This window comes from Leopardus geoffroyi, chromosome A1, assembly GCF_018350155.1.
Source record: "Leopardus geoffroyi isolate Oge1 chromosome A1, O.geoffroyi_Oge1_pat1.0, whole genome shotgun sequence".
NCBI lineage: Eukaryota > Metazoa > Chordata > Mammalia > Carnivora > Felidae > Leopardus > Leopardus geoffroyi.
In genome coordinates this window covers 22,431,888-22,503,976 of record NC_059326.1, presented here as the reverse complement: position 1 = coordinate 22,503,976, position 72,089 = coordinate 22,431,888, and the positions used below count along the sequence as shown (strand labels likewise).

Sequence of the window (72,089 nt, the reverse complement as noted above, 5' to 3'; positions counted from 1 at the left end):
TGAATTTAGCCACCTAAGGTCTTTGAGAACTTTGATGGGAAATTTTCAACAGAGTGACAGGCATACACCTCTGTTCCACCACCACTCACACGAACTAATCTAGGAGAGAATGAGAGATAAGAAATTAGAGACAATACAGAAACCTCTTTCAAAGTGTTTTGTTGATAATGGAAGGGGAAAACGAGGCAATGGCTTGAAAGGGGAAAATGAGTTTAAAATATTTTATTTGGTTGGTATTTTGTTTGTTTTAAAGATGAGAGAAATCTGGGTGCCTGGGTGGCTCAGTCGGTTGAGCGTCCGACTTCGGCTCAGGTCATGATCTCACAGTTTGTGGGTTCAAGCCCCACATCAGGCTCTGTGCTGACAGCTTGCTCAGAGCCTGCAGCCTGCTTCGGATTCTGTGTCTCCTCCTCTCTGTCTCTGCCCCTCCCCCTCTCATGCTCTGTCTCTCTCTGTCTCTCAAAAATAAATAAATGTTAAAAAATTTTTTAAAGATGAGGGAAATCTTAGTGGGTTTGTGTGCTGACAGAAAAGACCCAATAGAAAGGAAAATTTCATCAGGTAAGAGAGAAAGAGAAAATCCTGGAGCAATGTCCTTGAGGTGACAGAGTAAGAGGATTGAATGGAAGTAAAGGAATTAACTTTAGCCTGGCGTATGGACAACAGCTCATGTTTTCCACTGACTCTTTCCTCTCAGACTCCTTAGCATCTATTGGCTTCCCGATTGTAAAACTAAACAGACTCGAGTTGCATCTAGCTGTGCCCTCTATCTCTCCTTCCCTCCCCTAATAGTCTAGTGTCTTTAAAACATTGTCTACACTTGCTCAGCTCTCTTAACTCTCTCTCACTTAGCTTAAAACATTAGCTTAAAACATTAACTGGCTTTGCCACCAATGGCTCCTGAATTGACTATTTCAATGGACTATTTAACATTTTACTGAACCCTTCTGACCATTAACTGCTTCCCTTTTAGAAACCCTTACCCTCTACTACATGGTACACCTCTATCCCTAGCCTCCCATCTGGGCCCTCCCCCCAGGCTCCTGTTCCTTTGCTGGGCACTTCACATGTTAGTGTTCTATTGGGTTTTCTCAGCCATCTTCTCATTTGACAAAGGAATATTGCTTATCCAAACTCAGAATTTCTACACAGGGAGAGCTAGGAGATTTGTCTTGAAATGGAGTTTACAGAATAAGCTAGTTACTTTTATTTGCAGTTTCTCTTTATTTAGGGTGGCTTGTTGGGGACAGACGTAGGTTATTGGAGGGTTTAATCTCCCCACCTCCAGGCATCCCTTGGTCCTCTGGGGTCAGAGCTTCAATTGCCACTTACGTGTAGGCTATTCTACCCAACAAGCACCAAAGGGATATTAAAAATTCCCTGTCTTTTCAAAGGTCAAAGAAATATTTGGGAATGAAAGGAAAGGAGGAAGAAAAAGAATAAGAAAGAAAGGAAAACTGAAAAAGAAAATGTTTTATCTACTGCCTGCTAATCATGCCAATAGCTATTTGCAATTTAACTCATAGGATTATCTATTTAATATATTGCATACAAAATATTTTGAAATGACATGGAGGGAAGTGTCCAAAAGTGAGAGTGGTTAGAGCCTAGCAAACAGAATTAGTTACTAAAAATCCAAACTAAAACTTCTTCCTAAGCTCCGTACTCTACTTTCCAATAGCCTACTACACACAGTCACTTCAACGACCACAGGAATCTCAAACACAACACATCCCCAAATAAAATCTTCTTTCTTCCCAAATGTGCTTCTACAACTTATACAGGAGAAATAGCCTGGGTTTGAGTATCAGCCAACTTTCTAGGTTCAAATTTCAACTCTTTGAGTTAGTCATGTTGTGGAAAACAAGAATTTAAAATAGGACTTTGTCATTTACTAAGAATTGCATTGCAGGAGGGCAAAGGAAAGAGTGCTCACCAGTCAGAGGTGTAAGTATATGAGTGCAATGAACTCTGGAAGGGACTGTGAGAGAATGTTGTCAGGATACAGTAAAGAACAAGGAAAGGAGAAGTCAAGGTTGTGTTTGGTGAGGGAACAAGAGAAACTTCTCAGGGAGAGTAATGTTGGAGCTGCATCTAGAATAAGAGATGCTGTGCATCCCAGGGCATGGCTAGGAGAGGGTGAGGAGGAGAGGATTAGCATGAACTAACGTGGTCACCTGGGGCCACCAGCAGATTTCTGGGCACAACAGAGGAGGTTGGGAGAGGAGCTTGTGTTGTTTTCCAGGAGCTACAGTTGCACTTTTGTGCTGAGGAAGATGGGAAGTCACAGAGGGAATTTAAGCAGGGGACAAGTATGACCCAATTTGCATTTGAGAAAAATAACTTTGGTAGCCATGAGGGGCTAAATTAGAACCAGACTGGAGTGGAGAGAATCCTAATTGACAATTGCAAACATGCAGGCCAGAGATGATGGTATTGAATTAAGGCAGACCAATGCAAAGGAAAGGGAGGGGGAGTTAGGAAGATGCGAAGGGTAAACTCAGTCATAACTGGACGCTGGGGAACAGGACTTCTAGCGGGCTTAGGGCAGGGGTCTCTGCCTTAGAAGCTCATTTGATTACTGAGATGACTAAATGAAATCATGAGTGCCTGACACATAGAAGTGCAAGAAATATTATTTCCCCTCATTTTCCTACCTTATTACTGGCAGCATCACCTACTCAGTGGCTGAAGCCAGAAACGTGGGAGTAATTCCAGTCTCGTCTGTCCTTTACCTTTCACAACCAGTCACCCAAAGCAGATAACCCTGAGTGAAGAAAGGGAAAGGTAGAGATCAAAAATCAGGGAACCATCCTCACAAAGTTTTATAGTTTGCCTCTGACCTGGATTTACTTTTTGGAGGAGCAGGCAATCAAGAAGAGCCCTGGTGAAAGGTATTCTAGGACTTGCCCACCTTCTGGCTTGCAGCCAGGTAAGTGCTTCTTAAAGCAGTGGCCCCGCCCACCTAAATGGCCATCTTGTCTGGTTCTCTTTCCTCTTTTCCCAGCTCACATTCAATGGCTTCCCAATTATCCAGTGTTTGGCTTGCTGCCAAGACTGGAAATGAGTCTGAAAGGTTATACACACCCTCCTCAAGGGAAATGATTAATAAACTAAATTGTGAACAGAACTGAATACAGCTTGGGTTCATTTTTTGAGGAGAGGGTGTTTTATTTTTATAAATAATAGGGGCTGGAAAAGGCAAAACTATAGGGACAGAAAATAAGTCCATCGTTGCCAGGGCCTGAGGTTGGAGGGTAAGAGACCATATGAACTTTCAGGGGTGATAAAAATGTTCTATAGCTTGATGGTGAGTTTACATGACTGCCATGTTTTTACCAAAAGCAGGACCTATACACTGAAAAGCATAAATTTGACTATATGTAAAGTATACTTCAAGAAACCCAACTTTAAACAGACAAATGAAAAAATGAATAAGCAAATAAATAAGTAGGTTGTAAGGACCCAGTAAATGTTTGCTAAAGTGATAGTAAGTGATGGTGGTAAGGTATTAGCTAGAAAACGCTGCAGATTTTACTCTTTCCTTAAATGTTTGCATTTTAATAGAGGACGCTAAAGCTAAAAAAGGCCTTTATGGCCCAAAGAATTTAGTCTCCAATAGGATAAATTTTTTTCTCAAATGCACAGTATTTTATTACAACCTGAAGAGAGAGTTCTAGATGAAAGGAAAGGCCAGTAGGAGAGCCAGGAGGCAAGATCTGGGAGACCATGACTGTTCCAAAATTTACAGACCACAAAAGGGAGAGATTTTCTCTAAGTAAAGGCAACTTCCTCTACCATCTATCCACCACTTCCCTCAGAGGCCTGACTTTTCCTGGGTGATTATCCTGGCCCATAATGTTGGATTCTTACTGAGACAAACAATCCATATTTACCAGAAGTAGAAAGATACTACATCTAAATGCAGATTGGAGAAGGAGAATCGGTGCCTGGCAGATGGAGGAGACGCTATTTAAAGTCAACCCAGACTGCCCCACCCCACATGGGCCAAGTCAAATGGTGCCTTTAAGCAGACCAACTTTCTCCTCTGAGGTTGAGCTGCCAGTCAGGTGGCAGAGGATGGGAACTGATTTTAGCCTCATTTTGCCATCAAGTGTGCTGAGAACCAGGGGAACCATCCCTGGAACCATCCCTTTGAAAGGGAAATTCTTTCTGTGCTTCTCTAAGAATCACTCACCAATCTTATGACACCCAAGCACCTTGCTTTTCTTTTTAATTCAAATTTCCCCATCAGACAGGACAAGGATTCTCTCCTACAAACCATTCACGGCACTAATTTCTTTCTAAGCAATTCGAAGAGCAAAATGTCAAATTCTTGATTTTTCTGCCGCCCTGGGCACTTCTCCCTGCCTCCTTTCCCCTGAGTACATGTGAGCACCAGTTTGAACCTATGCAATAGTTTCTGTCATTCTTGGCAGCCAACAATGGAGGAGTCAGAAAAAGGGAGAAGTCTCGCTTTCCACCGGTTGCCCCTGACGCTGCCCCCACCCCCCACCACATGACTGGTGGGGGAGGTGGGTCCTGATTGTTCGTCAGATTAAGCGGTTCAGCAGTGTTGCCAGAACTATCTATTCTTCATCTTCCCTGGGTTTCAGGTTCAGGGGAATGAGGCATTTGACCACTCTGCTGGAGAGGAGGTGACAGTGACAGGAGCCATGGTGGCCTCCTTTCCTTGTCCTTTGGGCTGAGGTGTCCGGGAGGTCCAGGAGCAGCAGCTCTCACACTCCCCAGTCAGCCAGCTGAAGACTGTTGTTACCCAGGTCACTCCACTTCTGTCCCCAAACTACCCCTCCAAAATTAAGCCCTCTCTTTCAAACTTGATCTGCTGCCTCCAACTCTGTGTTTCCCTGACACAGCCCTTTTGGGGGCTTTTTGAATCCTCCGCTCCTCCCCACCCCCAACAACAACAAAACACAAGCCTGGGCCTGTTAATTGCTTCCTTCCTACCAAGAGGGCAGCCAGGTGACTACACCTGCTGAGATTGTTCTAACTCATGCCCGGAGAGTTGATGAAAGTGTTCTATTTCTTTTGAAGTTCAGTAAGAGCCAACTTTTACTGAGTGCTAACTATGGGGCCAGGTGTCATGCTAACCTAGGTAATGTCAGTTAATCCACATGAGAGAGGTAGCAATAGACCTGGCTGGGATCAAAACCCATGACCCACCCATAACCATAACCACACTAAACTTTGCACTAAACGAGGTCACCAATCCTTTCTGTCCTCACCACCCACAACCCCAGCCTGTTCTATTTGTGATCAGACAAGATCCAGTGAAGGAGAATACCAAAATCCTTTACTTGTGTGAAGGATTTCAGAAACCCTTCCAGAAAGTTCTGTTGTCTGCCCGGTCAAATGGACCTACAAAATCAAGACGGTAAACATGTGTAGGAAGGGGTCCAGGGCAGGTTAAATACTATTGACCTCTGCTGCCCAACTCCTTTATTTTTGTTCTTTGAAGTCATTAGAAATATAATGTTTTATCATAATGTAAAAATTTGGCAGAGTAATAACTGTAAATGTTGTGTTAGGCATATTTAAAATAATACTTTTTCTGGGGAACCTGGGTGGATCAGTTAAGTATCCAACTTGGATTCAGGTCATGATTTCCAGTTCATGGGTTTGAGCCCCACGCTGGGCTCTGTGCTGACAGCTCAGAGCCTGAAGCCTGCTTCAGATTCTGTGTCTCCCTCTCTCTGTCCCTCTCCCACTCGTGCTCTGTCTCTCTCTCTCCCAAAAAATGAATAAACATTAAAAAAATTAAAATAAAATAAAATAAAAAATAAAGTAATCCTTTTTCTGATTATGCAATTTAAATGTTTCTGTTGAAGAACCTTTGGAAAATTCAAACAAATTAAAATAAAAATGAATCTTACAGATATTTCCATCACCCATAGGTAACCTCAGTTAATATATTCATAGGTTTCTCTTTTGTATAAATATGTATATATTCTCTAAGTGGGATGCCTGTGATATTAAAATATGTGTACCTGGGTTTTCACTGAATATTATGTTAGCCAGCATTTTTCCATGTAGTTAATTTTTTTTGAAATTACCATCTTTAATGCCTGCATATTATTCAAGAAGTAATAATTTACTTAACCATCATTCTAAAGTTGGACCTTTGAGTTTCTCTCAATTTTTCACTATTACAAGAAATGCCATCTCTCTCTTTATTTTCTCAAGATTGTTTACTGGAAATGGAATTACTGGGTCTAGAGAACTTTTTAAAGTTTTTAATACATTTTTTTCCTATATACAATTTACTGATTCTAATTATTAGTATAGTGCTTTATATGGTTGGCTCAAAGAAAATGTTGAGTTTATATGAAATATGTCCTTGTTAGCTTTGTATGGCTAAAACCCTTTTGGTAAAATTGTCACCTTGAACTTGAATGAATAAATCTTTTCAAAAAAAGAAGAAGAAGAAAAGAAAACAGCTGGAAATCATATCTGCCTTTGTGGGTAGTAGGTATTTAAAGGCTTCAGAAAATCTTAAGAGAATTTGTTATGATTGAAGGTAAAGTATATAAGGAATAAAAAAGGAGAGATTTTTCTCTCAAATGTGGAAATTTTATAATAATAAAAAATAAAAGCAAGAGAATGTTGAATTTGAAGTGAATGTTAAATTTGAAGAGATTCTTAAATCTGATTCATTACTTTCTAAAAGCTTTTTAAGATGTCAGCTTCCTGAGGTTTTTATGTTCTCTGCTGCATTGAGCAAACCAGGTTAAATGTGAATAAAAACTCTTAGGAAGAACATTGTGCTTTGATGAGTCACCATACTTAACCTTCAATAGCTAGGGAGCCAATTACCCACAACCTCAGCTGTGTAGACCCTTCCTTTCCTTCCTCTTCCTAATAGTTACCCAGATTTATGCTCATTTAACATTTCCTTAGGACCTGGAGCAAACGTGGGCAGAAGACATGAAAGAATATAAACCTCAAATCCATCAGTTTTGTTACAGTCAACTCTAAATGAATCAGATTATCTTTTCGACATGGGCAATACTGATCAGTGGCACCGTCTACCTTGAAGAAACTCTGCTGGATGCTGGGGAGACAAATAAGCTTAGGCAACGGTCAACCAGCCCAGGTGCTGCAAGGCCGAGTCAGGCCCAGAAGGCACAGTGTCAGCAGCTAACAGCAGAAACAGTAGAGATACTCACAATATACCTCACATTTAGGTAGTGAGTTTTACAAATTTCAAACGGGCTTCACATGCGTGTGGTCATTTAGATCTTCTAACTCTATAAAGACATAATTACCTATAGTCCAGAAACGGGGCATAGACCCTCAGAGAGGTTACATGCTTTGCCCAGTATCACAAAGCCTGTAGGCAGCAAGATTTAATATCAAAGCCAGATGTTCTGATTTCAACACTTGTGAGCTCCCACATTGCCTTCTTATAACAAAATTTTACTGACTACTACTGGATGCCAGATCTTCTGCTAGATAATAGAGATGAAAAAAAGTAGGTCTTTCTTTCAAGGAGCTTAAGACATATCAAAAGGGACAGACACAAACTGAAACTATAGTACTAAAGTGATGGAAGCTGAGATTTGCAGTAGGAAAGCTCTCTAAATTTCCAGTGTAGCCAAACTGCCTTATGGGGAAGCAGCCACTAATGTAGTGGTGAGAAAGGACTTCAGACTTAGCACATGTCTTCTGCCTTCCAGCTCTTGCCTTGAACTCCAAAACTCTAGACTAATTCTTTTGACAATACATGGCAGATGAAGAACTTGAGCTTTGGGTCAGACAGGTCTGGGTTTAGGTCAGACAGGTCTGGGTTTAAAACCTGGCTCTGCCACTTACTAGCTCTTGAGCAAATTGATCTTGAACAAACTGCTGACCATTCTAAGCCTCAATGCTCTCCTCAGTCCAGTGCAAATGATAACAGTAGTATCTTCCATTCAAGGTGTTTGTGAGAGCTAAATGAGATCATGCATTAGAGGTTCTTACCAGGTGTATAGCAAAGGCATAATAAATGTTAGGGTGTTGATGATTGTGGTCGTGGTGGCGATGATGATAATGATTAGATGTTTGGATTGGAGAGGAGGAAGGAGATTGGAAAGGAAGAAGGGTGATGGGAGATTAAGGGAATTTTTACCTAATTCATACCTTGCAGATTCCAGCTAGAAGTCAAAGAATCTGCCACATGCTGGAGAGCCACAGGTTGGGGAGAAGGGTGGAGGCTCAGTGTCCCTTAGAAGGCAGCAAAGCTGGATCCCTGAAGTGTAGTGGTTTCCGAGACAACTTGATGTCTCCTCATTGGGCAGTAATGACATTACCAATCTGCCCCGTCACCCTAACTGTCCCCTGGAACAGACCAAAACATTCTGGGGCTCCTCTCAGACACATTAGCCCTTCTCTGACTCACCTATAGCCACTTACGGATTCCTGCCATAGACTGAAGTGCTTACTTGATTCTCAGGCCATGTCTCCTTCCCCAGAACACCCAGTCTAAGATCTAAATTTCCAACTCTCAAACTCTAATTTTCCTCCTATTATTCTGCTGTGGTATAATGTATGGTATTAAAGAGGATTGCCCAAGAATCCTTGAGTTCAACTTCTGGCTCTGTCACTGACTACGTATTAACTATGGGCAAGTTACTTATCCTCTGTACCTCAGTTTCCCCATCTGTAAAATGGGGACAAAACAATATTATCTATAACATAGGGTTTTGTGAAGATTAACCGGGAGCTTACAACTGTGACTGGCACAGAATTTAAGTGCTCAATAAATATTAACTACTATTAAGATTTTTCCCCTTTGGAAAATGACAATTCTGGTAAATGCTAAGTGGGGGAAACATGTTACAACTATTACATAAATTATGAGATTATTTGTATATTTCAATTATCAGTTTTCATTCCATATTCTCTCAAGCATGGGATAATTGAGAGTTCTGTTTGGGAATTTTTGTTTGTTTGGATTGGTTCCCAAAGATAATACAAATAATGCCAGAATACCCATTAATAAAGAAAAGTCATAATATCTATTAATGACATTTTAAATACTATTGTCAGCTTTCCTAAACATCTCCAAAAGCCTAAAAGCTAAAATTTTCAGGAAGAGGTGTATGTATGTGCAAGCATGCACCCTTCATATCTGTCAGAGTTTCAAATACAAGCATCTAGATGAGATAAACAGAGAGAGGGTTTTCACTGGAAGGAGCAGAACTGCAATTGCTGAGATTTAGACCAAGGAGTTCCTGCTGTATGTGCTCTTGCCCAAACAGCCCCAAGGGTAATTAATTGTTTATGTACAGTAGAAACTTGAAGCTACTGTCTGCTATGTTTCCTAAAGTAACTTCCATCTTTTTTATAATTATAAAAATTACCCTTGCTCACCGTAAGAAATGGAAATATATAAATATGGTAAAAGAAGAAAATAATCATCTGCAGTTAGAGAACTCTCAAAGTAATCCAGTTTTAACATATTTTTATATCATCCAGTCTTTTTTTCCCTGTACAGTAGGCATGTGAGAACTTTTCAGACAACTTAGACATGATGGCAAGAAGCAATTCTATGGTTATAGAGGGATATTTTATAATGAAGTGTCAGTCCACCAGAAGGACATCATAATTCTAAGTCTGTATGCACTCAACAACATAGCTTCAAAATACATAAAGTAGAAATCAACAGAACTGAGAGACTTTAAAATACCTGTCTAAATGGCTATATAGTTTTTTAAGACAAAAGTCAATAAGGATATAAAAGATCTAAACAACACCTTTAAAAATGTTGACATAATTGCCATATGTAGAACACCACATCCAGTGATGACAGAATACACATTCTTTCCAAGTGCACATAGAGCAAAAATTGATCACAAAGAAACTTCAACAAATTTCAAAGGCTTGGAATCATGAAGAGTTTATTCTCTGACTAACATGAAATTATGATAAAAATTAACAACAAAATGAACTAGATGATCTCAGCTGCTCGGGAAGCAAACCATACACTTCTAAATAAGGGCAAACAAGAAATCCCACAAATTAGAATCCCCAAAATTAGAAAATTTTTTAACTAAATAATAACTTTTATGACATTCTGAACATAGCAAAACTTGTGCGATATAACGAAAGCAGTGGCAGAGGGAGATATATTGCCATATTTAACACATATTTCATACGTGTGTTAGAAAAGAAGTCTAAAAGTCTAAAAGTCAGTGTTCTATGCTTCTCTCCCAAAAAGCTGATCAAATGTAAACAAATGAGAAAGTAGGAAATAAAATAATAATGATAACAGAAATCAATGAAATAGAAACAAATGTGCAATAGAGAAAATCAGCAAGCAAAATTAGTTCTTTGAAAAGACTAATAAAGTAAATGAACCTCTAGCAAACTGAGGGGGGAAAAAGAGTGAAAATACAAATTACTAAAATCAAGAATGAAAAAGAGGATGTCATTACAGACTCAATGGATGACAAAAGGCATTAAAAACACATTATATATATTACAAAACACTTGATGCCAATTAATTTGACAATTTTGACATGCAGACAAATCCTTTAAGAACATGTTGCCAAAACTGACAGAACTAGAAAATCTTAACTAAATTTTTAAATACCTAGGGTATTTAGGTAGGTATAGATGGCTTTACCTGTGAATTCTTCCAAGCAATTTAACAACAATTCTGCACCAGCTTGTAGAAAATAGGAAGGGCATTTTTATGAGACCAGCAAAACTTGATTCTATAATCTGACAGGATTTACAAACCACTTATTCTCGTGAACATAGACCCAAAAAGCCTAAACAAAATATTAGCTAAGAGAACTCTACTTGTTTGTGATATGGTACCTCTTTATGTATCATTGGTGATACATAAAGAGGTACCATATCACAAACAAGTAGAGTTTATTCCCAGAATGCCAGTGTTGTTCAACACTTTAAAATCAATCAATGCAGTTCATAATATTTACAGATTAAAACAAACAAACTAGAGAGGGAGGAAGATGGCGGCGTAGGAGGACGCTGGGCTCACCTCGCGTCCTGCTGATCACTTAGATTCCACCTACACCTGCCTAAATAACCCAGAAAACCGCCAGAGGATTAGCAGAACGGAGTCTCCGGAGCCAAGCGCAGACGAGAGGCCCACGGAAGAGGGTAGGAAGGGCGGCGAGGCGGTGCGTGCTCCACGGACTAGCGGGAGGGAGCCGGGGCGGAGGGGCGGCTCGCCGGCCAAGCAGAGCCCCCGAGTCTGGCTGGCAAAAGTGGAGGGGCCTGACGGACTGTGTTCCGACAGCAAGCGCGACTTAGCGTTTCGGAGGTCATAAGTTAACAGCTCTGCTCAGAAAGCGGGAAGGCTGGAGGACAAAGGGAGGGAGAGCTGCTGAGCCCCCGGACGACAGAGCTCAGTTTGGTGGGGAACAAAGGCGCTCGCCAGCGCCATCTCCCCCGCCCATCCCCCAGCCAAAATCCCAGAGGGAACCAGTTCCTGCCAGGGAACTTGCTCGCTCCCTGCAAACACCCAACTCTGTGCTTCTGCGGAGCCAAACCTCCGGCAGCGGATCTGACTCCCTCCCGCTGCCACAGGGCCCCTCCTGAAGTGGATCACCTAAGGAGAAGCGAGCTAAGCCTGCCCCTCCTGCCCCCGTGCGCCTTGCCTACCCACCCCAGCTAATATGCCAGATCCTCAGCATCACAAGCCTGGCAGTGTGCAAGTAGCCCAGACGGGCCACGCCACCCCACAGTGAATCCCGCCTCTAGGAGAGGGGAAGAGAAGGCACACACCAGTCTGACTGTGGCCCCAGGTGGGCTGGGGGCAGACATCAGGTAGGACTGCGGCCCCGCCCACCAACTCCAGTTATACACCACAGCACAGGGGAAGTGCCCTGCAGGTCCTCACCACGCCAGGGACTATCCAAAATGACCAAGCGGGGGGCGCCTGGGTGGCGCAGTCGGTTAAGCGTCCGACTTCAGCCAGGTCACGATCTCGCGGTCCGTGAGTTCGAGCCCCGCGTCGGGCTCTGGGCTGATGGCTCAGAGCCTGGAGCCTGTTTCCGATTCTGTGTCTCCCTCTCTCTCTGCCCCTCCCCCGTTCATGCTCTGTCTCTCTCTATCCCAAAAATAAATAAACGTTGAAAAAAAAAAAAAAAAAAAAAAGAATTCTTCAAAATGACCAAGCGGAAGAATTCCCCTCAGAAGAATCTCCAGGAAATAACAGCTAATGAGCTGATCAAAAAGGATTTAAATAATATAACAGAAAGTGAATTTAGAATAATAGTCATAAAATTAATCGCTGGGCTTGAAAACAGTATAGAGGACAGCAGAGAATCTCTTGCTACAGAGATCAAGGGACTAAGGAACAGTCACGAGGAGCTGAAAAACGCTTTAAACGAAATGCAAAACAAAATGGAAACCACCACAGCTCGGATTGAAGAGGCAGAGGAGAGAATAGGTGAACTAGAAGATAAAGTTATGGAAAAAGAGGAAGCTGAGAAAAAGAGAGATAAAAAAATCCAGGAGTATGAGGGGAAAATTAGAGAACTAAGTGATACACTAAAAAGAAATAATATATGCATAATTGGTATCCCAGAGGAGGAAGAGAGAGGGAAAGGTGCTGAAGGGGTACTTGAAGAAATTATAGCTGAGAACTTCCCTGAACTGGGGAAGGAAAAAGGCATTGAAATCCAAGAGGCACAGAGAACTCCCTTCAGACGGAACTTGAATCGATCTTCTGCACGACATATCATAGTGAAACTGGCAAAATACAAGAATAAAGAGAAAATTCTGAAAGCAGCAAGGGGTAAACGTGCCCTCACATATAAAGGGAGACCTATAAGACTCGTGACTGATCTCTCTTTTGAAACTTGTCAGGCCAGAAAGGATTGGCACGAGATTTTCAGTGTGCTAGACAGAAAAAATAGGCAGCCGAGAATCCTTTATCCAGCAAGTCTGTCATTTAGAATAGAAGGAGAGATAAAGGTCTTCCCAAACAAACAAAAACTGAAGGAATTTGTCACCACTAAACCAGCCCTACAAGAGATCCTAAGGGGGACCCTGTGAGACAAAGTACCAGAGACATCACTACAAGCATAAAACATACAGACATCACAATGACTCTAAACCCGTATCTTTCTATAATAACACTGAATGTAAATGGATTAAATGCACCAACCAAAAGACATAGGGTAACAGAATGGATAAAAAAACAAGACCCATCTATTTGCTGTCTACAAGAGACTCATTTTAGACCTGAGGACACCTTTAGATTGAGAGTGAGGGGATGGAGAACTATTTATCATGCTACTGGAAGCCAAAAGAAAGCTGGAGTAGCCATACTTATATCAGACAAACTAGACTTTAAATTAAAGGCTGTAACAAGAGATGAAGAAGGGCATTATATAATAGTTACAGGGTCTATCCATCAGGAAGAGCTAACAATTATAAATGTCTATGCGCCGAATACCGGAGCCCCCAAATATATAAAACAATTACTCATAAACATAAGCAACCTTATTGAGAAGAATGTGGTAATTGCAGGGGACTTTAATACCCCACTTACAGAAATGGATAGATCATCTAGACACACGGTCAATAAAGAAACAAGGGCCCTGAATGAGACATTGGATCAGATGGACTTGACAGATATATTTAGAACTCTGCATCCCAAAGCAACAGAATATACTTTCTTCTCGAGTGCACATGGAACATTCTCCAAGATAGATCATATACTGGGTCACAAAACAGCCCTTCATAAGTTTACAAGAATTGAAATTATACCATGCATACTTTCAGACCACAATGCTATGAAGCTTGAAATCAACCACAGAAAAAACTCTGGAAAACCTCCAAAAGCATGGAGGTTAAAGAACACCCTACTAACGAATGAGTGGGTCAACCAGGCAATTAGAGAAGAAATTAAAAAATCTATGGAAACAAACGAAAATGGAAATACAACAATCCAAACGCTTTGGGACGCAGCAAAGGCAGTCCTGAGAGGAAAATACATTGCAATCCAGGCCTATCTCAAGAAACAAGAAAAATCCCAAATACAAAATCTAACAGCACACCTAAAGGAAATAGAAGCAGAACAGCAAAGGCAGCCTAAACCCAGCAGAAGAAGAGAAATAATAAAGATCAGAGCAGAAATAAACAATATAGAATCTAAAAAAACTGTAGAGCAGATCAGCGAAACCAAGAGTTGGTTTTTTGAAAAAATAAACAAAATTGACAAACCTCTAGCCAGGCTTCTCAAAAAGAAAAGGGAGATGACCCAAATAGATAAAATCATGAATGAAAATGGAATGATTACAATCAATCCCTCAGAGATACAAACAATTATCAGGGAATACTATGAAAAATTATATGCCAACAAATTGGACAACCTGGAAGAAATGGACAAATTCCTAAACACCCACACTCTTCCAAAACTCAATCAGGAGGAAATAGAAAGGTTGAACAGACCCATAACCAGTGAAGAAATTGAATCAGTTATCAAAAATCTCCCAACAAATAAGAGTCCAGGACCAGATGGCTTCCCAGGGGAGTTCTACCAGACGTTTAAAGCAGAGAAAATACCTATCCTTCTCAAGCTATTCCAAGAAATAGAAAGGGAAGGAAAACTTCCAGACTCATTCTATGAAGCCAGTATTACTTTGATTCCTAAACCAGACAGAGACCCAGTAAAAAAAGAGAACTACAGGCCAATATCCCTGATGAATATGGATGCAAAAATTCTCAATAAGATACTAGCAAATCGAATTCAACGGCATATAAAAAGAATTATTCACCATGATCAAGTGGGATTCATCCCTGGGATGCAGGGCTGGTTCAACATTCGCAAATCAATCAACGTGATACATCACATTAACAAAAAAAAGAGAAGAACCATATGATCCTGTCAATCGAGGCAGAAAAGGCCTTTGACAAAATCCAGCACCCTTTCTTAATAAAAACCCTTGAGAAAGTCGGGATAGAAGGAACATACTTAAAGATCATAAAAGCCATTTATGAAAAGCCCACAGCTAACATCATCCTCAATGGGGAAAAACTGAGAGCTTTTTCCCTGAGATCAGGAACACGACAGGGATGCCCACTCTCACCGCTGTTGTTTAACATAGTGCTGGAAGTTCTAGCATCAGCAATCAGACAACAAAAAGAAATCAAAGGCATCAAAATTGGCAAAGATGAAGTCAAGCTTTCGCTTTTTGCAGATGACATGATATTATACATGGAAAATCCGATAGACTCCACCAAAAGTCTGCTAGAAATGATACATGAATTCAGCAAAGTTGCAGGATACAAAATCAATGCACAGAAATCAGTTGCATTCTTATACACTAACAATGAAGCAACAGAAAGACAAATAAAGAAACTGATCCCATTCACAATTGCACCAAGAAGCATAAAATACCTAGGAATAAATTTAACCAAAGATGTACAAGATCTGTATGCTGAAAACTATAGAAAGCTTATGAAGGTAATTGAAGAAGATTTAAAGAAATGGAAAGACATTCCCTGCTCATGGATTGGAAGAATAAATATTGTCAAAATGTCAATACTACCCAAAGCTATCTACACATTCAATGCAATCCCAATCAAAATTGCACCAGCATTCTTCTCAAAACTAGAACAAGCCATCCTAAAATTCATATGGAACCACAAAAGGCCCCGAATAGCCAAAATAATTTTGAAGAAGAAGACCAAAGCAGGAGGCATCACAATCCCAGACTTTAGCCTCTACTACAAAGCTGTCATCATCAAGACAGCATGGTATTGGCACAAAACAGACACATAGACCAATGGAATAGAATAGAAACCCCAGAACTAGACCCACAAACGTATGGCCAACTCATCTTTGACAAAGCAGGAAAGAACATCCAATGGAAAAAAGACAGCCTCTTTAACAAATGGTGCTGGGAGAACTGGACAGCAACATGCAGAAGGTTGAAACTAGACCACTTTCTCACACCATTCACAAAAATAAACTCAAAATGGATAAAGGACCTGAATGTGAGACAGGAAACCATCAAAACCTTAGAGGAGAAAGCAGGAAAAGACCTCTCTGACCTCAGCCGTAGCAATCTCTTACTCGACACATCCCCAAAGGCAAGGGAATTAAAAGCAAAAGTGAATTACTGGGACCTTATGAAGATAAAAAGCTTCTGCACAGCAAAGGAAATAACCAACAAAACTAAAAGGCAACCAACGGAATGGGAAAAGATATTTGCAAATGACCTATCAGACAAAGGGCTAGTATCCAAAATCTATAAAGAGCTCACCAAACTCCACACCCGAAAAACAAATAACCCAGTGAGGAAATGGGCAGAAAACATGAATAGACACTTCTCTAAAGAAGACATCCGGATGGCCAACAGGCACATGAAAAGATGCTCAACGTCGCTCCTTATCAGGGAAATACAAATCAAAACCACACTCAGATATCACCTCACGCCAGTCAGAGTGGCCAAAATGAACAAATCAGGAGACTATAGATGCTGGAGAGGATGTGGAGAAACGGGAACCCTCTTGCACTGTTGGTGGGAATGCAAATTGGTGCAGCCGCTCTGGAAAGCAGTGTGGAGGTTCCTCAAAACATTAAAAATACACCTACCCTATGACCCAGCAATAGCACTGCTAGGAATTTACCCAAGGGATACAGGAGTACTGATGCATAGGGGCACTTGTACCCCAATGTTTATAGCAGCACTCTCAACAATAGCCAATTATGGAAAGAGCCTAAATGTCCATCAACTGATGAATGGATAAAGAAATTGTGGTTTATATACACAATGGAATACTATGTGGCAATGAGAAAAAATGAAATATGGCCTTTTGTAGCAACATGGATGGAACTGGAGAGTGTGATGCTAAGTGAAATAAGCCATACAGAGAAAGACAGATACCATATGGTTTCACTCTTATGTGGATCCTGAGAAACCTAACAGAAACCCATGGGGGAGAGAAAGGAAAAAAAAAAAAAAAAAAAGAGGTTAGAGTGGGAGAGAGCCAAAGCATAGGAGACTGTTAAAAACTGAGAACAAACTGAGGGTTGATGGGGGGTGGGAGGGAGGAGAGGGTGGGGGATGGGTATTGAGGAGGGCACCTTTTGGGATGAGCACTGGGTGTTGTATGGAAACAATTTGACAATAAATTTCATATATTAAAAAAAAAAACAAAAAACAAAAAAAAAAACAAACTATAATCATCTTGATAGATGTGGAAAAGGAATTTGATAAATTCCTCCCCTATCAATGCCTGTTTGGGATGAAAATGTTAACAAACTAGGAATAAAATAAACTTTCTCTAATTTGATTTAAAAAAATCTACAAAAATCCTACATCAAACACAAATTTAAACAATATTGTTGCAAGCTTTCCTCCTCTAGGTGGGAATGAAAAAAAGGTGATTCAACATTTTTCTTGAGGTCCTAGCCAGTAAAATACAAAAATAAATAAATAAAAGGCAAAAGTTTTGTAAAAATAGAAAACATTATTGTTAGATGACATGAGTGTGCACATATAAAATCCAAAAGCATCTACAAACTATTAGAAACAATACATTAATTTAACAAAGTTACACCTTTAAAAGTTAATATATAATAATTGTATTTCTACATATCATCAAAAAGAGGAAAAATATTATTAAAACATAAAACTTTTACAGTAGCATCAAATATATATCAAATATTTGGAACACACCTAAAGATGTATAAGATATATACGACTGAAAATTAAAAAAACATTGTTGAGAGAAATTTTAAAAGATCTAAGTCAATGGTAAGATACCTCATTGAAATATGAGATATTAAATTGAATTCAATTCAATTATGAATTAAAATTGTGACTATGCTATCGCTCCCCAAAATTGATCTGTATGTTTAAGACAATCCCAATCTTAATTCCTGTAGGGACTGTGTGTGTGTGTGTGTGTGTGTGTATGTGTGTAAATTGACAAGCTGATTCTAAAATTGATAAGGAAATGTAAAAAACTGAGAGCACCACGATAATCTTGAAAAAGAAGAACAAAAGCTAGAGGATTTATACTAACAAATATCAAGACTATGCCTTTTTTTTTTTTTAGAATTTTAATTTTTGAGAGAAAGAGAGTGTGCATGTGCACGCATATGAGCGGGAAAGGGGAAGAAGGGAAGAGAGAGAGAAAGAGAATCCTCAGTCATCTTCACACCCAACATGGAGCCCGACCTAGGGCTTGATCCCACAACCTGAAATCTTGACCTGAGCTGAAATCAAGAGTTGGATGCTTAGCCAACTGAGGTACACAGTCTCCCCTATCAAGACTTATTTTTAAAGTTCTAGTAATTAAAATCATGTATTATTGGTGTAAGTAGAGGCAAATAGACTGATGGAAGAAGAATAGAATACAGAAACATAGGTTACCTAATAAAATAAAGATGATTATGTACTGTGGTGCAGAAAGGATATTTCATTCTTTTAAAAAATGGTACTGGATCAACTGGATATTTGTGTGGAAAAAAAATGAATCTCGACTACAATCTACTACTATGTTGTATCTATCACACAACACAAAAAGTTCAATTCCAGATGGGGTATAGATCTAAGTGTCAAACAATTTAGCTTTTACAAGAAAATACAAAAAGATCTCATCTTGATAGGCAAAAATTTCTTAAGTAGGGCACAAGAAGCGCTAGCCATAAAGGGGAAAATATTGAAAAGTTGGAGTGGTCACAAACACCATATGATTTCACTCATATGTAGAATTCAAGAAACAAAACAAATGAACAAAGGAAAAAAGAGTCACCACACAAAAAAACAGACTCTTACATACGGAGAGCAAACTGGTGGTTGCCATAGGGGAAGTACGGGGGGGGGAGGGGGGCGGGGGGGGGGGGTGCAATAGGTGAAGGGGATTAAGGTACACTTATTGTGATGAGCATTGAGTGATGTATAGAATTGTTGAATCACTATTTTGTATGCCTGAAATTAATATAACACTGTAAATTAATTATACTGAATATAAAAATAAATTAATTTTTAAAAATAAAAATTTTATTGTTAAAAAAACAAAGTTGGGGGGCGCCTGGGTGGCTCAGTCGGTTGAGCATCCGACTTTGGCTCAGGTCATGATCTCGTGGTCCGTGGGTTCGAGCCCCACATTGGGCTCTATGCTGACAGCTCAGAGCCTGGAGCCTGCTTTGGCTTCTGTGTCTCCCTCTCTCTCTGCCCCTCCCCCGCTCATGCTCTGTCTCTCTCTCTCTCAATAATAAATGTTTACAAAAATTAAAAAAACAAAAACAAAGTTGGAGTGGTGGCGAGAACAAATGGGCCATTGAGATCTGGAGTGCTGGATCAGAGAATACTTGTGGCTTGGTCAGTGGGAGATTCACCAGGAAGCTAAGTTTTAGCTCTCCTTTGCAGAGACCTCTTCCAAAGCCCTAGCAAGCTGTTCCCATGGTCATATATTTTCATAAATGATACAAATCTTAGGCTTCATAAGTCACGTCCTGTCCCAAGGCAAGCTAGCTGCAGGTTCTTTTCCTGTCCCAGAGTGTTCTGTCCTACCCAGCCCAGATCCAGACTGTTCACTCTGAGCTGCTGGTAGCCCCTGCCCACCAAGAGCAGGCATCTCTGAAATCAGTCTGCCATCCTTGAGATTCCTTCTGCTCGCAGGTGGATTGGGGCAGAGACTGGGGACTGGCAGCAGGTGCAGGTTAAGTGGCTTGGAGAGAAGAGAACTGAGACGGGAAAAATGATAGGATATAGGGGTGACAAAGATGATCTCCTTGACCAAATTTGGTCAGGCTCCTCAGACTTTCATCTCAGCTAGGCTCCAACCATTGGGCTTATGTGTCTATCTGTGTATCACGAGTTTTAGCAAAAATCCTGCTAGATCCATTTAGTAAGATTACCCCTCAATACCTGGTCAAATTCTTTATCCCCTATCCTCAGTATCTAATCATCCTGGCCTGTTTTCAGCAAGAATCTTACCAAGTTGGTCTAGCCAGAATGCCTCCTCACCCCTGAGGTTTCCTCCTAGTGATTTTCCATCCTGACCTCTGCCCCCACCCTGCTCCTTGGCTATAAAGCCCCACCTGCCCATGCTGTACCCAGTACTGAGCTCAGTTTTATACTGAGTCTCTTTATCCCTATTGCAATAGTTTGGTGGGGGTGGGGGTAGGGGTTCAAATAAACTTTTATCTTCAGTGTTGAACGAGTGTCCAGTTCTGGTTCTCTTCCACAGGGGTTGAAGGATGTGACACCCGCCAGAGTTCTAGAAATGCATGGTTTGACCGTGACAAAACAGGCCTCTATATGGACTAAGTACCATTTCTACCTAATTACCATTCAGCACAGTAACACTCACACATATTGTTATTAAACATGTGTCCAATTAACTTCGACAACAACCCTAAACTGGGCTGAGGTGTAAGCCCTCTTCATAGGTTTGCTCTCTCAGATTGGTAATCCAATTGTAACCTAAAAAAACTCAGAGGATGTTGCTTTCAAGCTACAGTAAGTAAGCTGTGTTACTAGTGTCACGGTTCCCACGCAGGGCTGGAAGTGACTCATTTTCTCGTTAACTTGTGCTATATATACTTCAGAAAAATGAATCGGCATTTCTAAGAATACCTGATAGAAAAGAACACAAGTTTTTCTTTCTCTTCCTGTCATCTGAAACTCTTAAATCATAGACAGTGCAGTGTGTAAGAAGCTAAAATATACACTCCTCCTCAGAAGCAGCGAGAACCAGCAGGCTTCCCCACGTCCTGGGATCAAATAGTCTCTGCAACCCTTAAGAAATTTTCTTTATAAATATGTAACAGTAGTCAGACATCCTTCAGCATGGAAACCAACAAAGAACTATTAAATACCTAAAGCAAACACAGCTCGTTCCTTCTTTTCCCTAAGCTTGTTTTTTTGACCCTGTGTTGGATAGAAAACGTAGGCTTGATTACAATGAAGCACAGAACTACAAGTCTGTCACCCACAAAATATTTCATTTTCTCACCTCACACCTCTAGACACACCAGGGAAAGATGAAGAAGAACAGATGAAAGAGTGACCGTGTATTTTCCAAATCCATTCTTTTAAGTAATCTGAGATGAATTAAAAGAGTCACCATGTTAAAATACAATTAATATCTACAAGCGTTCCCTATTTGGGAGTTGGAATTATGGAGGAATCAATGGTAAGACCTGTTGGAGGTGAGGTTGGTTGACTTCTGTCTTGAGTACCCCTGTGTTACTGGGAAGAAACTGGGTCTATTGACCATGTGAGAAGAGTATTACTTGCTTCAGCTTCTCAGAACTCTTCTTTCTAGAAGAGAAGCAAGAAACAGGAAGTAAGGAGGAAACATCAGAACAATAAAAATAGATTTTGCAAAATATATCGACTTAAGCCTAGTAACTTACCCAAAAGAAATACATCCCCAATCACTGCAAGACTCTCTTAGAAGTTTGTTTCTTAAGCTGGATATGTTTGACATGTAACATTGCATAAATTTAAGGTGTACATCCTGTTCCTTTGATACATGTAGATATTCTAATATGGTTGCCATCATAATGATATTTATCATATTGTATACTTGTTGTATATTATTGTCTATTGCAATAAATTGTATGTTGATAGAAGTTTATTTTTAATATATTCAGGCAAGCTTGATGACTCAGCCCAAAGAAGATTAGAAGAATTCAAGGAGAAGGCCAGGGTGGGAGAAACACTAAGAGGAAAAACACTAGCTATGTAAAAGGGAGAGCCTAATAACCCAACATAAGAGGGAAGTGGGAGAAATACAAACACAAATTTTAAAAAGAAAAGAGAAGAAAAAGACAGACAAACTCAAACCAGTAATAGTCTAGGTCATCTGGTGTGGGGGAAACAACCCACCTGTGTCAATAGCTTCTCAACTATGTCAGAGCAGAAGACAATCACTGACAGTTAATGATGACCCTAGCTCTGCAGGATAGCAATACATGTTGCTAAAACAAAGGTTCTATGGTAATAAGTGCAAAAAATACTGAATTAAATTAAAATAGTTTCTTTACAACTTTTCATACCCCTTAGGATGCTAAAGCATGTGATGGTTTTCTTTCTTTTTTTTAATTTTTTTTAATCTTTATTCATTTTTTGAGAGACAGAGAGAGACAGAGCATGAGCGGGAAAGGGGCAGAGAGAGGGAGACACAGAATCCAAAGCAGGCTCCAGTCTCTGAGCTGTCAGCACAGAGCCCAACGCGGGGCTCAAACTCACGGATTGCGAGGTCATGACCTGAGTCTAAGTTGGACGCTCAACCGACTGAGCCACCAGACACCCCAGCATGTCATGGTTTTCTAAGAGAAAAATATGACATGCTGTGTTTCCTAAACTTTCTTTTCTTTTTTTTAAGTAGGCTTCATGCCCAGTGCAGGACTCAAACCCATGACCCTGAGATCAAGACATGAGCTGAAACCAATAGTCAGACACTCAGCCTACTGAGGCACCCAGGTGACAAAACTTTTGTCTTGTTTATTTTTGTTTTAAGAACACCTCACATGGGGTGCCTGGATGGCTCAGTCGGTTAAGCGTCCGACTTCAGCTCAGGTCATGACCTCACAGTCTGTGAGTTCCAGCCCCATGTCGAGCTTTGTGCTGACAGCTCAGAGCCTGGAGCCTGCTTTGGATTCTGTGTCTCCCTCTCTCTCTGCCCCTCCCCTGCTCATGGTCTGTCTGTCACAAAAAATAAATAAAAACATTAAAAATAAATTTTAAAATAAAGAACACCTCACAGAATTAGATTAACTAGGAATCAACGCTGGGAAACACTGCACTAAATTTTCATGAAAAGATTACCTCCTATGTATCAGGAACAGGAATCATAAATTTTAAGATTTCCATTTGTATCAACAGAGCTCTCTACATACCAAATATTTGTGCTTTTTTTCCATTGTGTAAAGGTGCCACTGAGAAGGGACTGCCCAGCAAAAGGCTATATTTCTTTTTTTTTTTTTTAACATTTATTTATTTTTGAAAGAGAGAGAGACAGAGCATGAGCAGGGGAGGGGCAGAGGGAGAGGGAGATGCAAAATCTGAAGCAGTCTCCAGGCTCTGAGCTGTCAGCACAGAGCCTGACACAGGGCTCTAACTGTGAAATCATGACCTGAGCCAAAGTCGGACACTTAACTTACTGAACCACACAGGTGCCCCCAAAAACTGTATTTTGAACCCACTTTTGCAGTTAGATGCAGCCAGGTAATTAAACCCTTAGCTGAAGGAAAGTGCACACAAGTGATGTTCATCAACTTAAGATTCCCAGTCACAAGCCTTCATGTTTGGTACTCCTCTGCTACCTGACTGTTGACATTCAGGGTGACCTTGGAAAGCTAGCACTGAAGATGGCAGAGCTTCGTCAGAATAAGTACCTCCTGCTCCCAATACACACACACACAAACACACACACACACACACACACACACACACACACACACAACCACCACCTCCGCTTGACCTACAACTGCACTGGAATATTATGAAGCATAAAATAAACTTCTGTTATATTAGGCCCTAAAATGGCTAAAGTAAAATGAGGTTGGGGGTGTCTGGGTGGCTCAGTTGGTTATGTATCCGACTTCGGCTCAGGTCATGATCTTGCGGTTGGTGAGTTTGAGCCCCGTGTCAGGCTCTGTGCTGACAGCTCAGAGCCTGGAGCCTGCTCCAGATTCTGTCTCCCTTTCCTTCTGCCCCTCCCCGGCTCACGCTCTGTCTCTGTCTCTCTCAAAAATAAATAAACATTAAAAAAATTTTTTAAATGAGGTTGATGTTTTAAATGGTATATTCCAATTAGAGCCATCCCTTGGGTGGGGCAATGGATGCAGCTGTCCTAGGCTCCACGGTGGTGCTGTATCTCACTCTTCTATTTTAGTACATTATTAAAATTCAATTTTAAAATTTCTTTCTTGAATAAAGATAACCCAAGGGGCCTATGAAAGATGCTGACATCTTTCCTTTCAGTCTCCTTTCAAGTGCGATTGATTATCTTAGGAACCCACACTGACTGAGTTGCCCAAGGCTTTTCACCCTTTAGAAAGGCCCTGACTTTAGTTATTTAATAAACCCATCTCATTATCTGGAGGTGCCAGACAAATTAACTTTTCAGTAGATATGCCTATTAATTTTGTATTTGTGCGAATTCCTTGATCTCTGGGAATTCTGTTTGAGCAACACTTGATTCAACAAATGTTGATTGAGCACCCACTATGCATCAAGCACTAGCAGCTAAGAGAGGTTTTGCTCCAGAGCAGCAATAATCAAACACTAAATAAGACAAGAGACTTGAAAGCCACTTTCCCAGGCTAAGCTAGGAAATGGGCCACATTCATCATTAGTGCTTTATCCTGCCCCATGTCTGTCTCTTTATTCCCAAAACTATAGCCATTCAAAACAGTGCCCAGAGCTCCAGATCAGTGGCTCTCCCAAACTAGCAGCATCAGCATCACCTGGGAACTTAGAAATGAAAGTTCTCAGGCCTCACTCCAGGACTACTGAGTCAGAAGCTCTGGGTGTAGGGGTCCAGTAACCTGTGTTTTCCTAAGGCCTCCAGGTGATTCTATTGCATGCTAACATTTGAGAATCACTGCTCCATACTATCCACTCTCTCTTCCTTTCCTTGAAATGTAATCTTCTTTCTCCAGTTCCATCAGGACCCTCCTCTCTGCTGAGACCAACAAATGAATGCTTATGTTAATTGATGGCAATGGTTAAAATACTGGCCCTCTCTCAGTTAATAGGTATTTTGAAGTCCACACTTTTAACACATAGGTGAGAATTTCTGCCTGGCCCAGGTGTTGGAGATTCACCCTTGTCTCTCTGAAGTGAAAATATCAAGGCCATCATTCCTGTCTGTGGCTCACTTCTAGCACCTGACAAGGCCTGCATTCATACCAGACTCTAGGCCCCTATGCATGGAAGGGTAAAGTTGCAGGCTGATGCTTCCCCACAGCTGCAGAGGTAAATCACCTGCACTTCAGGCGGAGGTAGCCTGAGGGAGCCCGAAGCTGTTTCCAACTGAGCCTACTTCTCACCAGGCAAAGAAGACACACTGTGTTATATCAGAGTTCTGGAAACTGAGAAGTCCAAGATCAAAGTATAGCTGATTCAGTTCCCTTGTGAGAGCTCTCTTCCTGGCCCAGCAGACTGGCAGATAGCTGCCTCCTCACTGTGTCCACACAGGGTGGAAAGAAAGAGCTCTAGTAACCTTCCTTCCCTTACAGGGACACTAATCCCATCTGGTGTCCCCATGCTTATGATCTCATCTAAACCTAATTATCTCCCAAAGTTCTCACCTACAAATACCATTATATTGGGAGTTAGAGTTTCAGCATATGAATGGGGGTGGGGCACAAACGTTCTGTAACACACAGGAAAGACCCTGGGAAGGTCTGATGCAAAGAAATGTGTGACTAACTCAGTTACTCATACGTATTTGTGAGGAAAAAAAATTACACCTTAGTGGAATGATTACCCCAAGGAAAATCCTACTATTTGCCTTAAATCGCACACCACATTTGGTACCACACACCAAATATGTGGCCATAGTCTGTTTCACCAAGATGACACCTCACCTCAGTCTATGGCCTTATATCTGCATGTGATAAATACCATCAATAAACCTCGTCTTTCATTTCAAACCTGTCCTCCTTTAAATTGTCGTAACAATTTGAATAATTCCTAGAGAAGCCAATCGTATTTTATTCACATTTACCTGGAGTTACCCCACCTCAACAACCAGGCAGGTGATGTTGTGACTGAGCTCTAAATGCAATCAATAAGCAAGTGGTTAAGATTCCAGCTTCATCTCTAGAGTTCTAATGTATAATATGGTGACTACAGTTGATAAATACACTATTACACGCTTGAAATTTGCTGCAAGTAGATCTTGTATGTTCCCACCACACCCATCTTGTGTGTTTCCACACACACACAAAATGGTGACTATGTGAAGTGATGGGTATGTTGGTTAGCTTGATGGTGACAATCATTGCACAATGCATACATATATCAAAACACCACACTGTACAACTTAAATACACGCAGTTTTTATTTGCTAATTTTACCTCAACAAAGCTACAGGAAAAATTTATTTTCTATTGAGCCCAATCATAATTAGATTATGATTTACATCATACATATTTTTTAAATGTTTAATATTGCTTATCCTCATATAATTCTGCTTTCACCAGCCTCAGATCACTTCACAATCCTGTCTTATTTATCCTCCTTTTTTTCCCGACAATAGGCCATTATCAAAAGCTGTGAATACATGGCTAATTGTGTGATAAACATTCTACACGGGGCTGTTTCCCAGTCTTGGGTTCCTAATGTGAACTTAAGCTTTATCATCTTGACTTGACTATGGTATATTCATAGTGTGAGAAATAATAGTCATTAAAAAAACCTGACTTCCTAGTCAATCAAAATAACTCAAGTTCACTTCTTTTCCCCTTAGCATCTTACTTTGCCTTTCTTTCAATCTGGAGAGAAGTTCAGCCCGATAGATAGATACTAAAGGAAAAATTCAGGAATGCAGAAATGAAAATTGGATAAAACCCATGTTTTCCTGCAGCCCAAAGCAACATCTTCACTTTTTTCCTCTTTCTTCCATCCTTTAAATTGTGGGCGGGGGGCGGGGGGTGGTATTATGAAGATTTACTTAGCATTTATAAAATCCAGAAGAGAAAAAAAAGTGGAAATACAGCATAAGAGCCAAGAGAAGTGTTTCATGTTGAAGAACAATCATAGTGCATGCTTATGTTTACTAGAAAAAACATAAAGGATTCCCAGCAGCCTAATCCTAAAAGTTAGTCACTATTAATTCCAACGGAAGCCATCCTCACAGCTGCCCTTACCCATCAGCTGAAGGCTCCCAAGGGTTTCAGCCACACCGTTGCTGTGGTGACAGCTGCAGCCGCTTGCTCATTTCAGCTGAAAAACATATTCCTATGTCAGCCTGTGCCACCAGATGATTCTGGCTCAGATCATTAAGGTCACTGACACTGCCTTCTCAAAGCATGTTATCAATCCAACATGCTGCAGTAAGAGAAAGTTGAGATAAAGCTGTTGTCTAGGCTGGGAGCCACTCAGGTCTAGGAGGATGACAATTCCCTTGGTCATCACATTTTGAGTGCAGTCCTCAACTTTATGGCTAGAGAGTCAGTTCTGTTGGTATGTCTAGAGACAGTTTGACTCTAGGGTGCTGATTAACGTTAATCAAATTTACAGAAGAATAACATATGAACTAGAGTGTGTAGTAGTTCTTCTCATTGAGAAATATAATCGTCGAGAACACCAGAATTCCTATGACCACTGGTTAGTAAATTATCTGTGTGGTATCTAAAAAACCAAATTCAAGTGAAAGAGTGTTCTGTTATCTGGAAACCAAAGCAGGAAAACAAAGAGAAAGACATAGAATAAAGACTTGGTACAAGTTTGATATTTGACCCCTGATACGAGATATGAGATTTTATTTCTTTTATTCCCATGTATTCACATTCTCAAAGATGAAAGTCACCATTTTGTTGTAGGCAGAATTCTAAGATGGTCCCCAAATTCCTACCCCCTGGTATACAGATCTAGTTATAATCCCCTTCCCTTGTGCATGGGCAAGAGCAGTGAATATGTTGGGCTATCACTACTGTGATAGGTTCCTAATCAGTCGACACTGAGTTAACTAAAAGAGATAATATCCTTGCATGCCTTTTAAGAGAAGGTGAAATAGCAGATAAATATTCTCCTGCTGGCCTGAAAGAAAGCAAACAGCCATGGGGTTAGCTGTCTATGGAGAGGGCCATGTAATACACCACTACTCCAACAAACATTCCTCCTATTTCATCTATGTGCATTCTTCCACGGAACTTGCACTCTATATGACATAAGAAAAATAAGAAGGCTTTCCTACACCACTGGAAAGAGAATACTGAACACATGGCTGTTCCGAAAATACATATTTTTTTGTTTTTTAAATGCTATACTTTATCATATTTCCTTCTCCAAACTGCTGGCTGCAAAGTTCCAGCCTGACTATAGGATTCTGTCTTTATAAATAAGCCTAGGAGTGCCTTAATATATTTATTAAAATATATATATATATATATATATATATATATATATATATATATAATAAGGCTTTATAAACAAGCCTAGGGTAGCTCAGTTGGTAGAGCGTCTGACTTTGGCTCAGGTCATGATCTCACAGTTTGTGAGTTCGAACCCTGCATCAGGCTCTGTGCTGACAGCTCGGAGCCTGGAGCCTGCTTCGGATTCTGTGTCTCCTTCTCTCTCTGCCCCTCCCCCACACATGCTCTCTCTTTCTCTCTCTCTCTCTCTCCTTCAAAAATAAATAAAAACACTTTAAAAAATTTATAAATAAGCCTAGTTAAGACAGCACTCTGTAAAGGATGCTGCTACCTCTTGACAGGTGAGACCCATACAAAGATAAGCACACTACTTGCTGATAATGAAAGCACAATGAGAATGAGACACAGTTCACTCTAAATGCTTATATGTGTAAGCCTAGAGGAGATTCTGATATTGATTTCAAGTTTCCTCAGGGCTTGGCTGAAGGAGTGATTTTTAGTCCAGTTTGGATCCCTCTTGCTCCTTTTTTTTTTTTTTTTTTTTTTTTTTGGAGAGAGAGAGTGCACAAACAGGGGAGAGAGGCAGAAGGAGATGGGAAATGGAGAGGGGGACTCCACACCCAGCACAGAGCCCAACACAGGACTCCACCTCATAACCGTGAGATCAAGATCTGAGTCAAAATCAGGAGTCAGATGCTCAACTGACTGAGCCACCCCAGCACCATGATCCCTCTTGTTCTGCTCCCAGAGAAGCCCTGTGTGTGTGTGTCTCACTCCTGCCATCTTGCCCTGAGCCATGTGTTGCTTGCTAGAATGCCCACTTTTTATTTCAGAGATCGTGATGCTAAATTTGTTTTTTTTTTTGTTTGTTTGTTTTTGTTTTTGCTTATGAAACTGGCCAAGACTCCTCCTGTAAGTGCTGAATCTTTTCCATTGGATTTCTGGGGATCTCTTACTTTCCTATCAATGTGCTTTACAAAATGCTGACTGCCTTTGTCCTTGTGTAGTAAAAATGGAAAACATTCTGCTTTTCTAGGGGCACTAAGGTGGCATAATCATCCCAGAGGAAGGACCAAATCCTACTTTCCTACTTCCTTCCATGTACAGAAACCCATGAGAAAGGAAACCACACCTAAGTCTTTGACCTTATTAAAGGGAAGACAGCAATAGTGCTTTGAGTTCCAGGACAGATGAGTTTGGCTGAGTAGCTTAATGAATTTCTCCCAGCTCTCTGATACAAGGCCCAGAGCTGAGTTTGGAGATGAGGACAAGAAAGAATAAAGTTACTTAGAATCATAGTGTGAGAGGGAAGCTGAGCTTTAGGGACAAAAGTTCAGCCAAGTGGAGAAAACTTGAGGCTTGTGGAGGACAGAGACACTAAAAGATATACTTGAGCAGGAATGACCCAAGGACTTCTAAGTTCAGGATTAATTGATACTGGTTTTAGGTTGTTTGCCATGAGGTAGTCTCTCTCACTGCCGTGGTTCAGTGGTTTTTCAGGGTGTGAAGGAATCTGGCAGTTCCTAATATGGTATAACATTGAAGAGGTGGACAACATGTGTAGAGAATGATAAGAGTCGTGATGAAATAGACACATATATCAATGGAACAGAATAAAGCCTGGAAGTAAATCCATGCTTGTATGGTCAATTAAGCTACAGCAAAGGAGGCAAGAATATACAATGGGGAAAGCATCGTCCCTACAACAGATAGTGTTGGGAAAACTGGACAGCTACATGCAAAAAAAATGAAACTGGACCATGCACAAAAATAAACTTAAAATGGATTAAAGTCTTAAATGTAAGACCTGAAAGCAAAACTCCTAGAAGAAATTATAGTCAATAAACTCTGACATCAGTCTTAGCAATATGTTTTAGATCTGCCTCCTCAGGCAAGGGTAACAAAAGCAAAAAATAAATGGGACTACATCAAACTAAAAAGCTTTTGCACAGAGAAGGAAGTCATCAACAAAACAGCAACCTACTGAATGGGAGAAAATATTTACAAACAATATGTCCAATAAAGAATTAACATCCAAAATAATATAAAGAACCCATACAACTTAATATCAAGAAAATAATCTGATTAAAAAATGGACAGAAGAGGGGCGCCTGGGTGGCGCAGTCGGTTAAGCGTCCGACTTCAGCCAGGTCACGATCTCGCGGTCCGTGAGTTCGAGCCCCGCGTCAGGCTCTGGGCTGATGGCTCAGAGCCTGGAGCCTGTTTCCGATTCTGTGTCTCCCTCTCTCTCTGCCCCTCTTCTGTGTCTCCCTCTCTCTCTGCCCCTCCCCCGTTCATGCTCTGTCTCTCTCTGTCCCAAAAATAAATAAACGTTGAAAAAAAAAAAAAAATGGACAGAAGATCTGAAAAAATATTTTTCTAAAGACATGCAGATGGCCAACAGGACCATGAAAAATGCTCAATGTCATTAAATGTCAGCAAATCAAAACCCACAATGTGATATCACCTCACATCTGTCAGAATGGCTAATACCAAAAAGACAAAACATAACAAGTATTGACAAGAACGAGAAGAAAAGAGAACCCTCATGCACTGTTGGTAGCAATGTAAATTGGTGCAGAAAACAGCATGGAGTCTCCTCTAAAAATTAAAAATAGAGCTACTATACAATCCAATAATTCTACTTCTAGATATTTACCTGAAGAAAACGAAAACAAAATTCAAAATAAAACATATACACTCCTATGTTGATTGCGGCATTATTTACAATAGCCAAGATATGGAAGTAACTTAAAGGTCTATCAATAGGTGAATGGATAAAGAAAAATGGTATATATACAATGGATTTTTACTCAGCCATTAAAGGAATGAAACCCTGCCATTTGTGACAACGTGAATGGACCAAGAGGGTATTATGATAAGTGAAATAAGTCAAACAGAGAATACAAATACTGTATAATTTCACTTTTATGTGGAATCTAAAAAACAAACAAAACAAAACAGAAACAGACTCACAGATACAGAGAATGAACTGATGGCTGCCAGAGGGGAAGAGGTAGGGAGATGGATAAAACAGGGGAAGAGGATTAAATGTACAATCTTCCAGTTACAAAATAAATAAGATGTAATCTTATGTAAGGTACAGCATAGGGAACATAATAATATTGTAACAACTTTGTATGGGGACAGATTTTGTACTGTATATAAATACCAAATCACGGTGTTGTACATCTGAAATGAATACAATATTGTATATCAGTTATTTTTCAGGTTTTAAAAAAATTTTTTTTAACGTTTATTTATTTTTGAGACAGAGAGAGACAGAGCAGGAATGGGGGAGGGTCAGAGAGAGAGGGAGACACAGAATCTGAAACAGGCTCCAGGCTCTGAGCAGTCAGCACAGAGCCTAACGCTGGGCTTGAACTCACGGACCATGAGATCGTGACCTGAGCCGAAGTCAGACGCTTAACTGACTGAGCCACCCAGGCGCCCCTGGGTTTTTTTTAAAGTGGTAATAAAGAAGTCAGTTGAATGAGAAACTTTGATTCAGAAGTGACTTGAAGAAATGTAAACCCTTAAGAATCATGAGAGATATTTCAAGACTGAAATATCCTTCCCCCCACCATAAGTAGGATAGAAGCTTGAACCATTTTAATTTAAAAATTGTAGTGGAACAGATGAGCCAATAACACTGAAGGACTTGAGAAATCACAGAGGGTTGACATCTGCTCAAAGAACCCCCCAAGTGGTTCTGCAGTGTCCTCTCTGCCCCTCATCTCGGCACCTTGAAGCTGCGTGCTCCCTGAGGGAGCAACACCTACAATGTCCAGAGAAGGGACATTTCAAACTTCTTATAGGAGGAAGAACCATTGCTCTGTAAGAATCTGAGCTGGAAACAACATGCTGGTACAAGACAAGGATACCCTCACTCCCTGAACACTACCACTGGATGTCCTGCTGTCTGTAGATCGGAAGCAGCTCGTGTGCTCAGAATCCTTGTTCAACTGCCACAGACCCACCAAATCATCACCCAACTTGGACACCGTCAGATTGGTGAGAAGCCCCTCTAGGAGCAGTGGAGAGTGGGCCTATAACTCGGACCTGAAAGTCCACACAAGACATTTTAAAATTTCCCCATCCTCTCATCTCAGATAATGGACAATGCCAACACGAATCTATTGCTCCCATCTGACCTGCTGGGTCATGCTATGTCTTAACAGGGCCTGTTTTAACAGTACCCCCATACCATATTAGACTCCTCTTTCATAAGACTCTTATGATTGTATCTGAGCAGTGATCTTGCATGGTCCCAAAATAAAAACAATAAAATAAAATAAAATAAAATAAAATAAAATAAAATAAAATAAACCTCAGGTCCAGATAATCAAATCATAGAACCACTCTCTGAATAATTGCAAACATGCACAGAGCAGACTCAACAATATACTTCATAAGGGCAGAGACTTTGGGCATGTCTGGTTCACCGTTGGCTCCCAGGATCCAGCACAGTGCCTGGCAAATAACAGGCCCTCCGTGACTCAGTCTCTTTACTGTTTCTAAATGCCAGGATTCATTTGCGTGGTCTGGTCTCCAGTCTTCAAGCACCGCACTTTAATCCATCCAGGCAGCTGGCCGCCTCTGTCTCCCTGAAGACTTCCAGGACAAGAGGCCATACAGCCTCCCCAGGCTGCTGAGTCACCTTCCTATCAGGAAATTGTTTCTGCCTTAGCTAAATAGGTAAGCAATTTTCTGTCTATTTCAGACAGAAAACCCAAGTTTAAAAAAAGATTAAGTGAACAGCTCAAGGTTATACGCAAACCCTGGTCCCGTCAGGAATAGAACCCAAGTGGTTCCTAACATTCAATCCTATAGTTTCAATCCTGTTCCTTTTGCAACAGAGCCTATCTTTATAATTTACAGATATTGTTCCCAAATTCCTCACTGGAAATTCTTCCTAAATATTGAGGGTAAAATGGCTTCATGTACCCAATAGAGAGAGAATATATATAAAAAGAAATTTTTCCCGCGTGAGGAATGAATCACTGTAAAGAACATTTGTTCAGTCGTTTCATTGTAAGATGAGAGCATTCCTCCCGGCTGCCACAAAATCCAAATGCTCCATTTTGTTACTAAACAATCCTTTTAACACCAAGCCAAAAATAAGTCACAATGTTAATGCAAACATCTTGCAAGCCAAATAAAAGAACTATGCCAAATTTATCAGAGTTAGAGGGAAATTGTGTTGGATCTGTCTGCCTCTGAGAAACTTTCTATTAGATCACAGTCAATAGGGTACCAGCATCTGCTGATGCCAAGTGAAAGACATGAGTAATAACAGACAGCTTTAGAAAATACATTTTTCTTCCATAGTTAGCAATGCATGACTCACTAGAACTCTCTAGACACTATACGGCATGAATGACTCAAAATTCTACCAAGGACAGAGCACAATCAGTTCTCTCTTCCTACACTAGGATTTCTTGTCTCAATTATCACTGATTTGTTAGCTTACTTCAAAGGCAGAAATCTTGGTTCACTCTCCTTCCTTTTTTAAAAACAGTGGTACATATAAAAATAAATATTGAAGTGCTGCAGGAAGACAGAGACTAAACATTATAATGAATACTGAAAGCAAATTTCAACTGGCCTAACTCCCATCATTTGCCAGGCCACATTGGGAAATGACCATGGTTAATTTCCTTCTCAAATATTTACCAATGAGTAGAGATTATTGCAATATGAGAAATGCCTTATAGTTACAATGACCTTCCCATCCAAATTTTCAGTAGCCAATATTAGTATCAAAGATATTTTGGAAAATAATTTAGTAGTCACTCTCTGTGGCACAGGTCTTGATTTCCCTCAAATAACTATTTTCTTCAGCTCTTTCCTTTCCATTCCATCTGACATTCCAACTCCAGATTGATTTTCCTAAAATTTTTTTTTTCTGGTTATGACAATAGTTTAGCATAATGACAAAGACTACAGGTCTTGGAATTAGACCACTTGACTTGAAATTTTGGATTCATCCATTCATTTTTAACCTCTTTATGCCTCATTTTCTCATCTGTGACATGGAGTTCGTAAGATACTTGCATAACTTTTATTTTAACTTTGTATTAAAAATGAGTATATAAGAAAATAGAGCATTCATGGCTAAGAGCATAGGCTCTAGAGTCAGACCTGGAGTCAAAAACCCTGACTCTGCCATTGAACTGTCTACAAATCATACTACTTATCCAACACTGTGTAACAAATCACCCTAAAACTTTCTGGATTGTGAAAGAAATAATCATTTTTCATCTTCCACATTTTCTGTAGGTCAGAAATTTGGGAGTTGCTTGGCTAGATCTCTGATGAGGTTGCAATCAGATGTTGGCTGGGGTTGCATTTGGCTAAAGACTAGACAGGGGTTGGAAAACCCACCTCCAAGGTAGCTCACTCACATTGCAAGTTGGTGCAGGCTATTGGCAGGGATATTTAGTTTCCTTCCACGTTGGCTCCATAGGCTCCTTGAGTGTCCTGATGATATTGCAATTGGCTTACTCCAGAATGAGTGATCCAAAAGTGCAAAGCAGAGACTGCAAAGCCTTTGTGACCTTGCCCTGGAAATTACATACCATCACTTCTGCCATATTCCATTGGTCACACTGGTCAGCCCTGACTCAATGTTAGAGGGGACTGAACAAGGGCACAGACATCAGGAGGTAAGGATTTCTGGCAGTTATCTTGGAAAATAACTACTGCAAAGAACTCAGAGAAGACTTTTTAAGCTTTTAAAGCCTTAGTCTCCTGATTTGCCTACTATAGACACTAGCAATATACTCCTCTCATAAGACTGTATAAGAATTAGATGAGATGATGCATGTAAAGTATGTGGTATGAACATCGATTAATGTATAGAACTGTTGAATCACTATATTGTACACCTAAAAATATCTAATATAACACTGTATGATAGTTATACTTGAATTGTAAAAATAAATTTAAAAAATTTTAAATAAAAAATATATATTTAAAGTACTTGGTACAAAGTAAGTATCCAAAAACATTATTTAGTATTAATATAATACAGTAGTAGTCAAACTATTCTGGGACAGTCCTGAGGAAGGAAATGTTATTCCAAAGAGTGGGCAGAGCTATAAACTCCCTCCTTCCATTATTACTTCTTCCAGTAGACTTCATTTTATTTCATATATATCAGGCCTCCTCATAAGATTTTTCCCTTGAAGAAAATATTCCCCAATTGAAAAAAAAAAAAAAAAAGTAAACCAATTAGATGAACATAGGGGAAGGGAAGGAATAATAAGATAAAAACAGAGAGGGGGGCAAACAATAAGAGACTCATAAATATAGAGGACAAGCCAAGGGTTGCCGGAAGGGTGTGGAGTGTGGGGAAGGGCTAAATGGGTGATGGGCATTAAGGAGGGCACTTGTTAGGACGAGCACTGGGTGTTGTATGTAAGTGATGAATCATTGGGTTCTACTCCTGAAATCAATACTACACTGTATGTTAACTAACTTGAATTTAAATAAATAATTTTTTTAAGTAAACAACTTCTGTAAGTCATGTTTGTTTCAAATATTAGGAATTTTAGGATAAATATGCATATAAGTGTGTATACACATACATATGTATATATGCATATACAGTAGACAAATATGTATATAAATATGTATATATCTATATCTATAGAGCTAGAGAGAGAGATAAAATTTCCATATAGATAGCATTACCTAGCTAATAGAGGTAATGTGATTGGAAAGCAGAGAATATCAGATTGAAAAGCCCATAAAAGACCACCCACTCCAATGTTAAAAACCTTAAGATTGTTAAGCAACTCATTTTCCATAGTAATCACATGGAAGTGCAGATTTGAGGATACTGGAAGAATAGACTGAGTAAACTCCTACACGTTCTGAAGCTTCATCCATTCATCATTGCATTTATTCAAGCATCTATTTTGTGCACACACTGTCCTAACTGCTGGGTATAAGCAGTGAACAAGATATAGAGTCCCACCTACCATGGAGCTTATATTTTTGTGAAGGAGAAACATGGAATAAACAGATAAATGAGCACCACAATTTCGGTCACTGATAAATGCTATGATAATAATGAAATACAGCAATGTGATAAAGTGAAAAGTAATGGGCCTGACGTAACATTTGAGATGAGACATGAACAATGGGAAGAAACCAGCCGTATCAGGAACTGAGAGATAAATTCATAGAAATGTACTAACATGGCGCCTTGGGAAGACTGAGCCATCAGGCAGCCTCATTCCAATGGAATTCATTAAAGTCATTCACTATGCATTAAAGTCTTTGACATTTTATTTGAAGACCTGTGTGCCTTTGATACTTCATCTGCATAAGGACATGTGGCTGAAGTTGCTGACCAGAGCCAAATTTTCTGGCAAAAAATAAAATAAAATAAAATAAAATCAGTGGAATTGCCAATAGATGGTGTGGCTGAAACTAACACCTCCAAATTAAAAACTAGGCCTGAATTGGGGCCATTCTAAAAATATTCTGGACTATCTGGAAGATCAAATAAAACCTATGAAGTTAGAAATCAGTAGAATGAAGACCAAAGTATAGAAAAGATAACCTATACGCTCTTGTCTACGTTTCCCCAGACATTTCAACCCTTACTTTTCCCCACTAATGAATACACTTAGAGTGTTAGGGTGGGAGAGGCAAGGGGAAGAAAGAAATAAATGTGATGCATAAGTCTTAAGGAGGAAAGGAGTAGATTACAAGGTAAAATCAAACTATGCTGGAGTTGGAAGAGCCCCTAGACATTGTCCTGTGTAATCCCCTCATGTCATACATGACCAAACTAAGCCTCAAAGAAAGGAAGCAACTTCCCCAAAGTATATAGTCAATGGCTTTTTGCAGCTACCTCACACACCAACGGAGGGAGGCGGAGTGAAATCCCTTATTTCACATATAGCCTCATCTTCAAATAATGTGAGCAAGGATCTCTTCATCCTGAGTTCAGGGGGTGCTCCACCCTCAGATCGTATTCCCAGGAGGTAAAATGCCTTAATTTACAAGAACTTCCTTCTGGAACCTCTTGTGCCAGGAATAGCAATAATGATGGATTCCTTTTACCAAGCACCTTTCTTATACTATTTTTCGTCAGTTCTTCCCTTGCTCTTGTCTATCTTCCTTCCATCTTTCCACACTATTGAGTGCCAGGGATATACTAATGAGCAAGATGGATAGAGTCCCTGTATTAAGGAACTAAGAATGGAGGAGTTAGATAAACAATCAAACAAGTCTCCAAAATAAATGCTATACAGTAGTCCTCCCTTATCTGCAGTTTTGTTCCGTGATTTCAGTTCCCCACACTTTCAGTTAGTGGCAGTCAACCTTGGTCAGGAAGAAGATCCTCCTGAAATACTGTCAGAAGTTCAGTAGTAGCCTTACGGTATATCACAGTGCGTACATCATTGACCTCACTTCATCTCGTTACACAGGCATTTTATCATCTCACATCATCACAAGAAGGGTGAGTATAGTACAATAAGATATTTTGAGAGAGACCATATTTACACAGCTTTTATTACAGTACTCTTATAATTGTTCTATTTTATTATTAGTCATTGGTGTTAATTTCTTACTATACCCAATTTATAAATTAAACTTTATCATAGGTGTGTATGGATAGGAAAAAAAACAGTGTATATAGGGTTCAGTACTACCTGTGGTTTCAGGCATCCACTGGGGGACCTTGACAGGTATCCCCTTTGAATCAGGGTGGGAGGGACCCCTGCACTTGGGGAAGTATGGGGCGTTATGGATCTGCTGAGCAGAGGCGACTAACCTGGTCCAGAGGAGGATGGGTGGGGGGAAGACTCCCAGTGGAAATGGGATTTAAGCAGAAGACAGTAACAGATGGGATGTGGTCAGAGTATTCCAGGCAAAGGGAACCTCCTTTTCAAAGACCAAGTGGAAAGCAAGTCCACGGCTCATCTCAAGTATGAAAAGGAGCTCAGTGAGGTTGCAGTATAAGATATAAGAGGGCAAGTGGCAGTGAGGAGAGACAGAGAGCAACCCTCATAGGACATGCTGAGAAACTGAAAATGTGGGGAGGCAGAAGGTGAAAAGTACAGCCGAAGTTTCCAGCTTATGGTGCCACAGAGAAGGGCACCTATTCACCACTCTGGGAAAAACCTCAGGAAGAACAATGTTTTGTTTTCTGGAGGTAGGGGTGGAGATGAGTTTGGTTTTGGACAAAATGAATTTGAGTTGTCCATAAAACACCTACATAGTGTCCAAGAGCAGTTGAACATAAGGGTAGGGACCTCAGGAAAGAGATTGGGACTGAAAGGTAGATTCGTGAGTCATCAGCATATTACTTCCTGCATTTAAATGATGAATCTGAGACCCAGAGATGTGAGGTAACATGTCCAGGGTCATACTAACAGGTGCAGAACAGAGGTTTAAACCCCAGACTTCCCAAGCCCCTTTTGTGTGCCCTTTCCACAGAGACTTAAAGCTATAGTTATATGCTTTAATGAGGAGTGGTAGGAAGGTGTTGCCCCAGAACCATGCTCTTTAATTTCCACTTCTATAATATATAGGGAAATACAAATATATCTTGTGTGTGTGGCTACACACATTCTTCAGCTTGTATAGCCACAAAATTGCTTACGGACAAGCAACCAGCTACTCTCACTTGTCCTTTGGATACATTTCCAAGAAATCTCTGTTAAACTGAGAGAAATCTAATAATGTCTTCTGAAAAGTCTCTTCCTTGCCCTTGTAAGCTACCCAAAAGAGTGCAAAGTGTCAGGTGTGTCCTCCTTTAACAGGTACCTTAGGCCCCCGACTGTTTTCTTTTCTTTTTATTTAAGTTTATTTACTTTGAGAGAGAGAGAGCACATGCACACAAGCAGAGGAAGAGCAGAGGGGTTGAGAGTGAGAGAGAGAGAGAGAGAGAGAGAGAGAGAGAGAGAGTAGCCCAAGCAGGCTCCACGATGGAGCCTGATGCAGGGCTCAATCTCACAAACCGTGCGATCATGACTTGAGCTGAAATCAGGAGTCAGACGTTTAATTGGCTGAGCCACCCAGGCACCCCCCTGATCATGACTGTTTTCTATGCTACCCAAGGAGTCTGTGTGGGACTGCTTTTGACACTGCTCTCTTACATCTAGAACCCATCTCAAATATCCCTCCTTCATAAAAGTCTTCCTTGTCTGCCTGGCCCCAGTTATCAGTGATACTGTACATGGACTTTCTCTCCATGGTGCTTCTTCCAGTTCATTTTTTTACTACATATTTCTATTATTTGGTTCCTGCCTGCCTCCTCTGCTAGATACTCACCATTTTGTCTAAGTTTTTATCCCAAGTTTCCAACTGGACATAGTAGGAGATGCTTAATAGATACTTGTACATTGGATGAGTAAATCGCTATTCTCTGCCCTCAGACTTCCTCATTAAAAGGGAATCCCTACTTACACCTCTTTCTCTCTGGTAATATTGACAATGGCCTTCCGAAAATGAAGGTGAGAAATTTTAATCTACTTTGTTTAACAGGTCCTGTGTGTATAATAACAGCCATAATTCCATGTTCCAACTTTTTAAAAAATAATTAATGCGTACAAAAACTGGCAACAAGAAGAAAAATATAGGTGGATGTGAATGAGATTAAGGGCGGCATATGTTTTGGCTCCACAGTAGACAAACGTAATTTATGTCTTTTCTTCATCCCACACACCACTAGGTTTCAGAAACTGGAACTAACTAGGCACTAATGAATGTGATGTTCACAGGTCATAATAAAATTTTTAAAAGTCCGTTTTCCACCCCCAGTCAACTAATTTATTTTAAAGCTCTTACTGAAAACAACTTACATGAGGTTTTAAAACTAAAACTTTCCAAAATCTTTTTACCTCTGACATTTCTGTGAAAACCCAAGATTAGAATGAGAGCACAGTGAGTTGGGAAAAACATTCAAAGCAAATACAAATGCACTGTCTGTCCTTACATTTGGCTCTACTGAGGTACGTGCTCATTAAATGCTTGTAAACATTCCTGCTCAGCTGTATTGAATTCCGCTGATACGAATGGAGGATAAGAGGTGGTAGAGAGAGATAGAGAAATAGAACATTAGACTAGGTGGCAGGAAACCAGAATTCTGGTTTTCAGCTCCACCGTGTAATAGGCATTTGACAAAGCACTCACTCCTTCTGTGCCCAGGTTTCAGGAACTATAAAGTGGCAATGACCAAGTTTGGGTTCAGGAGGGCAGACTACACACCTGTACCTACCTCACTCCCCTCCCAGACATCCCATCGATCAACAATAAAGATGTATGGGAGGGGACACATCCATAACAGTACTTAGAATCACAGGCGTTGAAATGGCTCGTGTTGAGAAAGGAAGTCACAGCCCAGGACACACACAGGAGGCTGTAACGGTGACAGTGGCTACCAGCAGAGAGTAAGTTCTCCTTTTTAATTTTGTAATCACTTGTATTCTTGGAGTTCTTTCTGTCCTCCACGTGTATGGCTTTGCTTTTGCAATACCCATAAAAACGGCAAAAAGAATACTTTCCGGCCTAATACATCAAGTAATTAAGAGGATTAATTAAAATAATGTATGGGAAAGCCCTTTGAAAACTCTTTAGCGCTAAGATAAATGTGAAGTATTATTAAGGGGGCAGTCTTAGACAGTTGAAGATTGGGAAAAGAATGCAGCGTTTTCCTTGATCAAGCTCTATTTTTAAGGTGCCAAAGGAAGCTGTCTCTAAAATGCTGACTGTAAAGGATCTAAGGGAATAAATGTGCTGAGGGAAAGTATTTGGAAGAGTGACAAGAAGAGAATTTAAATAGTAAGTGTTGCGATAGAACTATTGGGTTTCCATCAAATTCTTTCTTTAAACCAAACACACTGTGAAGAACTGAACAGCAACAGAGGGGCAGTCGTCTTCGAAAATTCCACAGCCAAAACATGTCTTGCTAAAATAGAGCCTTATTGTGTCCTCATGTCTGAAGTCATTTTCAGATGCTTTTGTGACTACTCTCATAATTCAAACATTTTAGAATGCTGTGTTTTCATAACTTCTTAATTAGGCAGAGAGATGTGGTCAATCATCCTGGTACAGTACTGAAATAAAATTGTTGGTTCATACATCCGTCTCCTTTGCAGGTGTAGGTGCTCAATGAAGGTTTGCTAAATGAATGAATGGATGAAAGAACATTATTTAAAAGGTTTTTTATTATCTAAAGCACGCCCTTGATTTGTCCGTGATGATGAGGACACTTTTCAGATGCTCTGTTGGGTGCCTGAGTTCTCAGAGATTCATCTGGAAAATGACAATAATGGTATCTACCTTAGAGAGTTGTGATAACAATTTATTGGTATAATGTATGCAAAGCTCTGGGCACATAGTGAATTTTCATTAAATGGTTGTTGTTGTTGTTGTTGTTGTTGTTGTTGTTGTTAGCAACTGCTATTACTGAGAGCCCATTATGTGCAGTCACTGCCCACAGAGCTGATCAATAAACAAGCTGCCTGGCCACCCTGCTATGCATCTCTCACTCCGTGTGCCTCATGGACAAGTTCCTCTAAAAAAAAGTACTCCTATTGGGCAAATGTTCCCTCCTGGATCCTTACAAGGCTGCTGGCCGGTAAAAGAGGACACACATGGTAAGAGGGTGAGTTACAGAAGTACTTGTACTGAATTCTCTGCAAACATCCTTTTCTCCCCTTTAAATGTATTGAGGAACAAAAAACCACCTTATTTATCTCTGCTCCCCCCAGTCCCTAGCATGTGTGTCCCACAGAATACTAAATGAATATTGGTTGTGTGGACCTAAGTTAGTCAAGGCAGTAGACTGAGCAGTGGAGAACAATCTGGAAAGCAGTGATAAAGGAGGCTTGGGTCTCAGTAATTCACAATGAAAACAGCAGGGGAATCCCATGAGCCTGAGGGAGTCGTGGTCTTACCATGGGCACAGAGGTTCTGATTCTACCAGCCCTAAACTGCCCCTAACAAGAAGGTCAGAAGCAGGTCTTTATTTAAACCATCAATCAAGCTTACTCTCATGTGACCCTTCCACCATGGCTCCAAAACACTGGACCTGAGAACTGGTGACCAAGTCTGAGGATATGCAAATGAGCAAGAAAGTGACCCCCCTTGCTTATGGCCTCTAAAAGATACTACTTTCAGGATCTCCAGGAAAAGATGAAGAAAGGACCCATTCCCTCTCACACAGCTAATAAATTCTCTTCTCTCTGGAAGCCACAGTTTTACATTCTTTGGAATGTGTGATATGGCAAGAATAATAGTGACATCTTCCTACTGGAATCTCTTCAGTTCTGCACTTTTGCTGAATGCATGGTAAATATTTTCCCTTTATTCTCCCCTATCATTTTCTTAACTCAGATTTTTTTTTAAATGAGAGAATAACACAAAATAATAGGCAGTAGATTGACATCATTTTATATCCAGATTCAGTTTCTTATATCACAAATCTTTCATCTTTAGAATGCTCTTTTTATTTGGGAAAGAAAGATTTAAACGACTCCACAAGAAATTGAATGGGCAAAAATTTGTGATTCTGTGAATTACATAGGGTGCATCAGTATATCCTTTCTCTTGAGTTCATTTTGAAGCTAGGTATGGGATTGAATATGATTATACTCTCCACATTTCTGGTTGGCGTACTTCATCCAGACCCTTATCACACAGCATGGTATCGTCTCCTGATTTTCCAGCACCCCCACTGATTAAACAGCATGGATCATTTTTCCTGGCCCTGTAATGATTTTGCAGTAAAGGGCAGAATCGATTTCAGAGCTATGACTCAGGGCCTGGTAAAATATTGGCCAAGAAGTGGGTGTAAGCAGCACTGGCATTCTGGAGATTTCTATACCTTGTTAGCAGCTAAAAATACTCATGTAACCAATTATGCTAATTTAAAGAAAACATCTATGTTATTTGACTACTTACAGCTTTCTTCTTAGGAATCTTTAAAAGATTAAGTAGTTTGCTATTTTAATACTCTTCATTCAGCCATCCTGTAAGGAAGAAAGTTGGCTGGTCTAATTAATAAGGCCTTTTGTTTTGCAAGCCTACTATGTATCCGTTACTGTATAGGGATAAACAAAAGAAACAGTAATTAACTCACGCCTTACAGGATTTATAGTTTAGTATAAGGGGCTGGAATCAGCTTGTTCATTAAGCAAAACACTCCAAAGACTGGTCAAGGTGGCCAGTGCCACTGGGGCTCAGGAATGAAGGTGACTGTGTTCTGTGGTAAAGGAGGGGACAATGTAGTGAGGGAGAAGTTTCCACACCAGCTGAGCACAGGCCATGCTGGGTCACCCAGACCACTGGGGCTTTAGCCACAGGCATCTGTCACTGTTAGAGGGAGGATGGAGAGAGCTTTTTGCTGCACGGCCTCTAGCTCCTGGTTCTCCTTTTCTTCAATCTCATGGATGGAGCAAATGCTTTTTGGCCTTGGGCTGTAACACTGAGTATGATTCAAGAACAACAAGTTGCTCCTCCCCCGCACCTCACTGCCCACATGTGATGCCTCCGACACAGCACTAAACAGCCTCAGTGACCTGGCCCCAGCCTGCCTGTCCAGATATTCTTCCCAACAACATCCCTCCATATCTTTGTGCACCTCAAAACCAACTTCTTGACACCTGTCCTGTGTCTACTTAATCCTATGTTTTCAGGTTCTCTGTCCTCTCTACCCAGAAGAAACTTCCTTTCCATCTTTCCCTGTTGAAATCATACCTACCCTCAAAAACTCAACTGTAATATTTTCTTTACAAAGGTTTCCCTGGGCCTCTAAGCCCCAGACTGCCTGACCGAAAAGAATCTCTCTCCAACTATTCCAATCATATTTTGCTTATAGCATTTATCATACTCTTCATATTATACCTTGACTTGATTTCTCTGCAAACATCCTTCTCTCCCCACCAAACTCTTTGAGGAGCAAGGAAATGTGTTTTTCATCTCTGTCTGCCCCCAATTTCCTTGCATGTTTCTCCCATACAGTACTCAGTATTTGTTCCATGGCCCCAAATTAGTCAAGATAAGAGCCTGAGCAATGGGGAACAATCCAGAAAGGTGGTAAAGGAGGCTCTGGCTTTCAGCAACATGTTCAGAAGTGGTCTAATTTAAGATGTTGGTTGTCCAGATCTTTCCCACTAGCAATGATTCTTTTATATAAACAAATCGTAGTTAAATGTAAACATGGCTTTGAAAATGCTTTAAATTTTCATTTGAAGCTAAACATAGAACTGTCTGGTTTAATGTGATCCTTCCTCTTGAACATTACTCCACTCCCAGGCAGCAGACCCTAGCTCAACAATGTGCCTACCACAGCGCCAAGCTTGGAAATGTCTCAGACGGGCAGGAACATGGCTCAGTGCCTCTCTCCTGGCCCCACCGGCTAACTGCTTGAGGTAAGAAGTAAAGATGGTTAAAAGAGTTTTTAAAAGAAAGTAGTTTTTTAAAAAGGCGAAATGTAAGTAGTAATGATTTTCAGTAATATTCGATAAAACCTTGTATTAATAGAGCTACATAACAAACTATTTGGGGTTACAACAGCCCCTTTTGGAAGAAAAGTTTAACTACTTTAAGTAGCAATCTTTCTAAAATTAATTATAAACTGCTTTCTAAGACAGAGCACATGGAACTGAATTTAATCTCCTTTATAAATAACCCATTATAGTCATTATGAACATCATTGCAGTTAGTTGACTGTGCACAGCTGACCAAGGCATGCCAACTTCTTTGCATTTTCACTCAGTGTTCCTGGACAGCTATGATTAGAGCAGCTGAACCCACTGCTGGTTTTTCTGACTCCTTCCATACTTCCAGCATTCTAGCCTTTACTATTCCTAATAAGTGTGCCTGAAATAGCCCCTAACTTCAGAGCCCTTCCCTACTCCCATCCCATATGACTGCCTCTGAATTGCTTTGTTAGAATGATGCCCATAATACCCAGAAAGAGTTGAGTGATTCTTCAGTACACAGAGAAACTTTGCAACAAAATTTTTGGCTACTCAGGAGACCTTTGTTCACTGGTTCTTGGTGTTCAGCTACGTTTTCAGATGACTGGAATTCAAGCAAACTGGAATATGGAAAGGCAAAGCTTACTTTGACATCATTAGTCAGGTTACCATATCTCATGATAGATAAGAAAGGAAATACTTTCTTTGATAATTCTTGATGAGGTTCATTTAGTACTGGGAAATCTTGTTTAAGAAAAAAAGTTTACATGCTGTTCCCTCTGCCTGAAAGGTTCTCTCTTTCTCTACCTAGCAAAATGCTACTTATCTTTTAAGTAGCTAAGTGTCCTCTTCTTTAGGACATCTCCCTTGATTCTCCCTAGCAAAATCAACCTTTCTACCCTTCATACTCCCAAAGAGCAGAAGTATTTGACCAAATAGACTGTGAGCTATTTGAGGTTGGGAAGTATATTTTATTCATCTTTGGACACCCAGGACCTAATACAGGCACTGATATTTAGTGCTTAAAACATTTGTGAGTAAATGTATATATTTTTGATTATTCCATTTTGTGGCCATTTTAAGGTGTGAGAAAGATGTATAAATTTTTTTTTTCAACGTTTATTTATTTTTGGGACAGAGAGAGACACAGCATGAACGGGGGAGGGGCAGAGAGAGAGGGAGACACAGAATCAGAAACAGGCTTCAGGCTCTGAGCCATCAGCCCAGAGCCCGACGCGGGGCTCGAACTCACGGACCGCGAGATCGTGACCTGGCTGAAGTCGGACGCTTAACCGACTGCGCCACCCAGGCACCCCAGAAAGATGTATAAATAGTTCAGAAGAGTACCAGGAAGAAATAGGTGTGAAAGGGGAATGGGCAAGTAAGTCAGGGAATAGAGGAGAAAGAAAATACATGAATAGTGGGAGCGGGATATGTTGAGGCGTACATGATTTGACAGCTTCTAGAGCATTGGATTTTCCACTCTTATTGACTTCCATTTGTTTAAGCGCACATTTACCGGTCTAGTGTCTGGTTCCTTTTTTGCCTGTCTTTTGAGATGCTAATTAGCTTTCAAAACATTGTTCATAATCTCTAATTTTTCCTAAACTTAACTCCTTTTTTTTAATGTTTATTTATTTTTGAGAGAAAGACAGAGCACAAGCAGGGGAGGGGTTGGGTGGAGGGGGGAAGGGTAGGGAGAAAAAAGGAAGGGGCAGAGAGAGAGGGGGACAGAGGATCCAAAGGGGGCCCTGCGCTGACAGCAGAGAGCCCAATGCAGGGCTCAAACTCATGGAACCATGAGCTCATGACCTGAGCCAAAGCTGGAAGCTTAACCAACTGAGCCACCCTCCTAACCTTAACTCTTAAAGCTTCAAGGCTATTTATCCCTCATGCCTCCTCTCCTGACTCAGAGTTTCAAGTCTCCAAACCCACTCCTTCTGTGTTATCATCAGAATAATTCGGTCAGAATGCCAGAAACATTTCTGTCATCAGAATATTTCAGATGGGGTGAGAAGTAGAAATTGCTTAAGGACTTGTGGCTTATCCTTGGTCAGAAGAAATTTGTTACCATCACCCAAGGAAATAAGTCTCACATAATTCTTTGGACTGTACAAGTTAGCCCTTTACTTGAGGAGAGGATAGAAAGGAAGAGTGTGGGGATGAAGTTGCAAAGAGCTTATTTCATATGATCTATAAAATCAAAAGGCAAACAGTAGGGAGTCACAGATAGCAATCTGGGATTTAAAGAAAGAAAATATCAAACTTATGAATGCCATGGTTTCAATCTAATTTATTCACCATGAACCAATCTTACCATTCATTAGCTTCACCCCAGAGACAAGACTGAATGTCAACTATTTTCCTGACCTATAAATAATAGGTGCCACTTGCTTAGACATGAAACTTAGTTAGGGCATAATAACAAAGTGAATCAATATGACTGTTACAGAGCTAAAAAATAAAATAAAATAAAATAACACGCTAAGTCCTGAATCTTTGGGGAGAGGAAGATTCTCATTCCCTGATCTTTACAGAAAAAAAAAATTTGACAGGAAAATTGATAAATTATCTTTTAGCAGCACTAAGTTTGAACCAAAAAATAGTCTAAGGATGAGCAATAAAAATTCACACTCAATCATTTGTTTAACCTGAATGAATAGCTGGGAGCAATGATATTGCCTCATAGGTTAGTTAATGATGATGGTGTACAGGTAGGTGTGGCAAGACTGAGGTCTTGACAATGGAATGTGAGTGGAATGTGACAATGGAATGTGAGTAGAATGTGACAATGGAATGTGAGTGGAATGTGACAATGGAATGTGAGTAGAATATGAAAATGAAATGTGAGTAGAATGTGACAATGGAATGTGAGTAGCATGTGTGACATTTCCAAACCTGGCCCTAAAACTCCTGCCTTGCACACTCCTCCATGTCCTTTCCTCATTGCTACTTATGGGGAGGGAGAGGACTATGGTGACTTGGAAGTCACTTGTTCAGTATGGCAGAGCCTCTGTCAGCATGAGGCCCTGAATGACTGCCGCCACCAGCCAACCTGAAGTCTACATTCTGAGTTGTTCCGTGAGCAACAACTGAACTTCGAATTCTCTATGTTGCTACATTTTGGAGTTTTATTTGTTAGAGAAGCCTATATTGGTGTGTGTGTGTGTGTGTGTGTGTGTGTGTGTGTATTATATGTGTGTGTGTATTCCACCTTTATTTCGTATTTTAAAAGTTTTAATAAAAATAATACACTCATTAAAGAAAAAATAATATACAGTAAGTCAAAAAAAGGAAATAAAAATCTGTAATCACTCAACATAATGAGATACACTGCAATAAAACAGGGATCACACACTTTATTTGTCATTTTGTAAGACATTTTCTTTCACTTAAAAAATATCATGGAGGCACCTGGGTGGCTCAGTTGGTTAAGCGTCCGACTTTGGCTCAGGTCATGATCTTGTTGTTTTCAAGTTCGAGCCCCACATCGGGCTCTCTGCTGTCAGTGCAGAGCCCACTTTGGATCCTTTGTCCCCCTCTCTCTCTGCCCCTCCCCCACGTATGTTTTCTCTCTCTCTCTTTCTCAAATAAACATAAAAAATATCATGAAAGGGTCGCCTGGGTGGCTCAGTCAGTTAAGCGTCCAACTTCGGCTCAGGTCATGATCTCACGGTCCGTGAGCTCGAGCCCCACGTTGGGCTCTGTGCTGACAGCTGGGAGACTGGAGCCTGCTTCGGATTCTGTGTCTCCCTCTCTCTCTGACCCTCCCCCATTCATGCTCTGTCTCTCTCTGTCTCAAAAATAAATAAGCGTTAAAAAAAATTTTTTTTTAAAAATATGAAAAAAAAGTCTACTCAGAGGGCACCTGGGTGGCTCAGTCGGTTAAGCTCAGGTCATGATCTTGTGGTCTGTCAGTTGGAGCCCCACGTTGGACTCTGTGTTGACAGTCAGAGTCTAGAACCTGCTTCAGATTCTGTGTCTCCCTCACTCTCTACCCCTCCCCCACTCACACTTTGTCTCTCAAAAATGAATAAATGTTAAAAAAAATAATAATAAAGTCTACTCAGAAGTCTTATGATCAAAAAATATATATATCTTGAACATCTTCCTTCTGTGTCATTAAGTGGTATTCTGCCACATTATTTTTAATCGATGCATGATAAAAGTTACACAGATCATTGGGAAATCACAGTCAAAAGAATAGCATTATTTCTGTTCACAAACAATTGAACCTAGAATATCTCTAAGCAATAGTTGTCCTCAGGATGCTTAGATCCTGGATTAATAAGTGACCACTTGGAAAATTATATTTGGTTCTAGTACACGGTTATTGAACCATTATGGTAGAAGTTAAGGTGCTATGACAACAATAACAAAAATCTTTGTCAGAATGCAGGAAACATTTCTGTCATCAGAATATTCAGATGGGGTAGGCAGGAGTAGTTGTTTAAGGACCATGACTTATCCTTGATCAGACGGAATTTGGTAGCACAGTCTGGCAAATTTGTGCCAGCTTGGCAGGTCTGCTCTCCCTCACAGGAACAAGGCAAGTCCAGGGTAAGCAACTTTTGACAGAAGTTGCAGACATCTCCTCTGCTTGCATGGCCTCGGTTAGAGCTCAGTTGCAAGTCCACATCTAGTTTCAAGGGCATCTAGAAAAGGAAGTCCAAGAAGAATAGCCTTGTATTCACCAAAAACTCCACAATATGGAAGAAGGAGAGGAAAAATGGGTGGGGAGCAGGTAGCAGTCTGCCCAAAGTTAGCACAGAGCACAATGTTTGAGAACAGAAGTTCTGCCTCGGTGGCTTTTTCCCCCAAATGTTTACTTATTTATTTTGAGAGAGTGTGTGCTGAGCAGGGAAGGAGCAGAAAAAGAGGGAAAGAGAGAATCGTAAGCAAGCTCTGTGCTGTCAGATGCAGGGTTCAATGCCATGAACCCCCAAACCTGAGCCAAAATCAAGAGTCAGACTCTTAATCGACTGAGTGACCCAGGCGCCTGCCTCAGTGGCTTTCTAATAGTGATTCACATCCTTGGCTAATTATTATTAAGCTTTCTGACCTAAGACTGTTATTTAACCTCAGTTTGCAAAATGGAGACATTAAAATTCACACATTTGTGGTGGGAATTAAATGACTTAACTTATATGTAGTGCTTATGAAATGTTAGCTATAATTACTTTATATCCAGAACCAACAGAAAATTGATAGCACGTGATCAGAAGAGAAAAGTGAACATAATACTTGTAAGGAAGCAAACCATGAACTACACTGAATATGGTGTAGTGGTTGAAAGCATAACTCTGGAGCCAGACTGCCCATATTTGCCCCGGTGCTTCAGTTTCTTCATCTGGAAAGTGGGAATTACCATTAGTATCTACCTCAGAGGAATGTTGCAATGATTACATGAGTTAATTGGGAAGTATGTAGTGCAGAGCCTGGCACATAGCAAGCACTATATGAATGTTAGCTTCTACCCATCTTTAGTGTTGCCAAAGAAAACTATCCAGGATTTTTGCAAAATCCACATATTCACCGGAGTCCCCATAGATGACTTACACCACCACATATACTGACTATCACGCTAAATATCACACCATTTTCTGTTCATATTCTCAAGTACTAAAGTCTCTGTTCTTTCCAAAATCTACTGGTATCTACAGCAGAGCAGGTGGGAATACATCCATCACCCAAATTGGACAGGAATCACATCTTCACCCAACTTTATTTCCTTTAGGAGAGTCATGCATGTTTCCATACATCTTCCTTGACTCTGTAATACAGGCTTCTGAATGAACAAAACTGTTCTTCCAGGGAACGTATTTTCCCAAAGAATATCCCTATTGATTCTGAGACTTTGGGATTGAAAGTTCTTTTCAGAATCCAGAATTGAATTAGGCCTCGTCCTTCTTTTCTATTATTTTTACTCACTGCATTCTTGAATAATGATAGATGCCAAAAAATAAAAATAAAAAAGTGCTTGAGAATGATGACAACACTTTAGCTGCAATTAAAGTTATCCGTTTAAATTAATGGTAATTTGTAATCAGGAAAAAAAATCAAGAAGGTAAGAATGCCTCCCTGAAAGTCAGATTCTATCAATCTATTTCATCTCTGCTAAATGTGATTCATTTGTGGACCATTTGCTTTTGTGGAGGGTTGCTTTACTAGAAAAGGTGCCATAAGTCAAAATTATGTAAGCTGAAAATGATTTTTCCCCAGATGCAAAGTGATATTCGGGTACTAAATTCCTAATCAAATGTTCAATGTCTAACTTTTTGTTAAAGCAGACCTAAAAACTATATTTAGTCAATTAGGAATCATATATTTAATATATGCTACAAAATATTTAATGTCGTGTACCAAATTTTATCTTCTGCATAATTTCTGGCTTATTTCACTGTGTGAACCTAAAGGTTGAAGCAATACCTTCCTTGAATTTACAAGGGCTCTTTCTTTTCTAACGTTTTATTTTGAAACAATTTCAGACTTACAAAAGTGTTGCAAAAATCCTACGTGTAGTGCCTATCCCTTTCATTCCTTTTCTCCTAATCGTATTATCTTATGTAATCACAGTACAATTGTTAAATCCAGAAAATTAACATTGATACAATAAAGGTAAGTAATCTGTAGATCTTATGTGAATGTCACCAGTTGCTCCATTAATGTTGTTTTTCTGGTCCAGGATCCAACCCAGGATCCACATTATATTTAATTGTCCTGTCTCCTAGTCTTTTCAGTTTGGAACAGCTACTCAGTCATTTATGAACAGTATAGGCCAATTATTTTGTAGAATATCTCTCAGTTACAATTTGTCTAATTTTTTTTCCTCATGATTAGTTGAGGTTATGCATTTTTGGCAAAAACACCACAGTTCAACCATCTCAATGCATCACATTAGGGGGGTATATGATATCTGTTTTATCATGGTGAGGTTGATTTTGATCCCTTGATTGAAGGGATGTCTGCCAGGTTTCTACTCTATAAATTTACTATTTTCCCCTGGCACCTGGGTTGCTCAGTCAGTTAAGTGTCCCACTTCAGTTCAGGGCTTGATCTCATGGTGCATGAGTTTGAGCCCCTTGGATCCTGTGTCCCCCTTGTCTCTGCCCCTCCCACACATGCTCTCTCTCTTTCTCCCTCTCTCTCAAAAATAAATAAATATTAAAATAACTTTTTAAATTTAAAGTTACTATTTTCCCTTTATAATTAATAATATCTTGGTGGGGATATATTTTAAAACTATACAAATACCTGTTTCTCACGATATCTTCAACCACTAGTTTTGGCATCCATTGATGACACCTGTAGCAACTATTATGGTTGTATTTTCCAGAGAGTGATGTTTCTATTTCCATCATTCATTCCAGTTTTAAATTGGCATTCCACTATTAGGAAGTATAGTCCTTTCTCTCATTATTATTATTTAGTTATTCATTTACATTAATATGGATTCTTGGATATTTATTTTACGCTATGGGTTATTTATTATTTTGTTGTTATTGTCATTATTTATTTTGTTTTTAAAAGTGTTTCAGATTTGGCCAAGGGAGCTCCAGAAGGGCTTAAGGGTTTCACAACTGTCTCTGAGGAGACCTACAGAGGACACATTAAAGCCACCTAAGGGCTTTCGAGAAAGCTGATCAGGGGATGTGTTTTGTCATTTTCTTATTCATTGTAATAATTTCCTGTAGCAAGCACAGTATTAGAGGTGAAGCTTTGGACTCTGTTCAAAGTTGCCCAAAGGACATTCACTTACATGCTTACTGCCATAGGTCCAAGAAGTATTAACATGAGTTAATATCCTTTGGAGTTTCTCCATTCTAACATACAAAATTTCATCCCTTTTGGGAAGTCAAATTTCTCCCATAGATGAAGGAGTGTCCAATAACACTTCTTGTTCTTCTCTCCAGAGTATCATTATAAACTCCTCCCCAAAGGAAAGGAGCATTGCCAATCTGATTAGAGACTGAATACTGATTGGGCTATGTTTTACTACAGCAAAGCTTGCTATGCCTCATAAAAGACACAGCCGTGCCCTCCTTCTTCCCTTGCTGCTCCTGTGGTGTAAGCTAGCCTGCAAGGCTTGCCTCTGGAGCAAGACCTCTCTCAGGTCTATTCTTTTCTATTTTAGATAGCCACAGACACTGCCTTTCTATTGTCAAGAAGAAATGAATCAAAAGCTTTGTTGGAGCTTCCCAGCCTAAGCCACATTCGAAAATACAGCTTTTTACTGGAAAACTCTGTTTTGGAGAGTATTTGGTGCTTATTCCCCTGTTAGTAAGCAGCACTTTATCTCTCTTTGGGCGATTGCCTGGACAATGCAAGCTCTTGGGGGAAGGAGTGTGATGAGTGAGGAAAAAGCAAGCTCAAAATCCCAACGTCCTTGAATAGATATGCAATCACCCTGTGCAGCTCCATTTCTCATCCCTCCAGTCACTTGCTCATCACAGATTACCATGCTGACAAGCCTCACCAGCAGTGCAGATGCATCAGCCAATCCTAACAGAGAGGGAAAACTCATTGCCTGGTCTATGGATCAGCCATGCAGAATCCTTTGCTAAAAGTGCAGATTTTTAGGCCTTGCCCCAAATGGAGTAATCAGGATGGTAGGTTCCAGGAGTCTACATTTTTATTTTATTTTTTTTTAATGTTTTATTTTATTTTTGAGAGAGAGAGAGAGACCGCAACTGGGGGAGGGGTAGAGGGAGAGGGGGGCAGCAGATCTGAAGTGGGCTTTGTGCTGACAACAGTGAGCCCAATGTGGGGCTCCAACTTAGGAGATCATGACACAACCTTAAGTCAGACACTCAAATTACTGAGCCACCCAGGTGCCCTAGGAGTCTACATTTTTAAAAAGCAGATACCCAAATGATTTCTGTGTGCATTAATTTTGAGAATCATAGTTCTGTTGAGAGGGCTCAAATTTAAATCATCTTCTTGAGAATGGGTGGTCCAGTCAGTACTGTGAGGTACCTCAGGTCTCCTCAGCCTGTCTTCTTTCTTGCTAATCAGGCTGGCATAATCCCTGTTCTTTATGTCGCTTCCCAATGTGTAGTATTCCCTACCACCAGTGTAAATTTGTCTAAAAGACTAGATTTCCTAACCAAAGGCCTCCCCTTTTTTAACAGCTTCTTGCCCTGCCTCATACTTTACCTGATTCTTGGTTGAAGGCATGACATTAAACCACAAGTCTCTTGGGGACTGGATCCTACCCCCTGTCTGATGTGCTACAGCCTATAAACAGATCTTCCTGGATTGTACCACACAGACTGCCTGACTCCCAAGCCGTCCACCATTTCATGAATTTCTCCTGTGCTAATGCATACCTATAACTCAATATTTCAGGACACCATCTTCAGATCTGGAACTAGAGCCCTAAACCTTCCTCAATGTACCTGGGCAATTCTGAAGACCTTATAAAGACAACCTCCCTGCCACTTCTGTTGCCCCAACCTTTCTTGTCCCTGCTTTAACCTGCTTTCCACCAGACCCATTTGGCTGAGATCACAATCTGCTCTTTGCCCTCCCTCCAAATATACATAGAAGAAACAGACCAAACTCTGACATGTGGGATATTTTTGACCTACTTTCAACCAAGCTTGTTTAAGGCGGGGGCCAAGTCACATTATTTTTTTTTTATAATCCCATGGTGTAATCCCTATATCCCGTAGTATAATCTCTATAATCCCTAAGCATCCTGCCTTGAAATTTGTAATATTAAACTGTATTAAGAGGTTCCAGTTCCAGGTAAGATGGAGTAAGCACGCTATCCGTCTTTCAGAGTAAATACAGCTATGGTATGCACGGGGCAGCAATTTGAGGATTCTGTAAAGTAAATAGTAATAGGCAGATTACGGAAGGAGATAGATTTGAAAATACCATTAGACTTATAGTGAGTTTACTATTTCCCCCGCACCCCCACCTCCAGTCTCCTCTGGCCTGGACTCAAGGTAGCCCCAAATCTAGATGTGGGTACTGGCGTGGACCAAGAGAGCTCCAAAGAAGCCCTGTAGTTCAGGCTCAAGAAGGGGTAGGGGTCTCTTGACAGTGACAGCAGAGATAGTGGGGGTTTGCAATGCCTAGTATATAGTTGGTATTGAAATGACTAATAACAAGGGCATCTGGGTAGCTCAGCTGGTTGAGAGTCCAACTCTTGATTTCAGCTCAGGTCATCATCTCACAGTTTCTGAGATCTAGCCTCACGTCGTGCTCTGCACTGAGCATGGAGCCTGCTTGGGATTCTCTCTCTCCCTCTCTCTCTCTCTGCCCCTATCCCACTCACACATGTGCTCGTGCTCTCGCTCTCTCTCAAAATAAATAAATAAACTTTTTAAAAGAAAGAAATGACTAATAATAATAATGATAATAATAAATTACTGATAAAAGTAATAGCTAGTATTGGTTATGTGTCAAGAACGCTTAAACACTTTGTTTATTCTTATAAAAATGCCAGAAAGGAGATATTATTATCCTATTTCATCAGTCTGCAAACTTTTTCTGTAAAGGTAAGATAGTAAATATGTTATTTACTTTTTTAAATTTTTAATTTAAATCCTAGTTAGCTCACATACAGGGCAATATTGGTTTCAGGAGTAGGAGTCAAGTGCCCTCCTTAATGCCCATCACCCAAGGTAGTAAATATTTCAGGCTTTGTCCCTGTTGTAACTACTCTACTGTTGTGCTACCAAAGCAACCATAGATAATATGTAAATAAATGACATGGCTGTGTTCCAATTAAACTTTGCTTCTAAAAATAGGCAACAGGATTGGTTTGGGCCACAGGCCATATCACTGACCCTTTTTGTAATTTGAAGATGGGGAATTGAAATCCAGGGAAGTTAAGTAACTTGCCTAGGATCACAGAGCTGATAAGTGACAGCATCTAGGTTCAAACCTGGTTCTTGGGTCTGATTCTTAATCACTATGGCACACTGATATTTTTGAGTCAATGAATGAGATGACAAAGATGGACCCAAGCAATACCTTTGTCATAAAAATTCCAGAGTCCATGGGTAAATGCTGAATGTCAGAATGTGCCAAAGAAGATAAAATTACAATTCTGAATGAAATTGTGTTAGTTTCCTATTGCTGCAATAACACATTGCCACAAACTTAGTGGCTCAAAACAATATAAATTTATGATCTTGAAGTTCTGGAGGTCAAAGGTCAGGCATCACTCTCATTATGCTGGAAAGGTGTTGGCAGGGCCTGCATTCATTCTAGAGGATCTAGTGGAGAATCTATTTCCTCGTCTTTTTTCTACTTCTAGAAGCTCCCTGAATCCCTTGGCTGTGGCCCTTCTCTATCCCCAAAATCACCAGCACAGCACCTCCAAATCTCTCTCCCTCTCTGATTGACCCTCCTACTTCTCTCTAATAAAATCCTGGTGAGAACACTGACCCATCTGGATAACCCAGGATATCTCTTCAGCCTAGGATCCTTGATTTACTCACATCTGTAAAGTCTCATTTACCATGTAAGGTAACATCCACAGGTTTCAGGGATTAAGACAGGACATCTTTGAGGGCCTATTTTTTTCTGCCTACCACAAAGACTTTCAAGACAAATAGTACTGACCCGGCAGGTTTTCTCTACTGTCTGCTCATTACACCTTTTGCAATTTGAGTGAAAGGAGATGTGACACTACACTGTGCCATCATGCCTTTATGCTTAAGAATGCTCAGCACAAGCTATAGTCAGAGGAGAAATAAATAAAACACTTTGGGACCTGAGATAAACCCAAAATAAAAGAGTGGATCACATTATCCAGGTCTAACCACCAAAATAAACGAAAACGTAAGCCCTTTAAAAAAAAAAATGGTGATGTTAACATTTTATTTTTCTCAGCAAAAATCTCAGCTCTGACATTTTGCTGATATCTAAAGGCCATCAATTTTAGTTTGAGTTTTCAGGGAAGCAGATGTTAAGACAGAATTAGAGATGCAAATATTTATTGGAGGAGATGCTTGTGAAGGATTAGGGGGCAAGGGAGCAGGATGAGGCTGAGAGACACTGTAAAAGAAAAGGAGGAAGCAGGGAGTATTGTGAAGAAAGAGCCTTAGCTTAGTACAGCTTTGGGGAAGTCTCAGCTGGGCCAACAGGGAGCTCCAGAGAAAAGAATGCTCTTGAGAAAAGTGACCAGACTCTATTTCACAACTGTGCTTAGGCATTGGCTAGGAGCAAGCCAAGAAGAACCTGAATTCGGTAGGAATGCTGCAGCAGATCCCAAAGGTGGCAAAGCTGGAGGCTCTTAGCTAATACCTTTTTTCATGGTAAGGTTTCTCTTGGGGCACCTGGGTTGCTCAGTTGGTTGGGCCACCGACTCTTGATTTCTACTCAGGTCATGATCTCATAGTTTGTGGGTTCGAGCTCCACATCAGGCTCTGTGCTGACAGTGCAGGACCTGCTGGGGATTATTTCTCCCCGCCTCTCCCTGCCTTTATCTCTCTCTCTCTCAAAGATAAATAAACATTTTTTTAAAAAAAATAAGTTTTCTCTTGGAAGGTAGATCTGAACAACATGCCTCCACCACCACCATAATACATCACAACTTTATTGCTATGATAATCATGAAAGAAATGTTCCTATTGTCAAGTCTAAACAGTCTGTAAGGCGTATATTGTAGCTTCTTTCCTTTAAATAATTGTTTTTTTTTTAATTTAATAAGCTGGTTCTTTTAGAACCTTCTTTATGAGTTTCTTTGTAAATAAGTTTATTTCCTTCTTAAATGGTTTTGTCTCAGGATTTTCCTTTTATATGTGTTATGGTAATGAAGAGGGGTGGGAGGGAGAGAAGAATCTAAGAAGAAAATATGAAAATATTGCAATAAAAGAAGGAAATTTTCACTTATTTGAGCTGGGTTTGTTACAGTGCTGTTCCCGTAATGGCATCCTACCCACAAGGCCATCGTGCATCCCTAAGGATCTATGAGCTGAACAAACTGTCATCTTGACTTCATTCCAGGACTCCAAGAGGCAGCAGGTCCATAGGGGTTCCTGGTGAATATGTATTTATGCTCCAGCTTTTTCTAAAGAGGATTTGAGGAGTGGACAAAACTTCAGAATATGAATAACTTTTAAACGAAAAATGGTCTGCAAATGTAAGCTGATTGTCTACGAGACTGCCCTGCCCCCACGCACTTCAGATGCCAGTTGCAAGCCCAGGTTGTTACCAGGGCTTCTGGTGGACCAATTACAGATTGGAGGTTCCTAAGACCCCCCCTCCTCAGGTCCATTAATTTGCCAGAGCAGCTCATAGAACTCAGAGATTACCAGTTTATTATAAAAGGATACAACTTGGGAATAATCAGCCTGTACAATACACAGAGAAGGCATGGGGAATGAGGGAGGAGCTTTCACAGTCCTGCTGATTCACTCTCCCAGCACCTCTACTTCCATGTTCACCAACTGGAAGCTCTTCAAACCCTGTCTTTTTGGGGTTTTATGGAAGCTTCATTGTATAGACATGGTTGAGGTGATCATTGGCCATTGGTGGTTGAACTCGGTCTTCAGCCCCTTTCTCCTCCCAGGAGGTTGGAGGTCAGAGAGTGGGACTGAGAGTTCTAACCCTCTAATCACAGAGTTCATCCTCCTGGCAACCAGCCCCCATCCTTAGGTGGGGTCCAAAGTCACCTCATTAACATAAAATATAACATTTTTGCTGTTCTCAACACTTAGGAAATTCCAAGGATATTAGGAACTCTGTGCCAGAAATGGGGAGGAAGACCAACTACATAGTTCTCATGATAAATCACAATATAACAGCATACCACAACTGGCAAGATCTGCCAAGCAAAAGGTAGTTTTAGAAAAAATGATAATGCTAGCAAGAGCTTCTAATGTTTGAAGGCTTGCTGGGCTCAAGCACTTTCTTACACATTTTTATTTAATCTTCATATTGAAGAAAATGAGGCTCCAGTTGCCCAACTAAGCAACTTTCCAAGGTCACGCAGTTAGTAAGAGGAAAACCTGAAATTTGAATTCAAGTGTGTCTTCTCAAGAACCCTGGCTCTTAGGTCAAACACATCTTGATATTCTGAATATGACACTGGAGGGCACCTGTTCCCATGGATGGGGTTGCAAAGAGCCTCATCTCTCATCCGGTGTGTAGTAGTCAGTAAACCACGTGTTCGTCAATTGAAATCTATTTATTCAGAACTATAAGGAAAGGGGGGGGGGGAGAGATTAGGAATCACAGGCTATAACACTTAACCAATGCCGTGGGGCACCGAATGAAGGAGTTTAATGGAAAGACATGGTAAGAAGGATTAAGAGGAGAGAGTAAATGACATTCTTTTTTTTTCAAAGTTTATTTATTTTTGGGACAGAGAGAGACAGAGCATGAACGGGGGAGGGGCAGAGAGAGAGGGAGACACAGAATCGGAAGCAGGCTCCAGGCTCTGAGCCATCAGCCCAGAGCCTGACGCGGGGCTCGAACTCACAGACCGCGAGATCGTGACCTGGCTGAAGTCGGACGCTTAACCGACTGCGCCACCAAGGCGCCCCTTTTTTTTTTTTTTTTCAACGTTTATTTATTTTTGGGACAGAGAGAGACAGAGCATGAAACGGGGGAGGGGCAGAGAGAGAGAGGGAAGAGTAACTGACATTCTTATTTGGATGCAGTGTTAAGAACAAAGCACTCATTTTACTCCCTCAATCACTGCATCACGTGTTGAACACTTGGAGGACCTAAAACTTGAAGTTTCCCCACTTGGGGTACGCTGTTCTGTAGGAGAGAAGTGTGGCAAAGGAACTTCAACTTGCAACTTACTATCTGCTTACTATCCAGAGATTTCTGTAGCTCTACTAAAACATCCCAGCACAATGTGACAGCACCCAGCCACGGGGATCTCAACAGAGCCCAGACAGGATAGAAAAGGGTACAAATCCAGGTGTGGTTCCACTCACTAAGCTGTGTGCTCTAGTCAGAGCTCTATCAGCCTTGGAGGAAAGGTGTCTTTTTTTTTCTAATTGGTCTACCCAGAGGGTATATGTTTTTTTGAATTCAGGTGAAACCTAGCTACTCCCTTGCTTGACGACTCAATTTTTTCTTTGCCTTACTAGATGAGATTTTTATCTATCCTGTATTTTCTTAAACCTTTCTCTGGGAGTGGAATGAGCTAGAGATGTGGTTTGCTTATGTTGTTACTTTGATTATTTATTAACAGCCTTAGTAAAGAAAGACCTTGGTAGAATCTCTAGAAATCCTATTGACGTCTCTGAAAAATACATTAAATGGTTACTGGTAGGTCAAAAAGGTATGTGGTTAGATTTCTAACAGAATTAGAAAGAAACAAGAAAGTTTTTGAGTAATGATCTACCTACTTAAGAATACAAAATCTCTGAGAGAGAACCACTCTCCACTGCAGAGATGCACTTCAATGTTTAACAGACTTCTTACCAGCAGGGGGTACCGAAAAAATGTTTTTCAAAAATAATTATGACACTTCTACCATTTTCAAGGATCCATGTACCAGAAACACAGAAAGTCCACAGTTGGCCTTACACAGATGTGGCCTCACAGTGGACACCCAATGACTATATGAATCAATGACCCAGGCCCTACTTCAGTCTTTTAAGACACTTTCCATATTGCCTTGTTCAAGACAATATTTACTGATTTTGATTGATTAGATCCCTCCTCTCGTAATATCCAGTCTAGATCTAATTACTTAACTCAATAAATATTAATTGCCTTAAACTATCAAATTACAACAAAATTTCATCATTCTACAAGGCACCCAGATATGGCACTGAAATGTTTAAAAACAGAGACAGATGGTTCAACACATTTATTTGATAAGAAGAATTTGTCCTTCTCTCTCTCTGCTTGCTGATCCTTTATCTCATCACCAGAGGAATATGGAAGTTTATGCTTGGGCCCAACTCAACTCCATTTCACCTGCACTGTACAGCCAAGTCCATAAACAATGCTACTATCAGGCAAAGACCCTTAGTCACAGCAGGAGAACACTAATTCTGCAGGAAGGACTCTCAGAAGCCACACCCAACACACAAAGGACAGACAGGCTGGAGTGAGGTTCGTCAGATTTCCACTGGGTTAGTTTAGCTTTAACCTATTTTACTACTACTTGGTCAGCCCACTTCTTTTTTGGCCTGATGCTCTTAGTTCTTTTTGCTGGATTCCTAATCCCTGGTCACAGCTGGAGAAGCTTGGTCCACAAAGACTGGTTTTTTCCTAGCTACTGCATCCAGAAGGACTTCAACAGTCTTTGCAATGTCGTTTCCCTCTCTAAAGGGAATCATTTTAACCATTCAATAAATAATTGTAAAGCATACAATATGTAACTTGAAAAACAAAGTCACAGTAGAAGGGAAAGTCAGAGAATATAGAAATATAATGTGTAGGAATGCTACAAACAAATATAAAGCACTGTACGAAAGTGAAGGAAGAGTGTCTATTTTAGAAGAGGTTAAGAAGGAAGATCTCTTTGACAATGTGACATTTGAGCAGATAGCTGAAGGGCTGAGAAAGTACGCCAAAGGGCTGTTGGAAGGTGGAAAAACATTCCAAGCAAAGAACAGCAGATGCAAAGGCCCTGAGGCAAAAATGGGCTTGTTAACGTCAAGGAACAATCAGGAGACCAGCAAGAATGGAAGGGGAGTAATTTAGTGGAAAGAGCTGTAGGAGATAAGGTCAAAGAGGTAACAGAGGGCAAGTGACTTTTACTCTGAAGAAGATGGGAAGCCACTGGGGGATTTTGAGAAGAGAAAAGATATAGCCTGACTTAGATTTTAAAAGAAACTTTAGGTTTTAAAAACTACTGTGTTGAGAATAGACAGGAACAAGGGGCTGTGGGGAGGTGGCAAGAGTAATAGTAGGAAGGCCAGTTAGGGGAAACTTGCAACAACCCAGGAAAGGGCTCGTGGTGGTTTAGACCAGAGTGACAGCAGTTGAGGTAATGAAGCGGTCAAATTCTGAATTTGTCTGGAAGAGGGCACCAACTGGATTTACCGATAGACTCGATGTGAGGCATGAGATGAAGAAAGACTTAAAGATGACTTCATGTTTGGAGCCTGAGCAACCAGAAGGATGAAGAAAGACCAAAATTGAGTGTTGAAATAAGAAGTTAAGTTTTGTACATGTTCAATGTAAAATGCCCATTAGTCATTCAAGGGGAGGTGTTAAGTAAGGGAACCAAGAAATGGTCTGCTAGAAGCCACTAAAAACTGTTTCAAGGAGGAGGTAGCATTGTTTCCAAATGTTGCTGGAAAGATAAGTAAAATAAGGACTGAGAATTAATTGGTCTTCAGGTTTGGCAATTTATTGGTCATGAATGGTCTTTACAAGAACTGTTCCAGTGGAAGTCATGGGGCAAAATCCTGACTGAGATGGATTAAAAAAAGAATGGAAGACGGGGAAATAGAGACAGTGAGTGGAGACAACTCTGCCGAATAGTTGCTGAAAATGGGAGCAGAGAAATGTAGTTGGAGGGGATGTGGAGGTTGCGGGAGATGGAAGACACAAACTTCTTTGCATGCTAATGGGAATGATCCAGTGAAAAGGGGAAAATTGATGATGCATGAGGGAAGGTGGAGATTTCTGGAGTAATATCCTGGAGCAGGATTGAGGGGATTAGGTCTTCGTGCAGCTGGTAGTTTGGCCTAGATAGGAGTTCCAGCTGGGCTCTTTTCTTCTCACTCTGAGAATAGATAGGAATCTCTTAGTGAAACACTTCAACAGTCTTTCTTCACCCACCCACCCACGTCCAACCAGTTTCTTCCTATCTGCCCACAGCAACTCAGACATGTAACCTCCTTTCCCTCCCATTTTTAGCTTATGACCTTGTTGATTTTCCTTGATTTCAACCAGTTTTCTCCATCATGATTCCCTTGCTTCACTAGTTTATTCACTCAGCAAACATTTAATGTGCCAGGCATTGAGCTGGTTGCTAAAGATACAAGGGTGTGTAAGACCCAATTCCCACCTTTGAAATTCTCACCAGCTAGTTAAGGAAGAAAACAGTAAAACAATAATTATGGTAGAGTGTGATGTGTATTAAAATAGAGCCTGAAGCTCGGTATAATGGGAGGAACATGGAACAAATGTGAGGAAGCAGCTATGAATTCTATCTTCATGGAGGAGTCAAGCAAGATGTGACAGAGGAGGTGACATTTGGTAACTTGAGTGGCACAAGAATGAGTGCTGGACCTCAGGGACAAGTGATTGTTCACTTCAGATTATGACTCCTTGTTTTTGCTTTCTTCCCTTTCTTCCCATTAATCACTCCCATATTTCTCTCCCTCATGAACATTCACTTTGAGGTGTTTGATATTTTTCCTTGAATCTATAGGCATCTTTGTAAATTTTGGAGTGTTATTTTGTGTGTGTACATGTTTATAATTTACATAAATAGCATTCTGTCAAAGAGTTGTTCTGTTTTTTGTACTTTTTTTACGCAACTATGTGTTTTTAAGACCTATCGGTAATGCTCGATGATCCATCTAGGACACTGCTTCTAATTGTTGCATATGTTCAGCCATTTATCTATCATTTCCCTGTAGGACAGTTTGCTTCCAACTCCTCACTATCTACAACAACAGTGCTGTAAATAGTCCCATAACTGTCCCTCACTGACTTCTACACAGAGTTCCCTGGACCATACAGTCAGAAGTGAAGCGCAGTGTCAAAAGACATATGCATACTTAATTTCACTAAAAACTTTCAAGCTGCTCTCCAGAGCAGCTATAGCAGGCTCAACCCACCAAGAGTGCTCAATGGCCTCCGTTGCTCTGTACCTCTGTCAGCATTTGCTATCACCCATTTTTTAATTTCTGCCAAAACATTCAATGAAAAGTGGTATTTCATTGTGGTGTTGATTTGTATTTTTGTGATTATCAGTGAGATTGAACCCCTCTTTGTGTACCTGTCATCCAGTTGCTTTTCTACTTCGGTTCCTATCCTTTGTCCATTTTTCAATTGTCTTTCTTATGGTTAGCAAATTATAATTCATTGATGAGTTATGAGATGACATTTGCCTTCTCTTGGTTTGGCATCGGTCTATTAAATCTGTCAAAGTGGTCCTGTGTTAAATAGAAATCTGTAGTTTTCACAGAGTCAGATACATCAGATTTTTGCCTTGTGATTTAGGTGTGTGTGTATCACAAAGATATTCTTGTACATGTTCTTTTATTAAGTTAGTAGATTTATCTTCTGGAGGGCATCTTGTCTGTTGAGTAAGCTAGGGGTCCAAGAAGGTGATAGCTGAGCTTGAAGGGTATCTATTCATGTGCGTTTCTAGCTCTCCAATTCCCACTATCCTTAATTCATTGAAAATAATTATCATCCTAGAATTGATCTATCAAGAAGGAAGTTAAAGTGAAGATATCTTCATACAAACAAAACAGAGTTTGTCGCCAACAGGTGCTCATGGAAAGAAATGCTGAAGGATGCACTTCAGGCCAAAAGAAAGTGATTGCAAATGGAAGAAATGAAGAGCACTGAAAACGGTATATATGTGGGTAAATATAAATGAGAATCATGTAAGACAATATTATCATATAATGTTTAAAACAAAGCAAGAATTAAGATATTTAATATCTGTATCATATGCCATCCCAAGAAGTAGTTTGGATTTTAACCCCAGAGCAATGGGAAGACATTTGGTAATATTTCCTTTAAAAATAGTATTTATTTGGGGAGCCTGGGTGGCTCAGTCAGTTGAGCGTCCGACTTCGGCTCAGGTCATGATCTCACAGCTCCTGAGTTCCAGCCCCGCGTCGGGCTTTGTGCTGACAGCTCAGAGCCTGGAGCCTGCTTCGGATTCTGTGTCTGTCTCTCTCTCTGCCCCTCCCTTGCTCATGCACTGTCTCTCTGTGTCTCAAAAATAAATAAACATTCAAAACATTTTCTTTTTAATAAATAAAAATAGTTTTTATTCGACAGGTCTTGGAGCAGCTACTATATACCGGACGCTCTGTGGCTGCCTCAGAACAAGGCAGGCACAGACGTCACTTCCCTATTTCAATCAGAATTGGCAAAGGAATGGGGGATGTAGGTTTTTGGGTAGGGCCAATCGGCAGGTAGCAGTGTGGGGAACTGGGGTTACAAAAATGCTGCAGTGTAAGTAAATGAATTATAAGACCCATCCAGTGGCAGAGCTCTGCAGCGCATTAAAAAGGCCTGGAGTGGATGTGAGGGCGATCTGGCTGCGACATCTGTCACCCCATTGATCGCCAGGGTTGCTTCTGCTGATCTGGCCGGCTAGGCGGGTGTCCCCTTCCTCCCTCACCGCTCCATGTGCGTCCCTCCCGAAGCTGCGCGCTTGGTCGAAGAGGACGACCTTCCCCGGTAGAGGAGGACCTTTCTTCGGTCAAGGGTATACGAGTAGCTGCGCTCCCCTGCTAGAACCTCCAAACAAGCCCTCAAGGTCCATTTGTAGGAGAACGTAGGGGAGTCAAGCTTCCAAGACTCCAGACACATCCAAATGAGGCACTGCACGTGGCAGTCTGCCTTTCTTTAAAAAAAAAAAAAAAAAAAAAAAAAAAAAAGCCTGGAGTAGAGTGAGGCAAGCAAGGTACCAGAGGTCAAAGTTTAACAAGACACTTACTCTTAGGCTCGTGCAAGTGCAGGGTCCACACCTGAGAAAAATAAATTTTTCTTGTAAATAACAACTTTATTAAGATACAATTTGCATATCATAAAGTTCATCCTTTTAAAATGTGAGCTTTGATTTTTAGTATATTCACAGAGTTGTGCCTCCATCACCACTAACTACAGAGCATTTTTATTACCCCAAAAAGAAACCCCATTCTCATCAGCAGTCACTCCATTCTATCCACCCCCCCCCACCCACCCCCCCCCCCACCCCACCCCCCCCCGCAAATCCCTGACAATGATTCATCTGTTTTCTGTCTCTATGGATTTGCTTAACTGGGTATTTCATATGAATGGAACCAGACAATACGTCTGGCCTCTTTCACTTAGCATGTTTTCAAGGTCCATCCATGTTGTAGCATGTATAAATACTTCATTCCTTTTTATTGCTAAATAATGTTCCATTTTATAGATATACCTTTTGTTTGTCCATTCATCAGTTAATGGACACTTGGATTGTTTCCACTTTTGGGGTACTATGAGTAATACTGCTATGAACATTCAGGTACAAGTTTTTATGTGGACATTTGTGTCCAGTCGCCTTGGGTATACACCTAGGGTCATGTGGTAACTATGTTTACCTTTCTTAAGAACTGCTAAAGTGTTTCCCAAAGCATCTGTACCACTTTGCATTCCTACCAGCAAGATATGAGGATTCTGATTTCTCTACATCTCCACCAACACTTGTTATTTTCCTTCTTTTTCATGACTTCGTGTGGAGTATTATCTTGTTATGGTTTTGGTTTATGTTTCCCTAATGACCAAGGATGTTGAGCACCTTTTCATGTTCATCTTTCAACCCACTTATCACTCCAACCATAACCTTGGAATGGAAAGAAATGAGGGAATTAGAGTATCTCTTCCTCAATAATGTAGGAGACTCTGGACATACCTGTCCTCTGTATCTCCTACACCCAAGAGGTGCTTAACTTCTCCTAATAGGAGAAGTTCAGAATTCATACGTTTTGCTAAATTGGAACCAATCATTTTGAAACTTTGGTCATAGGCTCTGGCTTACATCAAAGTCACCCTGTAATGTAATGTACTTTATAGGAGAAGGCTCAGGATTTTTTTGAAAACAGCTTGTCCAGAAAAACACTTAGAAAGGATTCCTCTTTAACTGCCTTTTTTGGCATAGTTAAACCACCTTGTTTTCACACAAAGTCTTCAGACAAAGAAGAATACACTCAGGCTTTTGTTTTTGTTTTCCTGGGTTGAGCTTAAATGTCAAATATTCTCCACACAGACGAAAACACTTGCCAGACTATCAGGCTAGCACAGCTAAACTCAAATGTTCACATGTGATTTATTTGGTAGTAGAGTAAATTACACAACTTGTTTATATCAGCCTTGTCAACGGCAAAATGAAGCCATTTACCCAAAAGCCATATTGACAGAGGATGTTTCTGTGACACAGGACTGAAATCTGACTCAAAGATATCAAGAAACACCATCTGTGTTATGATTTATGACAATGCTAACGAAAAAGGCTGTTAGTCTACTTTGGAAATACTAAACACATTAAGGCCTAAATTTGCTACTGCATCTGATTATTTAAATGCATTTTAAACATATCTGCCTTCAAAATGCATTGCAGTTTCAGGGAAAAAAATTTTTTTCTTAGGTCTGATTTGTTTTGAATGAGGACAATCATGGGAAAGTTAGACATCAGCCTATTAAAACTTAAGCCAACATTTAGAACAGTTTAATTACAGAGAATCATTGCAATTAGACCCTGTAGGAAACTTATCCCAACTAAAATGCTTCCATATTTTGTTCCTTATTTTTAAGGCCAGTTTCATCAGTCATGAATCTATTATGAATCACTGAATCAGAACAAATGTATCTTAAGTTAAAAAGAAAGCACTTCCTTTAACCAGTGAGGTGTCAATTAGATTTGAATTTTGCCTTTTAAAAGAGTGTTCTCACAATAAGGGCCAAGATTTTATAAGGAATCAGGGTGCCTTGTTCAGTTGGTTAAGCATCCGACTTTAGCTCAGGTCATAATCTCACAGTTTGTGAGTTCAAGCCCCATGTCAAGCTCTGTGCTGACAGCTCAGAGCCTGGAGCCCGCTTCAGACTCTGTGTCTCCGTGTCTCTGCCCCTCCCCTGCTCACTCTCTCTCTCTCTCTCTCTCTCAAAACTAAATAAACATTAAAAAAATTTTAAAATATTTTATGAGGAATCAATAGAATGCCAAATACCTACAAAGCATAGAATAAGGACACAAATACATTTTATGTTGAAACTAAATTCCAAGTTGCATTTTTCTTTATTATTTTCCCTTCTAATTAAGCCATTCAATCCTACCTTTTTCTGGCTTTCAGTATTTCCATCACTGGGATGTGACTTCCAATTCTTATAAGCAATAGATACAATCTTTTAAAGGCTTTTATTTTTTTATATTGGATTTCTGAATAAAAGCCACACTTACCAAAGTAATCGTTTCTAATGGTTTCTAAATAAATGTTTCTTTAATTCTCTCATTACTCTGCTTGCTCACAGACTCGGGTTGTGAAGAAAATTAGAGGAAAGAGAGTCAAACAGAGGTCTATGGGACTGTCCCATAACTCCAAACCCACCCTTCCATTCTCTGCTTGGTAGTTCCGACCCCACGACCCTGCAAACCACATTTCTGCTTTGTCAGCTGGCTCCACGTCAGACTTTGCTATGAGGCAGCACTAGAGGGAGACTACAAGGCTGGAGGTCGAACTTTCATTTCTGGTTTGCTTCCTCTGCTTCTTGTCTGCTTCTGTTCCCGTATTACCCTTCACCTTGGCAACTGCAGTCCTTCCCTGTAGCAGCACTTGGAGCCAGTTTGCAGTTTTTCCAACCCTTGCAGGATGTACATAATTACACTTCCCCAGAGACACCACCACCAACTGGCTGTGTCCCCACCTCGGAGATATGGGTCCCATCCCCAGGGGGCTTCTCCTTCAAGTTCAGAGACGTCAGAGACAGTCAAGCTGTGCCCCGTCCCCAAAGGTCTCAGGATCTCTTCTCCAAACTTTTAAGTTTTTATAATTCCAACTTCCTCTCTTTGATCTCCCAGCCAGAGGGATGGTAGCAGTTCTCACAGTTGCTATCTTCATGATATGTTAGTGTTCTCTTTCTGCCTCTTCAGTTACCTACTTAGCAATTTAATATGTAATTAATAATTCTTTATGTTAAATTATCTCTGTTAAAGTAACTGGTAGGATCATGTGAACTACACATGAATTAATACCAGGAATAATTCCAGGAGAGGAAATGTTTTTAAAGTATGATTTGGGGGATTGATTTGGTTGTGTCCTTGGGCTTGAATGCAGTGCTGAACTCCTTAACAAATATATGGGATACTAGTCATCCATGTATTGGCGTCACAATTAATCAAATTCTACCTGGGTTGATTATGATGAATTAAAGACTTTGGAGAAACAAATGATTGCTTCACTTTATTGTTAATGAAGTAATGTCATTGTCAAGTAAAGCATTGTCATTGACTACAAAGATTGCGACATTGAGTGGATTCTTCTGAGTGCATGGGAGCACTTATAGAAAGAAAAGGACAAGCTCAGGTCTTCTTTTTTTTTTTATGGAATTTATTGTCAAATTGGCTTTCATACAACACCCAGTGCTCATCCCAACAGGTGCCCTCCTCAAAATCCATCACCCACCCACCCCTCCTTCCCACCCCCCATAAACCCTCAGTTTGTTCTCAGTTTTTAGGAGTCTCTTACATTTTGGCTCCCTCCCTCTCTAACCATTTTTTTTCTTCCCCTCCCCCATGGTCTTCCGTTAAGTTTCTCAGGTCTTTACACACTCAGCTTAAATCACAAATTACCAGAGAATTTCTATTACATCCCTAAAATAATCCCTTTTTTCCTGGTATCCGCAGGGCAAATATTATTGAAAATCAAACACAAAATTTAACAATATGGGTTGCATAATTGCAATGTAAATTGTTTCCATAGTCTCACTAGGTCTCTTACATGACAGTTAAGGCCTTGATTGGGTAGAAGTAAGACTTAAAACTTGGAATAGGGACATCCAAGCCCAACCCTGCAACTACCACCACCCCCAAATCACTCTGAGATTCTCTTGCCAACAGAAAGAGACTGCCCTGCGTGTCTAAGGAGACTACATATTCCTCGTTGAATACCCTGTGATAACCTCATCTGAGGCAGTGGCCTTACAAGGTGGCACCCATTCTCCTTAAGACCAAGCCTGAATATTCCTTGTTGCCACAAGGTTCATAATGAAGATTCATTCCCATCATGTTCAAAGAGGTAAAATACAGGGGCACCTGGGTAGTTCAGTTGGTTGAGCCATCGACTCTTGATTTGGCCTCAGGTCATGATCTCACGACCGCGAGATTGAGCCCGCATTGGGCTCTGCACCAAGCATGAAGCCTGCTTGGGATTCTCTCTCTCCCCCTCTCTCTTCCCCTCCCCCACTCATGCTCTCTCTCTTTCTAAATAAATAAACAAACATTTTTTAAAAAGAGGGAAAATACATAGTCTGATTTGGGAGGAAAATCGCTCATAATCCAAAAGAAGTGTAAGGGTTGCTGATTATATTGATGCAGACCCAGAGAAAATGTGTGAGAATGCAAATGAAAAGGTGAAAGATAAACCCCCTGAAAATTAAGGGACCCACCATCTTGGAAAAGTTTTTGGATTCTGATGATCTAGAACATGCCAAGATATCCCTCCCCTCTGAGAAGAAAAACAAGAAGAAAAAACATCAATTTGTTTACAAAATACACATAAGACTGTCAGTTTAGAAGGCAGACCCTAGCAAGAAAAGCTCTAAATCCAGTCCAAGCTGACATGCAGGCTATTCTCCCAGCCGGGCTTAATGACCTGGAATATGCAATAGTTTTCAACTCTACAGACAAGAGAAATACAAGGAAGTGAAATTCAGGGCAATTTTATTCAAAAGCATAGATGCAGAAATTATAAGCATTTAGCAAACTCAATCCAGCTATGTGTAAAACACTAGTACATAATTTCCATAAAGGTAGTAAGCTCTGATTATGTTTTTCCCCATTACTGTACCCCAGCATCTTGAACACCACCTAGACCATAAATGGGCATCAATATTATTTTTTAAATGAATGTATGACCAAAATAGGTATACTCCAGGAACACAAGGGTTGTTTAACAAAGGTAAATCTGCAAATGTATTTCACCACATTAGCTGATTAAGGAAGAACACACATATCATCATTTTAATAGATGCAGTAAGAGAATTTGAGAAAATCCATCATCCATAAATTAAAAAAAAAATTCTTAGCAAACTAGAAAACATAATTTAAAAATAGATACAAGGGGACCCAGGTGGCTCCGTCCATTAAGTCTGACTTTGACTCAGGTCATGATCTCACAGATCGTGAATTCGAGCCCCGCGGTGGACTGCTCAGAGCCTAGAGCCTGCTTCGGATTATGTGTCTCTGTCTCTCTCTCTCTCTGCCCCTCTCCCGCTTGTGTTCTGTCTCTTTCTCTCTCTCTCTCTCAAGAATACATAAACATTAAAATAAATAAATAAATAAATAAATAAATAAATAAATAAAAATAGATACAAGCTATAATAACAAAGAATAAGAAACAGAAAAAATCTAATACAAATCTATGAGAACCTCATGGAGAAATTTAAGTTTATTTATTTATTTTGAGAGAGAAGGAGAGAAAGCAGAGGAGGGGCAGAGAGAGAGAGGGAAAGAGCGAGAGAATCCCAGGCAGGCTCTGCACAGGCAGCGCAGAGCTGGATGCGAGGCTTGAACTCACAAACCATGAAATTGTGACCTGAGCTGAAGTCTGAAGCTTAACTGACTTAGCCACCTAGGTGCCCCAATGGAAAAATTTTTAACATGTTGTTAAGATGACATTAACATTTTAATGTTAATTAAAGCCCTTTAACTAAAGCCCTCTTAAAAGGGCTTAAATAGGGGTGCCTGAGTGGCTCAGTCGGTTAAGCATCCAACTCTTGATTTCCACTCAGGTCATGACTCTTGATTTCAGCTCAGGGTCATGATCTCACAGTTAAGAGTTTGAACCCTGCATCTGGCTCTGTGCTGACATGCGGAGTCTGCTGGGGATTCTCTCTCCCTCTCTCTCTGCCCCTCACCTGCTCACTCTCTCTCTCTTTCTCTCTCCCTCTGTCTCTCTCTCTCTCTCAAAATAAATAAATAAATATTTTTTAAAAAGGCTTAGGTAAGGGAAGAGCACAATTTTAAGACTAAATATGTTGAAGATTTTTTGTTTCTCTCCTGCACATTCTTGCCCTGCAGGACTATGGGGATTCCTATAAGCTTGGAGAGATATAAATGACCCAATGTGATAAAAGTGAATTAGAGTCTGTAAACAATATTTACAAGTCCTACTGCTCCTTACCAAGTCTTCAGCAGCCCCTCAAAGAATGTCTACTCTACTCTTATCATAGGGGCAGAAGTTCTGGGCTCCATATGGTTTCTGCAACCAGCAATATTAGTAGGAGCAATTTATCTGCATGATATTCCTTCTCTTTCTTTATTCCCCTTGTAGAGGTAAAAAGATCTCCTAGGCGCACCTGGGTGGCTCAGTCGGTTAAGCGTCCAACTGCAGGTCAGGTCATGGTCTCATGTTCATGAGTTAGATCCCTGCATCAGGCTCTGTGCTGACAGTTTGGAGCCTGGAGCCTGCTTCAGATTCTGTGTCTTCTTCTGTCTCTGCCCCTTCCCCGCTTGTGCTCACTCTCTCTCAAAAATAGTAAACATAAAAAAATTTAAAGGTGAAAAGATCTCCGAAACAAACAAACAAACAAAAAAGGCAGGGGAGGTAATTATGCAAGTAATCACAACAGAGAAAAATTAGAAACTCAACCTGAACCAGAAGTACCTTAATAATGGTTGCCAACACTTACTGAGTTCTTACTATATGCCAAGTAATAAGATTGTGTGCTAAGTACTTTACATATTTTGTCTCATTGAATCTTTACAACAA

The 72,089-nt window shown here is 40.3% G+C and overlaps 1 long non-coding RNA gene across 1 annotated transcript; it reads left to right on the top strand.

Annotated features, from left to right (window-relative positions):
• Positions 1-44,151: 44,151 nt before the first annotated feature.
• On the top strand, positions 44,152-64,948 carry LOC123603603. The gene is made up of 4 exons (XR_006715048.1): positions 44,152-44,162; positions 57,382-57,391; positions 59,636-59,640; positions 64,849-64,948. It is a non-coding gene; the product is annotated as an uncharacterized LOC123603603 (long non-coding RNA).
• Positions 64,949-72,089: the final 7,141 nt, after the last annotated feature.